The sequence below is a fragment of the Coregonus clupeaformis genome, unplaced genomic scaffold, assembly GCF_020615455.1.
Source record: "Coregonus clupeaformis isolate EN_2021a unplaced genomic scaffold, ASM2061545v1 scaf0131, whole genome shotgun sequence".
Taxonomy (NCBI): domain Eukaryota; kingdom Metazoa; phylum Chordata; class Actinopteri; order Salmoniformes; family Salmonidae; genus Coregonus; species Coregonus clupeaformis.
In genome coordinates, this window is record NW_025533586.1 from 361,540 (window position 1) to 433,628 (window position 72,089).

The 72,089-nt window shown below is 43.0% G+C and overlaps 5 protein-coding genes, 2 non-coding genes and 1 pseudogene across 7 annotated transcripts; all 8 read left to right on the forward strand.

The window, feature by feature from the left end:
* The first annotated feature begins 5,841 nt into the window (after nt 1-5,841).
* Nucleotides 5,842-7,686, forward strand: LOC121567173 (P2Y purinoceptor 12-like). The gene is made up of 3 exons (XM_041877105.2): nt 5,842-5,945; nt 6,312-6,576; nt 6,699-7,686. The coding sequence occupies exons 2-3, from the start codon at nt 6,325-6,327 to the stop codon at nt 7,500-7,502; spliced, it is 1,056 nt and encodes a 351-aa protein (XP_041733039.1). The 5' UTR covers nt 5,842-5,945; nt 6,312-6,324; the 3' UTR covers nt 7,503-7,686.
* A 6,918-nt stretch (nt 7,687-14,604) lies between these two features.
* On the forward strand, nt 14,605-15,606 carry LOC121566981 (P2Y purinoceptor 13-like). The gene has a single exon (XM_041876931.2). It carries the CDS (start codon nt 14,605-14,607, stop codon nt 15,604-15,606), a length of 1,002 nt encoding a protein of 333 aa, XP_041732865.2.
* Nucleotides 15,607-19,448: 3,842 nt separating this feature from the next.
* trnaa-agc lies at nt 19,449-19,524 on the forward strand. The gene has a single exon. It is a non-coding gene; the product is annotated as a tRNA-Ala (tRNA).
* Nucleotides 19,525-25,351: 5,827 nt separating this feature from the next.
* On the forward strand, nt 25,352-26,353 carry LOC123483474 (P2Y purinoceptor 13-like). Its single transcript, XM_045213623.1, has one exon. The coding sequence runs from the start codon at nt 25,352-25,354 to the stop codon at nt 26,351-26,353; it is 1,002 nt and encodes a 333-aa protein (XP_045069558.1).
* Nucleotides 26,354-35,945: 9,592 nt separating this feature from the next.
* LOC121566978 lies at nt 35,946-36,936 on the forward strand (annotated as a pseudogene).
* Nucleotides 36,937-39,961: 3,025 nt separating this feature from the next.
* trnaa-agc lies at nt 39,962-40,037 on the forward strand. Its single transcript has one exon. It is a non-coding gene; the product is annotated as a tRNA-Ala (tRNA).
* A 6,774-nt stretch (nt 40,038-46,811) lies between these two features.
* Nucleotides 46,812-47,851, forward strand: LOC121566979 (P2Y purinoceptor 13-like). Its single transcript, XM_041876929.2, has one exon. It carries the CDS (start codon nt 46,865-46,867, stop codon nt 47,849-47,851), a length of 987 nt encoding a protein of 328 aa, XP_041732863.2. The 5' UTR covers nt 46,812-46,864.
* Nucleotides 47,852-70,367: 22,516 nt separating this feature from the next.
* LOC121566980 (G-protein coupled receptor 87-like) lies at nt 70,368-71,355 on the forward strand. Its single transcript, XM_045213624.1, has 2 exons — nt 70,368-70,895; nt 71,086-71,355. Exons 1-2 carry the CDS (start codon nt 70,368-70,370, stop codon nt 71,353-71,355), a joined length of 798 nt encoding a protein of 265 aa, XP_045069559.1.
* Nucleotides 71,356-72,089: the final 734 nt, after the last annotated feature.

The following is a 72,089-nucleotide window of genomic DNA, read 5'->3' on the forward strand; positions in this document are numbered from 1 at the left end:
AAAGGTGGAGATCCTTCGATACTTGACAACTATCGACCCTTATCAAAATTGTCTGTATTGTCTAAGATACTGGAGTCCTTAGTTAGTGGGCAGCTGAAGCCCTACCTCCACAAAAACAACATCTTAAATGGAATGCAATCAGGTTTCAACAACATTGAAGGTTTTAAATGACATCTACTGTGCTCTTGACAAGAAGTTACAGTGTGTGTCTGTCTTCATTGATTTGTCGAAGGCAGTTGACACCGTGGACCATGCTGTTGGTGCAAAGGTTAAAATGTTGTGGAATTACTGGTCATGCTCTAGATTGGTTTATAAATTACCTATCAAATCGTACACAATGTGTAATGGCGGATGGTTCTAAATCTGAGTCCATAGAGTTGTGCTCAGGTGTTCCGCAAGGTTCTATTTTGGGCCCACTGTTGTTCATTTTGTATGTCAACAACATTGGGGATCATATTGAAACAGCGGATGTTCATTTTTTTTTGCAGATGATACTGTTCTTTATTCAAGTGGTAGTAGTTTCTTTAGCTTTGAAAATGCCCAAAAAGCATTTAACACCATACAACAGAATCTGTATGATTTGAAGCTGGTTCTGAATTAGTGTAAAACAAAATGCATTGTATTTTCAAATGTCAGGCATGTTACGAATCATGGCTACATTGGATGGACATAATATAGAACAAGTCAAAGTGTACAAATATTTGAGAGTGTGGGTGGATGATGACTTGCGGTTCACTGTTCATGTGGAGAACTTGATAAGGAAGCTCAAGCTGAGAATAGGTTTTTATTACCGGCATAAGGCTTGTTTTTCTCTGGAGGCCAGGAAGGAGCTGGTACGATGTACATTACTGGCGGGTTTAGATTTTAGTGATGTTATATATATATATATATATATATATATATATATATATGCAGGCCTCAACCACTACCCTGAGAGCACTTGATTCAGTATATCATGCGGCCCTCAGGTTCATTACCAATCAAAAATGTCTAACACATCATTGTGATCTCTACAGCGCCGTTGGCTGGTCGTCATTGACCTTGTGCAGGCTTAAACACTGGTATAACCTGATTTTATAAGGCCATACTGGGTAAAATGTCACTTTATCTCTGTTCTTTTTTAATCAGGTCAGTAAATAAATATAAATTACGGTCCCATTCTCATTTGCTTTTAACAGTACCAAGAATTAGAACAGGTCATGGTAGAAATAGTTTTAGTTACTCAGCTCCGTGGTCCTGGAATTCTCTCCTGAACATTTTAAATGTTGATGATCTAGTCACGTTGGTGGAGTTTAAACACTTGGTCGATGTAAATATCATAGAGTGTAATTGTCTTTAGGACAGCTGTTTTTTTAGTTATGACATTCGTGTTTCTTTATGTAATATGTAATTGTAGTACTGTATGTGTGTCTATAGTTTTGTTCGATGTTGTGTTAGTGTATGTAAGTAGTTTTGTCTGAACCTTTGTTCCCCCTGCTGCTGTCGGACCAGGTATCTCTTGGAAAAGAGATGTTATCTCAATGAGAAAAACCTGTATAAATAAAGGTTAAATAAATCAAAATAAATTGTCCATGACTAAACAGATATACCGTACTAGCACAGACTTGTCCATGACTAAACACATATACTGTACTAGCCAGTGGAGGCTCCTCAGAGGAGGAAGGGGAGGACCATCCTCCGAAGTGAATTTCATACGAATAAAATTTGTAAAACATTTAAAAAGTTATACTTTTTAGATAAAACTATACTAAATATAATCACGTCACCAAATAACTGATTAAAAAACATTATTTTGCAAAGAAGGTCTACAGCAGCCTCAACAGCACTCTGTAGGGTAGCACCATGGTGTAGCCGGAGGACAGCTATCTCCGTCCTCCTCTGGGTACATTGACTTCAATACAAAACCTAGGAGGCCAATGGTTCTCACCCCCTTCCATAGACTTACACAGTAATTATGACAACTTCCGGAGGACGTCCTTCAGCCTATCAGAGCTCTTGCAGCATGAACTGACATGTTGTCCACCCAATCAAAGGATCAGAGAATGAATCTAGTACTGAAAGCATAAGCTACAGCTAGCTAGCACTGCAGTGTATAAAATGTGGTGAATAGTTGACTCAAAGAGCAAGAAATAGTTTTGAACAATTTAATTTCTTCCAAAATGAAGGAGAAGCAAGAGAGAACTAGAGAGAGAGTGTCATTTTTTTTCAGTTTCACTTACTTAGCTTGCAAATGCAGCTAGCTAGTTTAGCCTACTGAAACACCCTGCTCAAACAGAGGGATGCTATGTTAGCTAGCTAGATAGTTTAGCCTACTGAAACACGCTGCTCCAACAGAGGGATGCTATGTTAGCTAGCTGGCTATGACTTTCCAACACAACATTGGAACTCTTCCAAGTCAAGGTAAGCTTTTGGTATTACTAATTTATTGCCACCGGGGCCCGCCGGTGTAACTGCTTACTGACTGTACACTAATGTTACTGCATGATTGTGGCTGGTTTACTAGTGCGTTAGTTCTAATAGCTATGCTGACTGTGACGTTACTTTAGCTAATATGGTGACAAAGATGTACTTTGTAGAGGTTTGGCTTGGAAAGGTTTTTTCGCCAGGTCACATACAGCTGATTTGTTGTGCATTGAAGTCCACAAGCGAAAGGAAGAGAAGGAATACAACTGGCTGTTATGAGAGTGAACTCTGTTTACGTGTGACCAATAGAAACTCTCATTTGCAACTGTTGGACTAATGATTACACCCTATATCAGCTAGATGCAGGCAAGGCAGTATTGAATGTCACTGTCTGTCACCTCAAATGTGTCTCTCAACCTGTGTGCACCTACGTTGTAAACTTTCATTCATAGCCTAAATTGTAGCAACCTCATGATGGGTATAGAGAACATTTGAGTATCATGTAGTAGCCTAAACCTATCGATGTTACATTGAACTGGGTGAATAGAATATGAATGAGAGTCATCCAACATGCTGTAATAGAAATAAGGCCATGCTCATGAAAAATAAATCGTCCTCCCTCATCTTAAACGGCACCGACCGCCACTGGTACTAGCACAGCATTGTCCATGACTAAACAAATAATGCACTAGTGTAACAGGGTTGGTTATGTTTCCACTTGCCTCTAAAGAAATGTGTATTTAATGTTCAAGCATTCTTATTGGTTGGTTCAACTCTGATGACAATAAGGCGTGTTGTGATTGGCCCCGCTTGCAGCTAGGGGGAGATCGTGAACGTCAGGTCTCCCCAGTATGATAATGTGATGCAAGAGGTAGGTCATGTTCTGAATACTGTTTTATAGTTTACAATGTGTACAAGGTTGCTTTACGTTACTGATTCATACATGTGTGGGTAAATGGTACCTGTTAGGGATTGAGGGGCTTTCGGTTTTGGGTAAACTGTCAGGGCGGGCACGTGACGTGGTAAGAGTAAGCCTACGCATCTGTTACACTAGCACAGCATTGTCCATGACTAAACGGATATACTGTACTAGCACAGCATTGTCCATGACTACACAAATATACTGTACTAGCACAGCATTATCCATGACTACACGGATATACTGTACTAGCACAGCATTGTCCATGACTAAACAGATATACTGTACTAGCACAGCATTATCCATGACTAAACAGATAGTGTATTCGGAAAGTATTCAGACCGCTTGACTTTCCACATTTTGTTACATTACAGCCTTATTCTAAAATTGATTAAATTCTTTTTTTCCCCCCTCATCAATCTACACACAATACCCCATATTGACAAAGAAAAAACAGGTTTTTAGAAATGTGTGCAAATGTATAAAAAGTTAAATATCACATTTACATAATTATTCAGACCCTTTACTCAGTACTTTGTTGAAGCACCTTTGGCAGTGACTACAGCCTAGACTATTCTTGGGTATAATGCTACAAGCTTGGCACACCTGTATTTGGGGAGTTTCTCCCATTCTTCTCTGCAGATCCTCTCAAGCTCTGTCAGGTTGGATGGGGAGCGTCGCTGCACAGCTATTTTCAGGTCTCTCCAGAGATGTTCGATCGGGGACAAGTCCAGGCTCTGGCTGAGCCACTCAAGGACATTCAGAGACTTGTCCCGAAGTCACTTCTGCATTGTCTTGGCTGTGTGCTTAGGGACGTTGTCCTGTTGGAAGGTGAAGCTTCGCCCCAGTCTGAGGTCCTGAGCAGGTTTTCATCAAGGATATCTCTGTACTTTGCTCTGTTCATCTTTTGCTTGATCCTGACTAGTCTCCCAGTCCCTGCAGCTGAAAAACATCCCCACAGCATGATGCAGCCACCACCATGTTTCACCGTAGGGATGGTGACAGGTTTCCTCCAGATGTGACGCTTGGCTTTCAGGCCAAAGAGTTCAATCTTGGTTTCATCAGACCGGAGAATCTTCTTTCTCATGGTCAGAGTCCTTAAGGTGCCTTTTGGCAAACTCCAAGTGGGCTGTAATGTGCCTTTTACTGAGGAGTGGCGTCCGTCTGGCCACTCTACCATGAAGGCCTGATTGGTGGAGCGCTGGAGAGATGGTTGTCCTTCTGGAAGGTTCTCCCATTACCACAGAGGAACTCTGGAGCTCTGTCAGAGTGACCATCGGGTTCTTGGTCACCTCCCTGACCAAGGCCCTTCTCCCTTGATTGCTCAGTTTGGCCGGGTGGCCAGCTCCAGGAAGAGTCTTGGTGGTTCCAAACTTCTTCCATTTAAGAATGATGAAGGCCACTATGTTCTTGGGACCTTCAATGCTGCAGACATTTTTTGGTACCCTTCCCCAGATCTGTGCCTCGACATAATCCTGTCTTGGAGCTCTACGGACATTTCCTTCGACCTCATGGCTTGGTTTTTGCTCTGACATGCACTGTTAACTGTGGGACCTTTTTTAAGACAGGTGTGTGCCTTTCCAAATCATGTCCAATCAATTGAATTTACCATAGGTGGACTCCAAATTGTAGAACCGTCTCAAGGATGATCAATGGAAACAGGATGCACCTGAGCTCAATTTCAAGTCTCATAGCAAAGAGTCTGAATACTTATGTAAATAAATATACACTACCGGTCAAAGGTTTTAGAACAACTAATCATTCAAGGGTTTCTCTTTATTTTTTCTATTTTCTAAAATGTAGAATAATAGTGAAGACATCAAAACTATGAAATAACACATATGGAATCATGTGGTAACCAAAAAAGTGTTCAATATATCAGAATATATTTTATATCTGAGGTTCTTCAAATAGCCACCCTTTGCCTTGATGACAGCATTGCACACTCTTGGCATGAACAACCCTTGAATGAGTAGGTGTTCTAAAAAAAGACAAAAGATTGAAGTGCCTTTGAACAGGGTATGGTTGTAGGTGCCAGGCGCACCGGTTTGTGTCAAGAACTGCAACACTGCTGGGTTGTTCATGCTCAACAGTTTCCCCATGTGTATCAAGAATGCTCCACCACCCAAAGGACATCAAGCCATCTTGACACTGTGGGAAGCTTTGGAGTCAACTTGGGCCAGCATCCCTGTGGAACGCTTTTGACAACTTGTAGAGTTCATGACCCTGACGAATTGAGGCTGTTCTGTTTGGTCCACTCAGTGTATAGTGGACTAACACACATATCAGCTGATGGCGAGATTGTGCAACAGGAGAACATTCATGAGAGGGTGTTGTGGACTTCAGGATCCTGAGGGGACCAGACTGTCTTTCCTCTGAATGGCATGACCGGAAACAAAAAGCAGAAGAGAGAAAGTCTCCACACGTCTTGTCACTTTGCTCTAGTGTCAGATCAGATTGACAGCGATTTAAGGAGAGAGAGAAGGGTATTTTCATTCATTGCACTGTCTTGAAGAGCCCAAACCCCTGCCTTCCAAGCAGACTATCCAACCTGCTGAGAGAGAAGAAGCCAAGGAGCTTCTGTCGAGACCAGTCAGTCTCAATCTTCCCCTGGCCTACTCAGGTGGGTTCACTCAGACACATCAGACAGACTTACTCAAAAAATTAATTTAAATAAGGGAATAAGATATAAAAAAACTTGTGTAATTTTGATAATTAAATATTTTAAGCTTTGTTCATTGTAAAATCTTCATGGCTGTACATGGTCCCAAAGTTAATCTGCAGTGCATTCTGTGAGTGTATTCCGCATAATTTTTTTAATCAAATTTTTTATAATGAATTCTACTTATCAAAACAGCTTTTTTGTATGGGAGGGCAGTTCTATTGTCTCTAAGCCAGTCATCATTAAAGTAAGCTGACTGTAGTAATGGATGAAATGAGGAAGAAAACAGTACTGTACAGCTTTTACCTCTTTTGTTTTGCTACACAGCACAGCCCTAGATATGGACAACACAACAGGATTCGCAGTGACCCCTGTCAATCACAACCACACCAACAGCAGCTGTTCCCGTGACAATGTGCTGAAGACTGTGGTTTTTCCAGTTCTCTACTCCCTCCTCTTCCTGTTGGGCCTGTCCCTCAACGGCCTGGCAGTGTGGGTGTTCTTCAGCATCCCCAGCCGCTCCCACTTCATCATCTACCTCAAGAACATTGTGGTGGCCGACGTCCTCATGACCCTCACCTTCCCCTTCAAGGTGCAGTTATAATTATAATTATCATAATATTAATAAAAGTTATAACAAAAATAGTTATAATATTGATAACTATTTTAAAACTATGAAAAAAAGTTGCTAAATAAAGATGTGTTTTCCTGTAGGTGCTGTCTGACTCCAACATGGCGTCCGTGGGTCTGCGTGTCTTCGTTTGTCGCGTCTCCTCGGTGCTCTTCTATCTCACCATGTACATCAGCATCCTCTTCTTTGGCCTCATCAGCATCGACCGCTGCAGGAAGACCCTCCAGCCCTTCAAGGGGACCAACGCGGCCCGTCTGGCCCACAGGAAGCTGCTCTCTGTGGCTATCTGGGGCTCCCTGCTGGCCCTCTCCCTGCCCAACATGGTCCTGACCAGCCGCAACCCCACCTCGGCCTACTTCAAGTGCAGTGATCTGAAGACACCGGCTGGGCTGCGTTGGCACGAGGTGGTCAACCATGTGTGTCAGTTCATCTTCTGGGGCAACCTGGTGACAGTGATAGTGTGTTACGCCCTCATCACCAAAGAGCTGTATAGTTCCTATACCCGCACCAAGGCTGGTACTGGGCAGCGCCAACCCCGGAGGAGGAGTGTGAGTTCAAATGTCTTCCTGGTGCTGGCTGTGTTCTTTGTGTGCTTCGTGCCGTTCCACTTCTCCCGCGTGCCATACACCATGAGCCAGACCAGGGGACGCCTGTTTGACTGCAACCTCAAGCTGTTCTTCTTCCAGCTGAAGGAGAGTACACTCTGGCTGTCCTCCCTCAACTCCCTCCTGGACCCTCTCATCTACTTCTTCCTCTGTAAGTCCTTCAGGACCACCCTGTTCAAGATGCTCCGTCTCCCACCTGGGACCTGTAGCTGGCTCACTGGGATGGGGGTGGACCCCAACACAGGCAGTACCCCCCTGGGAGACTCCTCTGCCTGTATGTAGCGAACTAAAACTCTTCTGGAGGACTTCTATGTATTGTGGTCTGATGAATGTTTCGCAGAGGATCATACTGCCCTCTCCTGGAAGGTTGATGGAACTGAACTGTGTGTTGATTGAAGCTCTGTCTGGGCAATGGGAAGAATTAATGGAACCTTCCAATGAGCGAGTAGAGTAGGAACTCTGCAAAGGCCAGTGATAATTATAATAATATGCACACCAGTCTGTAATACCAGTCTGTAACACCAGTCTGTAACACCAGTCTGTAACACCAGTCTGTAACACCAGTCTATAACACCAGTCTGTAACACCAGTCTGTAACACCAGTCTATAACACCAGTCTGTAACACCAGTCTGTAACACCAGTCTATAACACCAGTCTGTAACACCAGTCTATAACACCAGTCTGTAACACCAGTCTGTAACACCAGTCTGTAACACCAGTCTGTAACACCAGTCTATAACACCAGTCTGTAACACCAGTCTGTAACACCAGTCTGTAACACCAGTCTGTAACACCAGTCTGTAACACCAGTCTATAACACCAGTCTGTAACACAATTCTGTAACACCAGTCTGTAACACCAGTCTGTAACACCAGTCTATAACACCAGTCTGTAACACCAGTCTATAACACCAGTCTATAACACCAGTCTATAACACCAGTCTGTAACACCAGTCTGTAACACCAGTCTGTAACACCAGTCTGTAACACCATTCTGTAACACCAGTCTGTAACACCAGTCTGTAACACCAGTCTGTAACACCAGTCTATAACACCAGTCTGTAACACCAGTCTGTAACACCAGTCTATAATACCAGTCTGTAACACCAGTCTGTAACACCAGTCTGTAACACCAGTCTGTAACACCAGTCTGTAACACCATTCTGTAACACCAGTCTGTAACACCAGTCTGTAACACCAGTCTATAACACCAGTCTATAACACCAGTCTGTAACACCAGTCTGTAACACCAGTCTGTAACACCAGTCTATAACACCAGTCTGTAACACCAGTCTGTAACTCCAGTCTGTAACACCAGTCTATAACACCAGTCTGTAACACCAGTCTGTAACACCAGTCTGTAACACCAGTCTGTAACACCAGTCTGTAACACCAGTCTGTAACACCATTCTGTAACACCAGTCTGTAACACCAGTCTGTAACACCAGTCTGTAACACCAGTCTGTAACACCAGTCTATAACACCAGTCTATAACACCAGTCTGTAACACCAGTCTGTAACACCAGTCTATAACACCAGTCTGTAACACCAGTCTATAACACCAGTCTATAACACCAGTCTATAACACCAGTCTGTAACACCAGTCTATAACACCAGTCTGTAACACCAGTCTGTAACACCAGTCTGTAACACCAGTCTGTAACACCAGTCTATAACACCAGTCTGTAACACCAGTCTGTAACACCAGTCTGTAACACCAGTCTGTAACACCAGTCTGTAACACCAGTCTATAACACCAGTCTGTAACACCAGTCTATAACACCAGTCTGTAACACCAGTCTGTAACACCAGTCTGTAACACCAGTCTGTAACACCAGTCTATAACACCATTCTGTAACACCAGTCTGTAACACCAGTCTATAACACCAGTCTGTAACACCAGTCTATAACACCAGTCTATAACACCAGTCTATAACACCAGTCTGTAACACCAGTCTGTAACACCAGTCTGTAACACCAGTCTATAACACCAGTCTATAACACCAGTCTATAACACCAGTCTGTAACACCAGTCTATAACACCAGTCTGTAACACCAGTCTGTAACACCAGTCTGTAACACCAGTCTGTAACACCAGTCTATAACACCAGTCTGTAACACCAGTCTGTAACAGTTAATAGAATGTCATAACCCTCTCTACATTGGCCTCCTGTAGCTCAGTTGGTAGAGCATGGCGCTTGCAATGCCAGGGTTGTGGGTTCGATTCCCACGGGGGGCCAGTATGAAATATGTATGCACTCACTAACTGTAAGTCACTCTGGATAAGAGTGTCTGCTAAATGACTAAAATGTAAATGTCACCATAACCTCATGCCAAAGGAAATCACCTCAGGTCTCTCTCATAACAGCTTAGTTCCCTATATTGGCATTCTGCTTTGAACTCATAATTTCTTTAGGCTTTAGGAACTGAAATAAGAGACTTGTACTTCCCCTGTAATTATGTGTAACCATGGCGGAGTACTTACGCCAATAATGTACAGGATAACTTTTCTATGCTGCATAAAGTTGTGAAATCTAAATATTTTCTCTCCCACTCATTGTATTTAACCATTCCTTCAACGCACCAGCATGATACTGATGGATGAATCTCCTGATTTCTCTGATGCATTGAAAAGCCGGACGTCGTCTATGTTAGACGGGGTGCTGCCACCTGTACAGAGGAACCTAGAAAAACAAGCTGTGACTGGCAGGAGGCTTTTCCGGGGCATGGGCGTGTCGAAGTGGCAGGATGTGAAACAATTCCAGTAAATAAATAAAAACACTGCTAAAGACACCAGAAAGTTCCTGTGAAAACAATAGTTCATGTGAAAGAAATGGTGTGTGTGCATAGCGTATGACCATGAGAAAGAGAAACGTGTAATCTGATCAGGTTTTATCTTTTAAATAACAATTAGTTCCAGGACCAAAAACAGCAACCTCCCCATGAGAATATGACAAACGTACAGGAAGTGTATTAGGTGACTTAGCAAAAACAGTCCCAATAAATCACAGTAACGTATCTGACTTGTAAGCATAGATATCGTAGTGACATTCCTCCATGCAAAGATTGTTTTTCACAACTTCACCGGTGAGTTTCTTTACTTTATTTATTTATAATAACACATCCTAGACATTTTATTTTCTTAAATAATATTTTCACTGTTTTGAACTGTATGGAACAATGTAAATACGCTATTCTCTGATTACAAAGATTGTACGCAAATATCCCAAATCTGACAAAAGGATGCCTTTGACACAGAAATAATAAGCTTTGAATTATTTTGAGAAAAGTTTCTTGTGAACTTTATGAATCACAATCATAAGACTTTTATGCTTTCAATTGTATTTTGCAATAACCATAAACTATTAATTCACACAATGAAAATGAACCATATCGTGGAGTCAAATTTATATTTTTAATTTTAAAAAACATTAAAGGGGCAATTTGTGTTTGGTATATCACATTTTTGGACTTTTTAAAGGGGTACTTTGGGATTTTGGCAATGAGTCCATGCAACTTATGTGACTTGTTAAGCAAATGTTTACTCATTAACTTATTTAGGCTTGCCATAACAAAGGGGTTGAATACTTATTGACTCAAGACATTTCAGCTTTTCATTTTGAAATGATTTTTACATTGGAGATCAAGTTTATAAATTGCCTGGCTGGGCTGATGAGACAGTGGATTGGGCCGTGAGATGGAACAGAGTAAATAGGCATTTCAACATCATAGCCTTAGCCAGTGGTAACTTATGGAATAGACACCGGCAGGAATGCGGTTTTAACCAATCAGCATCCAGGATTAGACCCACCCGTTGTATGACCTCCAATATTCTATATGGACAACTTGTTATGATATTTTGGGTGCTATACCATTTGTTTGAAGTGGCATAGAAAAGTTGTGCATTTTTTAAAAGCATGCTGCGATAGCCCCTACCACTCCATCGTTTCACTAGAAGAGATGCTGTCTGTGGGGTAAGTAAATAAAGATAACAAAGACATATTTTGGTCAACGACTCTCACGATGACTTTTTGAAGTGAATTGAAATACTTTTTCTTAATACATTTAAGTATATTTCAAAATGTTGTGTACTGCCCGTTTAATTTTTTTTACTGCATATTCTTGGTAGTCTTAAACAAATCTATTTTGAAACAAAATATACACCTCACACACATGGTTATTTATTTTACATTTTACATCATTTAGCAGACGCTCTTATCCAGAGCGACTTACAAATTGGTGCATTCAACTTATGATAGCCAGTGGGACAACCACTTTTATTTTTTTATTTATATGGGCTTACAAAAAAAGAAGACACCTGTACCATGTCAGATATAGAGTTTAAATGTTTTGAATTTTGAGTTTGCATCCCAATATTAGACTTTATATACATAATAATATGCCATTTAGCATACGCTTTTATCCAAAGCGACTTACAGTCATGCGTGCATACATTTTTATTTTTATTTTTTTGTGTATGGGTGGTCCCGGGGATCGAACCCACTACCTTGGCGTTACAAGCGCCGTGCTCTACCAGCTGAGCTACATAACAAAACTGTTTGACATAGAAACACCGGATTTTCGTCTTGTTTTATTTTTTATAATCTTTATTAATTATAAAATTATGAAAAATATTAATAGCATTCCACCCAGAGGGCGCTTTTGGTCATTGACTGCAGGAAAGGACTACATGGCAGTCATTTTTACCACATAAATATGACATTCATATTTTCTTAAAAATTCTGAAAACTAAATGATACTATAATAAAAATGACAGTAAATTAGCTTTTCAATACTAATGTGGATTGTACTTTGAAAAAGAACTGCACATTATATGAAGGAAAAATTCATATTTTCGTTTTACAGAATATGCTAATTATCCATACGCGTCTATTGAAGTAACATTAAAAACGTTTTACTAGAATAGTTACATCATTTAGAAGCTCTTATCCAGAGCGACTTACAGGAGCAATTCGGGTTAAGTGCCTTGCTCAAGGGCACAGACAGATTTTTCACCTAGTCGGCTCGGGGATTAGAACCAGCGACCTTTCGGTTACTGGCACTACACTCTTAACCACTAAGCTACCTGCCGCCTATGGTCGTTACCGCCACCTACCACACACACACAGTTACTGTCTGTACTGTAAATTAGTGCAACAGAACTACAGTAAACACAGCTACACACTGAAACCCTCAGTGGAATAGAGCTGAGATGTGAGTTTCCATGGGAAACTAAGATAGTTACTGTCTGTACTGTAAAACTGTGTAACTGAAAACAACACCAGTGTAATCTCACTATTGCGGGGCTAGCATAAACTCAGCCCAATACTGGAAAATGAAGCCAACAGTGTAATATTACTGTGTCTATGGTACACACTGCACAATACTGTACGATAGTGTAGAATGGGACCTACGGTAATCAGCCTTAGTCTCATACACTATCTGATGGAGAGGAGACATGAATGGCTGTAGCTTTTCCTTGTGGAAAAATAATTCTGCCAACAGTGTAATATTACTGTGTCTATAGTAAACACTGCACAATAGTGTATAATAGTAAAGATTACTACGGACCTACAGTATCAGCCTTAGTCTCATACACTGTGTGAAGGAGGAGACGTGGAGTGTGAACTGCCTGACTGTGAAGGGGCAGAGCATTTTACCTCACGCCACATTTAAAGCTTATTTCTTGCTTTATACGTGTGGGTCAGCTGTAACTCACGCCATGTTTATAGCTTATTTCTTTGCTATATACGTGGGGGTTCAGGTTGGCAGGACTTAAGGGAAAGTGTGTTTATACTGTAACTGTGCTTTAGTCCTGCAATGGGCATCTCTTGTTAAGCTAGCTACTTTACATATTATAGCTCGTTCACTGTTGAACACAAGTGTCTAGGCAAGATGGCTGCGCCCTGTGAGAGATGAAACGTGGTGTGCCTCGCGACACCTAGCTCACTCTCAGGGGAGAACTGCAAGTCTGCCTGAGCAAAACATACACAGTCTACCAATCTTGCGGGGTAGGCACGGTCCCCAAACCCCAAGGCTAAAACCGTAAGGGTTCTGATGGACAGACAAGTCGAAAGACAACTAAGACAAACCCTCAGCTCCACAATACTGGTAGACCAAACAGAGTATCGCCCAGGTTGGTACACTGTCACAAGTAATAAAAACAAAGAACCCAAACGACATAGCACAAGCCAAACCGAGTGGGGGGACAGTAGAGCACGCAGATGGAGAGGCTAACTAGCTAGCTAGCTGCTCCAAGCTATTGAATAGCAGCCGGTATACTTCTGCTCTTATACACTCTAACATAGAGCCCTTACCATGAGAATCCTCTCTGGAATGAGCTGAGAAAAGGAAGAGGTGGAAGTACAGCAACTACAGTATTTAAGGGAGTCAGCCGCAGTCTCAGCATTACCCGGTACACGGGACTAATCAGAAATCCTTAATCAGAATGTATCCTGCCGCGCAGAAGGATACCATATTGGATTATGCTCTACGACCCCCACAAGCCCCATGGGACTCGTCTGAAGTCCATAATGCTGGTATGCCAACTTCTGTCTGTAGCGTCCAAACCGTTTGGGCTACAAACCACCCTGTGGAAAGGGGAGACTCTCTTGAACACGATGTTCTCCGTTTTGCTCTATGACCCCCACAAGTATCACGGGACTCGTCTGAAGGTAACCCATGCAAATGAATGGAAGTATGGAGGTAGTTTTGTGCTAACAAAAATAAGGGGTTAAATATGTGTCCAAAAAAACTAAAATATATCCTGAACTTTCTTATATCTCCTATAAGGACAGACACTTCAAAACCTTATTTCTTTTTTGACATTTATGAATGTGTTATTCAATACGTGGGCTATAATTGTAAAGGCCAGATTCAATATTTTATCAAATAACTTTTCTATATATTTCTTATACCTAAAGGCGTCCTAAAATTCCAAATCAAATAGCTAAATGATAGCTAGGTAACATATGGAATTGAGGTTAACGGTCATTTTGGTAAAATAGCAGTCTGTTTTGGTTTAAAAAAAAATTCAGATAACATTAATTGGATGCGTAATGATGTTTTGATAAGAATTAAGTTGATAATTTGCTATGATTGTTGCTTTTCCAATAGTTTCTTCTTGGGGTATGATAGTTGAAATAAGCACGTGATCCATTTATATTCTTAAATTATATTCTTCAAGAAGCAATGGCTACATATCATTTATTCAAAATTCCAAAAATGGATGTACCAATGCAGATTTCCCCTTTAATCTATAAATTAATTATTATTTTAATAATTTTTCTTGCTAACCTCATTTGCAGATTCCTCAAAACTAGTAGCCACAATGGCATCACTTCCCCCTCCACTGGACTGTGGTTATAATGAAGATACCATAAATATGACTATATCAAGTCTCTACTTCCTGTTGTTCATCCCAGCCCTTATCATCAATGGGGTAGCAGTCTTGGTCTGCATGCAACTTCGCTCAACGTCCACCTTCATGGTGTATCTGAAGAACCTTGTGGCCGCTGACCTTCTCATGACCCTGACCATCCCTCTCAGAGCAGCCAATATCCTGCCCAGTGCTCCTCTGACTCTGAAGGCCTTTACCTGTCGATACTCTGATGTTATTTTCTACCTCTGTATGTACATGAGCATCATTCTACTGGGCCTCATCAGTCTGGACCGCTTCTTCAAGATCGTCAGGCCCTGTGGCAGGTTGTTGGGTCAGAACCTGGTCTTCGGCAAAGTGCTGTCTGCTTCCATCTGGGTGGTGCTGTTGGCCACTAATGTCATTCCAACCATGATTCTGACCAATCAAGTTCCCACAAACAAAACTAATGAATACTGTATGGTAATGAAGAGCGATGCAGGACAGGGTTTTCACGGAGGCGTGATCATATTCAACAGCGTGATCTTCTGGATGATGTTTGTTCTTATTTGTTTCTGTTACATATGCATAGCGAGAAAAGTTGTTCAATCATACAGGAAATCAGGAAGCAGCAATGACGAGGGGAGGCATAAAACCAAAGTGAGGGTGTTTTTGGTTCTGGTGGTTTTCCTGGTGTGTTTCGGCCCATACCACGCCGTACGTATCCCCTACACCCTGCTTCAGGTTACCTCAACGACCAGCTGCACTAAGGCCACCTTACGGATCTCTAAAAATATCACCTTGTGGATGTCAGCCATGAACGTCTGTCTGGACCCTCTCATCTACTTCTTCCTCTGTAAATCCTTCAGGACCAACCTGTTCAAGATGTTCCGTCTCCCACCTGGGACCTGTAGCTGGCTCACTGGGAAAGGGTCTGGCCCCAACACAACAGAGCATCAGACCCCAACGCAGGAGACTCCCCAGGGAGAGTCCTGTGCCTGTATAGAAAATAAAAACTCTTCAGAATGATCTACTTTCTGTTGTGTGAAGGTCTGTTTCACAGATTATCATACTGCCCCCTGTTGGAGGGTTAACTATCCTACTAGTTATATTAGAGGGTTAGGGTTATTACACAATGTCTGATGTACTATCCTACTAGTTATATTATAAATTAATCCACAGGGTGTGGTGTACTATCCTACTAGTTACAGTGCATTCGGAAAGTATTCAGACCACTTTATTTTTCCACAGTTTGTTACATTAAAGCCTTATTCTAAAATTGATTAAATATATCTACACACAATACCCCATAATGACGAAGCAAAAACAGGTTTTTAGAACTTTTTGCTAATTTATCAAATAAAACAAAAAAACAGAAATAGCTTATTTACATAAGTATTCAGACCATTTGCTATGAGACTCGAAATTGAGCTCAGGCGCAACCTGTTTCCATTATCATCCTTGAGATGTTTCTACAACTTGATTGGAGTTCACCTGTGGTAAATTCAACTGATTGGACATGATTTGGAAAGGCAAACACCTGTCTATATAAGGTTCCAAGCCATGAGGTCGAAGGAATTGTCAGTAGAGCTCCGAGACAGGATTGTGTCGAGGCACAGATCTGAGGAAGGGTACCAAAACATTTCTGCAACATTGAAGGTCCACAAGAACCCAGTGGCTTCCATCATTCTTAAATGGAAGACGTTTGGAACCACCACGACTCTTTCTGGAGCTGTCCACCTGGCCAAACTGAGCAATCGGGGGAGAAGGGCCTTGGTCAGGGAGGTGACCAAGAACTCGATGGTCACTCTGACAGAGCTCCAGAGTTCCTCTGTGGAGATGAGAGAACCTTCGAGAAGGACAACCATCTCTGCAGCACTCCACCAATCAGGCCTTTACGGTAGAGTGGCCAGACGGAAGCCACTCCTCAGTAAAAGGCACATGACAGCCCGCTTGGAGTTTGCCAAAAGGCACCTAAAGGATTCCGACCATGAGAAACACAATTATCTGGTCTGATGAAACCAAGTTTGAACTCTTTGGCCTGAATGCTAAGCGTCACGTCTGGAGGAAACCTGGCACCATCCCTACGGTGAAGCATGATGGTGGCAGCGTCAGGCTGGGGGGGGGGGGGGGTTTCAGCAGCAGGGACTGGAAGACTAGTCAGAATTGAAGGAAAGATGAAAGGATCAAAGTAAAGAGCGATCCATGATGAAAACCTGCTCCAGAGCGCTCAGGACCTCAGAATGGGGCGAGGTTCACCTTCCAACAGGACAACGACCCTAAGCACACATCCAAGACAACGCAGGAGTGGCTTCAGGACAAGTCTCTTAATGTCCTTGAGTGGCCCAGCCAGAGCCGGGACTTGAACCCGATCTAACATCTCTGGAGAGACCTGAAAATAGCTGTGCAGTGACGCTCCCCATCCAACCTGACAGAGCTTGAGAGGATCTGCAGTGAAGAATGGGAGAAACTCCCCAAATACAGGTGTGCCAAGCTTGTAGCGTCATTCCCAAGAAGACTCAAGGCTGTAATCGCTGCCAAAGGTGCTTCAAGAAAGTACTGAGTAAAGGGTTTGAATACTTATGTAAATGTGATATTTCAGTTATTCTTTTGTTTTTGTTTTACTTTGCCATTATGGGATATTGTGTGTAGATTGATGAGGGGGAAAAAACAATTCAATCCATTTTCAAATAAGGTTGTAAAGTAACAGAATGTCAAAAAAGTCAAGGGGTCTGAATACTTTCCGAAAGCACTGTATATTAGAAATGAATCCACAGGGTATGATGTACTACTGAAGTCCATACATTTACACCAAGAGAAGAGACCATACAGAATGCATAATCTTGTTTTATGATGTTTGTAGTGACAATGATTATGGTGATGATGGTTTACTAGATATAGTACCAATGCATGGTCGGACAATAGGCCGCAGGGACTGAATATGTGTGCATTAGGCTAACTGTTAGCTTTCCGGTGTTTTCCATATTGTGTTACTATGGTGTATTGTTTATGTTTGTTTGTATGTTGAATTCACAAAATGAATTTCCATGTAAATGGACAAGTAAAGTATATTGTATACTATTTAAAAACATACCAATAAAGGAATATAGTGGTCCTATTAGCTTTCAGATATATGTCTGGTTGCCAGGTTAATCTACAATATGTCAAAACTAAACTATTTTGGGTCAAATAATGTTGGGCAAATCATACACTACATCAGAGAGTCACAATAGCATAACCTGGTCTCACTGTTGCTTTAGTGGCACTCTATTTCCCTGGATTTGCATCTGTCTGGACATGTACAGCCTTCTTGGGTAATTCAAGGGAAATTCAAGGTGTGAGTCTCATATACTGTACACTGGCGCTGTGACAGAGTTCCACAGTACTTTCCTGTCTGATCACTGATCGTCTTCAGATAGGTGAGTAAATATTTTAGTTTTGTCTCTTCTTATCTTTACTCTGAGCTGTTTTATGCATTGCTTCATCAAGGTACATTAAAATGAATTATAATGGGTATAAGTATAGTTAATATATATAAATTGTTATAAATTGTTATTCATTTGTTTACAGATTCTATAGTTTCTAAATATGTAATAAAGAGTTATAAAACATTCATTATTCTTTACACAGATTTGTGGGTTGGCTTCTCTTGTTGTCTTAAGAGATTTCTATCAATGGAGGAAAAAAAGTTGTTTTAAATAACAATTAGTTCCAGGACCAAAAACAGCAACATCCCCATGAGAATATGACAAACATACATAACCTCCCTAACCTGCCGAATCCAGGCCACTGTAGGAAGAATTAGCATGTGCATATGCTTTCAGCAGCAGTGAACCATTCATGAAAACAACAATTCTATCATATGGCTCAGTTGGTAGAACATGGCTCTTGCAACGCCAGGAATGTGGGTTTGATTGGAGGACTTCTATGTATTGTGGTCTGATGAATGTTTCACAGAGGATCATACTGCCCTCTCCTGGAAGGTTGATGGAACTGAACTGTGTGTTGATTGAAGCTCTGTCTGGGCGATGTGAAGAATTAATGGGACCTTCCAATGAGCGAGAAGAGTAGGAACTCTGCAAAGGCCAGTGATAATTATAATAATATGCAGACCAGTCTGTAACACCAGTCTGTAACACCAGTCTGTAACACCAGTCTGTAACACCAGTCTGTAACACCAGTCTGTAACACCAGCCTGTAACACCAGTCTATAACACCAGTCTATAACACCAGTCTGTAACACCAGTCTGTAACACCAGTCTGTAACACCAGTCTGTAACACCAGTCTGTAACACCAGTCTGTAACACCAGTCTGTAACACCAGTCTGTAACACCAGTCTGTAACACCAGTCTGTAACACCAGTCTGTAACACCAGTCTATAACACCAGTCTGTAACACCAGTCTGTAACACCAGTCTATAACACCAGTCTGTAACACCAGTCTGTAACACCAGTCTGTAACACCAGTCTGTAACACCAGTCTATAACACCAGTCTGTAACACCAGTCTGTAACACCAGTCTGTAACACCAGTCTGTAACACCAGTCTATAACACCAGTCTGTAACACCAGTCTGTAACACCAGTCAGTAACACCAGTCTGTAACACCAGTCTATAACACCAGTCTGTAACACCAGTCTATAACACCAGTCTGTAACACCAGTCTGTAACACCAGTCTATAACACCAGTCTGTAACACCAGTCTGTAACACCAGTCTGTAACACCAGTCTGTAACACCAGTCTGTAACACCAGTCTGTAACACCAGTCTGTAACACCAGTCTGTAACACCAGTCTGTAATACCAGTCTGTAACACCAGTCTGTAACACCATTCTGTAACAGTTAATAGAATGTCATAACCCTCTCTACATTGGCCTCCTGTAGCTCAGTTGGTAGAGCATGGCGCTAGCAATGCCAGGGTTGTGGGTTCGATTCCCACGGGGGGCCAGTATGAAATATGTATGCACTCACTAACTGTAAGTTACTCTGGATAAGAGTGTCTGCTAAATGACTAAAATGTAAATGTCACCATAACCTCATGCCAAAGGAAATCACCTCAGGTCTCTCTCATAACAGCTTAGTTCCCTATAGTGGCATTCTGCTTTGAACTCATTATTTCTTTAGGCTTTAGGAACTGAAATAAGAGACTTGTACTTCCCCTATAATTATGTGTAACCATGGCTCAGTACTTACGCCAATAATGTACAGGATAACTTTTCTATGCTGCATAAAGTTGTGAAATCTAAATATTTTCTCTCCCACTCATTGTATTTAACCATTCCTTCAACACACCAGCATGATACTGAGGGATGAATCTCCTGATTTCTCTGATGCATTGAAAGCCAGACGTCGTCTATGTTAGACGGGATGCTGCTACCTGTACAGAGGAACCTAGAAAAACAAGCTGTGACTGGCAGGAAGCTTTCCGGGGCATGGGCGTGTCGAAGTGGCAGGATGTGAAACAATTCCAGTAAATAAATAAAAACACTGCTAAATACACCAGAAAGTTCCTGTGAAAACAATAGTTCATGTGAAAGAAATGGTGTGTGTGCATAGCGTATGACCATGAGAAAGAGAAACATGTAATCTGATCAGGTTTGATCTTTTAAATAACAATTAGTTCCAGGACCAAAAACAGCAACATCCCCATGAGAATATGACAAACATACATAACCTCCCTAACCTGCCGAATCCAGGCCACTGTAGGAAGAATTAGCATGTGCAGATGCTATCAGCAGCAGTGAACCATTCATGAAAACAACAATTCTATGATATGGCTCAGTTGGTAGAACATGGCTCTTGCAACGCCAGGAATGTGGGTTTGATTCATGGGCCACCCAAACATAACATACATTTAACTAACTGTAAGTCACTCTGGATAAGAGCGTCTGCTAAATGACTAAAATGTAAATGTCACCATAACCTCATGCCAAAGGAAATCACCTCAGGTCTCTCTCATAACAGCTTAGTTCCCTATAGTGGCATTCTGCTTTGAACTCATCATTTCTTTAGGCTTTAGGAACTGAAATAAGAGACTTGTACAGTGGGGAAAAAACGTATTTAGTCAGCCACCAATTGTGCAAGTTCTCCCACTTAAAAAGATGAGAGAGGCCTGTCATTTTCATCATAGGTACATGTCAACTATGACGGACAAAATGAGGAAAGAAATTCCAGAAAATCACATTGTAGGATTTTTTATGAATTTATTTGCAAATTATGGTGGAAAATAAGTATTTGGTCAATAACAAAAGTTTTCTGGATCTCACAGACCTGTAACTTCTTCTTTAAGAGGCTCCTCTGTCCTCCACTCGTTACCTGTATTAATGGCACCTGTTTGAACTTGTTATCAGTATAAAAGACACCTGTCCACAACCTCAAACAGTCACACTCCAAACTCCACTATGGCCAAGACCAAAGAGCTGTCAAAGGACACCAGAAACAAAATTGTAGACCTGCACCAGGCTGAGAAGACTGAATCTGCAATAGGTAAGCAGCTTGGTTTGAAGAAATCAACTGTGGGAGCAATTATTAGGAAATGGAAGACATACAAGACCACTGATAATCTCCCTCGATCTGGGGCTCCACGCAAGATCTCACCCCGTGGGGTCAAAACGATCACAAGAACGGTGAGAAAAAATCCCAGAACCACACGGGGGGACCTAGTGAATGACCTGCAGAGAGCTGGGACCAAAGTAACAAAGCCTACCATCAGTAACACACTACGCCGCCAGGGACTCAAATCCTGCAGTGCAAGACGTGTCCCCCTGCTTAAGCCAGTACATGTCCAGGCCCGTCTGAAGTTTGCTAGAGTGCATTTGGATGATCCAGAAGAGGATTGGGAGAATGTCATATGGTCAGATGAAACCAAAATAGAACTTTTTGGTAAAAACTCAACTCGTCGTGTTTGGAGGACAAAGAATGCTGAGTTGCATCCAAAGAACACCATACCTACTGTGAAGCATGGGGGTGGAAACATCATGCTTTTGGGCAGTTTTTCTGAAAAGGGACCAGGACGACTGATCCGTGTAAAGGAAAGAATGAATGGGGTCATGTATCGTGAGATTTTAAGTGAAAACCTCCTTCCATCAGCAAGGGCATTGAAGATGAAACGTGGCTGGGTCTTTCAGCATGACAATGATCCCAATCACACCGCCCGGGCAACGAAGGAGTGGCTTCGTAAGAAGCATTTCAAGGTCCTGGAGTGGCCTAGCCAGTCTCCAGATCTCAACCCCATAGAAAATCTTTGGAGGGAGTTGAAAGTCCGTGTTGCCCAGCGACAGCCCCAAAACATCACTGCTCTACAGGAGATCTGCATGGAGGAATGGGCCAAAATACCAGCAACAGTGTGTGAAAACCTTGTGAAGACTTACAGAAAACGTTTGACCTGTGTCATTGCCAACAAAGGGTATATAACAAAGTATTGAGAAACTTTTGTTGTTGACCAAATACTTATTTTCCACCATAATTTGCAAATAAATTCATAAAAAATCCTACAATGTGATTTTCTTGAATTTTTTTTCTCATTTTGTCTGTCATAGTTGACGTGTACCTATGATGAAAATTACAGGCCTCTCATCTTTTTAAGTGGGAGAACTTGCACAATTGGTGGCTGACTAAATACTTTTTTTCCCCACTGTACTTCCCCTATAATTATGTATAACCATGGCGGAGTACTTACGCCAATAATGTACAGGATAACTTTTCTATGCAGCATAAAGTAGTGAAATCTAAATATTTTCTAGCATGTGCAGATGCTATCAGCAGCAGTGAACCATTAATGAAAACAACAATTCTATCATATGGCTCAGTTGGTAGAACATGGCTCTTGCAACGCCAGGAATGTGGGTTTGATTCCTGGGCCACCCAAACATAACACATATTTATATGCATGCATGACTGTAAGTCACTTTGGATAAAAGTGTCCGCTAAATGGCATGATATTGTTATATTATAAGAAGTCTGACAAACAAGGGCAGCTTTTTTCAGTTGTGCCAAAAGATGAAGATACTGATAACTGACCCTGTGCGTTAGCTCTTATCTTACCACTTCCTGATATCCAGGAAGTGTATTAGGTGACGTAGCAAAAACTGTCCCGATACATCGCAGTAACGTATCTCACTTGTAAGCATAGATATCGTAGTGACATTCCTCCATGCAAAGATTGTTTTTCACAACTTTACCGGTGAGTTTCTTTATTTTATTTATTTCTAATAACACATCCTATACATTTTATTTTCTTAAATAATATTTTCACTGTTTTGAACTGTATGGAACAATGTAAATACGCTGTTCTCTGATTACAAAGATTGTACGCAGATATCCCAAATCTGACAAAAGGATGCCTTTGACACAGAAATAATAAGCTTTGAATTATTTTGAGAAAAGTTTCTTGTGAACTTTATGAATCACAATCATAAGACTTTTATGCTTTCAATTGTATTTTGCAATAACCATAAACTATTAATTCACACAATGAAAATGAACCATATCGTGGTGTCAAATTTATATTTTAAATTTTAAAAAAACATTAAAGGGGCAATTTAGTGTTTGGTATATCAAATTTTTGGACTTTTTAAAGGGGTACTTTGGGATTTTGGCAATGAGTCCATGCAACTTATGTGACTTGTTAAGCAAATTTTTACTCATGAACTTATTTAGGCTTGCCATAACAAAGGGGTTGAATACTTATTGACTCAAGACATTTCAGCTTTTCATTTTTAAATGCTTTTTACAGTGTAGATCAAGTTTATAAATTGCACGGCTGGGCAGATGAGACAGTGGATTGCGCCGTGAGATGGAACAGAGTAAATAGGCATTTCAACATCATAGCCTTAGCCAGTGGTAACATATGGAATAGACACCAGCAGGAATGCGGTTTTAACCAATCAGCATCCAGGATTAGACCCACCCGTTGTATGACCTCCAATATTCTATATGGACAACTTGTTATGATATTTTGGGTGCTATACCATTTTGTTTGAAGTGGCTTAGAAAAGTTGTGCATTTTTTAAAAGCATGCTGCGATAGCCCCTACCACTCCCATCGTTTCACTAGCAGATATGCTGTCTGTGGGGTAAGTAAATAAAGATAACAAAGACATATTTTGGTCAACAACTCTCACGATCACTTTTTGAAGTGAATTAAATGACATTTTCTTAATACATTTAAGTATATTTCAAAATGTTGTGTACTGCCCGTTTAAAACATTTTACTGCAGATTCTTGGTAGTCTTAAACAAATCTACTTTGAAACAAAATATACACCTCACACACATGGTTATGGGCTTTAAAAAAAGAAGACACCTGTACCATGTCAGATATAGAGTTTAAATGTTTTGAATTTTGAGTTTGCATCCCAATATTAGACTTTATATGCATCACAGAAGACTGAAATATGACAAAACTGTTCGACATAGAAACACCGGATTTTCGTCTTGTTTTATTTTTTATAATCTTTATTAATTATAAAATTATGAAAAATATTAATAGCATTCCACCCAGAGGGCGCTTTTGGTCATTGACTGCAGGAAAGGACTACATGGCAGTCATTTTTACCACATAAAAATGACATTCATATTTTCTTCAAAATTCTGAAAACTAAATGATACTATAATAAAAATGACAGTAAATTAGCTTTTTAATACTAATGTGGATTGTACTTTGAAAAAGAACTGCACATTATATGAAGGAAAAATTCATATTTTCATTTTACAGAATATGCTAATTATCCATACACGTCTATTGAAGTAACATTAACAATGTTTTACTAGAATAGTTACATTTACATTTTAGTCATTTAGAAGCTCTTATCCAGAGCGACTTACAGGAGCAATTAGGGTTAAGTGTTCGACAGATTTTTCACCTAGTCGGCTCTGAGATATGCCAACTTCTGTCTGTAGCGTCCAAACCGTTTGGGCTACAAACCACCCTGTGGAAAGGGTAGACTCTCTTGAACACGATGTTCTCCGTTTTGCTCTATGACACCCACAAGTATCACGGGACTCGTCGGAAGGTAACCCATGCAAATGAATGGAAGTATGGAGGTAGTTTTGTGCTAACAAAAATAAGGGGTTAAATATGTGTCCAAAAAAACTACAATATTTCCTAAACTTCCTACATATAGGACAGACACTTCAAAACCTTATTTCTTATGATTAATTTTTTTTACTGTCTTTTTTTACATTTATGAATGTGTTATTCAATGCGTGGGCTATAATAGGAAAGGCCAGATTCAATATTTTATCAAATAACTTTTCTATGTATTTTTTTATACCTAAAGGCATCCTAAAATTCCAAATCAAATAGCTAAATGATCCATGGTATGACCATCTTAAAACAATTCCATATGTTAGATTATTAACATATGGAATTGAGGTTAACGGTCATTTTGGTAAAATAGCAGTCTGTTTTGGTAATTTTGTCATTTCAGATAACATTAATTGGATGTGTAATGATGTTTTGATAAGAATTAAGTTGATATTTTGCTATGATTGTTGCTTTTCCAATTATTTCTTCTTGGGGTATGATAGTTGAAATGAGCACATGATCCATTTATATTCTTAAATTATATTCTTCAAGAAGCAATGGCTACATATCATTTATTCAAAATTCCAAAAATGGATGTACCAATGCAGATTTCCCCTTTAATCTATAAATTAATTATTATTTTAATCATTTTTCTTGCTAACCTCATTTGCAGATTCCTCAAAACTAGTAGCCAAAATGGCATCACTTCCCCCTCCACTGGACTGTGGTTATAATGAAGATACCATAAATATGGCTATATCAAGTCTCTACTTCCTGTTGTTCATCCCAGCCCTCATCATCAATGGGGTAGCAGTCTTGGTCTGCATGCAACTTCGCTCAACGTCCACCTTCATGGTGTATCTGAAGAACCTTGTGGTCACTGACCTTCTCATGACCCTGACCATCCCTCTCAAAGCAGCCACTATCCTGCCCAGTGCTCCTCTGACTCTGAAGGCCTTTACCTGTCGCTACTCTGATGTTATTTTCTACCTCTGTATGTACATGAGCATCATTCTACTGGGCCTCATCAGTCTGGACCGCTTCTTCAAGATCGTCAGGCCCTGTGGCAGGTTGTTGGGTCAGAACCTGGTCTTCGGCAAAGTGCTGTCTGCTTCCATCTGGGTGGTGCTGTTGGCCACTAATGTCATTCCAACCATGATCCTGACCAATCAGGTTCCCACAAATAAAACTAATGAACACTGTATGAAAATGAAGAGCGATGCAGGACAGGCTTTTCACAGAGGCGTGGTCTTATTCAACAGCGCGATCTTCTGGATGGTGTTTGTTCTTATTTGTTTCTGTTACATATGCATAGCGAGAAAAGTTGTTCAATCATACAGGAAATCAGGAAGCAGCAATGACGAGGGGAGGCATAAAACCAAAGTGAGGGTGTTTTTGGTTCTGGTGGTTTTCCTGGTGTGTTTCGGCCCATACCACGCCGTACGTATCCCTTACACCCGGCTTCAGGTTACCTCAACGACCAGCTGCACTAAGGCCACCTTACGGATCTCTAAAAAGATCACCTTGTGGATGTCAGCCATGAACGTCTGTCTGGACCCTCTCATCTACTTCTTCCTCTGTAAATCCTTCAGGACCAACCTGTTCAAGACGTTCCGTCTCCCACCTGGGACCTGTAGCTGGCTCACTGGGAAAGGGTCCAGCCCCAACACAACAGAGGATCAGACCCCAACACAGGAGACTCCCCAGGGAGACTCCTGTGCCTGTATAGAAAATGTAAACTCTTCGGAATGATCTACTTTATGCTGTGTGAGGTTCAGTTTCACAGATTATCATACTGCCCCCTGGTGGAGGGTTAACTATCCTACTAGTTATATTAGAGGGTTAGGGTTATTACACAATGTCTGATGTACTATCCTACTGGTCATATTATAAATTAATCCACCAGGTGTGATGTACTATCCTACTAGTAATATTAGAAATGAATCCACAGGGTGTGATGTAGTATCCTACTAGTTATATTAGAAATTAATCCAAAGGGGGTGATGTACTATCCTACTAGTAATATTAGAAATTAATCCACCAGGTGTGATGTACTATCCTACTAGTTATATTAGAAATTAATCCACAGGGTGTGATGTACTATCCTACTAGTAATATTAGAAATTAATCCACCAGGTGTGATGTACTATCCTACTAGTTATATTAGAAATTAATCCACAGGGTGTGATGTACTATCCTACTAGTTACAGTGCAGTCGGAAAGTATTCAGACCACTTTACTTTTTGTTTGTTACATTAAAGCCTTATTCTAAAATTGATTAAATATATTTTTTTCAGCATAAATCTACACACAATACCCCATAATGATGATTTAAAAACAGGTTTTTATAACTTTTTGCTAATTTATCAAATAAAACAAAAAACAGAAATACCTTATTTACATAAGTATTCAGACCCTTTGTTATGAGACTCAAAATTGAGCTCAGGTGCATCCTGTTTCCATTGATCATCCTTGAGATGTTTCTACAACTTGATTGGAGTTCACCTGTGGTAAATTAAATTGATTGGACATGATTTGGAAAGGCAAACACCTGTCTATATAAGGTTCCACAGTTGACAGTGAATGTCAGAGCAAAAACCAAGCCATGATGTCGAAGGAATTGTCCATAGAGCTCCAAGACAGAATTGTGTCAAGGCACAGATCTGGGGAAGGGTACCAAAACATTTCTGCAGCATTGAAGGTCCCCAAGAACCCAATGGCTTCCATCGTTCTTAAATGGAAGACGTTTGGAACCACCAACACTCTTTCTGGAGCTATCCACAAGGCCAAACTGAGCAATCGGGGGAGAAGGGCCTTGGTCAGGGAGGTGACCAAGAACCCGATGGTCACTCTGACAGAGCTCCAGAGTTCCTCTGTGGAGATGTGTTATGTGAATTATTTAACAAACTATTTCAGTGTCTCTGTGCGTCTCCCAAAAGGTTGTAAGTATTTTGGATTTAAGAAACGGACAGAGTCCCGGTCTGCATAGTCAGAGATATATTCATTGAGAATTCTGCCATCACAATTTCAGAGTCCATCTTTTATACTCACACGTCATACAAAAATCCCTCCCCACTTTAGGCGGGCTGTAGTTTTCACACACACATACATACACAAACACATACATACACACACACACACACACACACACATACACACACACACACACACATACATACACACACACACACATACACACACACACACACATGCATTCCTTAGTTATCGCCGTCCTCACAATATCCTGCATACTCCTTAAAAAGCCTAACAGTCTCTCTCCTCCCTAAACTGGGAGGCCCCTTTATCTTGGTTTCTCAGTTGTCTGTAGGACAGCTCTCCTTGTCCTTTGTTGTCTGGTCTAACTCTTACTCACATTGCTAAATAGTAGCTCAATGTCATAGTCTTTACTGGTCCTACACTCACACATTCTAACACATTTCACACAGTTTCAGGGTGTAATAATTAGACATTAATAATTATTCTATCAAGATGAGAGAACCTTCGAGAAGGACGACCATCTCTGCAGCACTCCACCAATCAGGCCTTTACGGTAGAGTGGCCAGACGGAAGCCACTCCTCAGTAAAAGGCACATGACAGCCCACTTGGAGTTTGCCAAAAGGCACCTAAAGGACTCCGACCATGAGAAACACAATTCTCTGGTCTGATGAAACCAAGTTTGAACTCTTTGGCCTGAATGCCAAGCGTGACGGCTGGAGGAAACCTGGCACTCTCCCACGGTGAAGCATGATGGTGGCAGCGTCATGCTGGGGGGGTTCAGCATCAGGGACTGGGAGACTGGTCAGGATCGAAGGAAAGATGAACAGAGCAAAGTACAGATCGATCCTTGATGAAAACCTGCTCCAGAGCGCTCCGGACCTCAGAATGGGGCGAGGTTCACCTTCCAACAGGACAACGACCCTAAGCACACACATCCAAGACAACGCAGGAGTGGCTTCAGGACAAGTCTCTGAATGTCCTTGAGTGGCCCAGCCAGAGCCCGGACTTGAACCCGATCGAACATCTCTGGAGAGACCTGAAAATAGCTGTGCAGCGATGCTCCCCATCCAACCTGACAGAGCTTGAGAGGATCTGCAGTGAAGAATGGGAGAAACTCCCCAAATACAGGTGTGCCAAGCTTGTAGCGTCATTCCCAAGAAGACTCGAGGCTGTAATCGCTGCTAAAGGTGCTTCAACAAAGTACTGAATAAAGGGTTTGAATACTTATGTAAATGTAATATTTCAGTTATTCTTTTGTTTTTGTTTTACTTTGCCAGTATTTGGTATTGTGTGTAGATTGATGAGGGGGGAAAAACAATTCAATCCATTTTCAAATAAGGTTGTAAAGTAACAGAATGTCAAAAAAGTCAAGGGGTCTGAATACTTTCCGAAAGAACTGTATATTAGAAATGAATCCACAGGGTATGATGTACTACTGAAGTCCATACATTTACACCAAGAGAAGAGACCATACAGAATGCATAATCTTGTTTTATGATGTTTGTAGTGACGATGATTATGGTGATGATGGTTTACTGCATATAGTACCAATGCATGGTCGGACAATAGGCCGCAGGGACTGAATATGTGTGCATTAGGCTAACTATTAGCTTTCCGGTGTTTTCCATATTGTGTTACTATGGTGTATTGTTTATGTTTGTTTGTATGTTGAATTCACAAAATGAATTTCCATGTAAATGGACAAGTAAAGAATATTGTATACTATTTAAAAACATACCAATAAAGGAATATAGTGGTCCTATTAGATTTCAGATATATTTCTGGTTGCCAAGTTCATCTACAATATGTCAAAACTAGACTATATTGGGTCAAATAATGTTGGGCAAATCATACACTACATCAGAGAGTCACAATAGCATAACCTGGTCTCACTGTTGCATTAGTAGCACTCTATTTCCCTGGATTTGCATCTGTCTGGACATGTACAGCCTTCTTGGATAATTCAAGGGAAATTCAAGGTGTGAGTCTCATATACTGTACACTGGCGCTGTGACAGAGTTCCACAGTACTGTCCTGTCTGATCACTGATCGTCTTCAGATAGGTGAGTAAATCTTTTAGTTTTGTCTCTTCTTATCTTTACTCTGAGCTGTTTTATGCATTGCTTCATCAAGGTACATTAAATGAATTATAATGGGTATAAGTATAGTTAATATATATAAATTGTTATAAATTGTTATTCATTTGTTTACAGATTCTATAGTTTCTAAATATGTAATAAAGAGTTATAAAACATGTATGATTCTTTTCACAGATTTGTGGGTTGGCTTCTCTTGTTGTCTTAAGAGATTTCTATCAATGGAGGAAAAAAAGTTGTTTTAAATAACAATTAGTTCCAGGACCAAAGACAGCAACATCCCCATGAGAATATGACAAACATACATAACCTCCCTAACCTGCCGAATCCAGGCCACTTTAGGAAGAATTAGCATGTGCAGATGCTATCAGCAGCAGTGAACCATTCATGAAAACAACAATTATATCATATGGCTCTGTTGGTAGAACATGGCTCTTGCAACGCCAGGAATGTGGGTTTGATTGGAGGACTTCTATGTATTGTGGTCTGATGAATGTTTCACAGAGGATCATACTGCCCTCTCCTGGAAGGTTGACGGAACTGAACTGTGTGTTGATTGAAGCTCTGTCTGGGCGATGTGAAGAATAATATGCAGAGCAGTCTGTAACACCAGTCTGTAACACCAGTCTATAACACCAGTCTGTAACACCAGTCTGTAACACCAGTCTATAACACCAGTCTATAACACCAGTCTGTAACACCAGTCTGTAACACCAGTCTGTAACACCAGTCTGTAACACCAGTCTGTAACACCAGTCTATAACACCAGTCTATAACACCAGTCTGTAACACCAGTCTGTAACACCAGTCTGTAACACCAGTCTATAACACCAGTCTATAACACCAGTCTGTAACACCAGTCTATAACACCAGTCTATAACACCAGTCTGTAACACCAGTCTATAACACCAGTCTGTAACACCAGTCTGTAACACCAGTCTATAACACCAGTCTATAACACCAGTCTATAACACCAGTCTATAACACCAGTCTATAACACCAGTCTGTAACACCAGTCTATAACATCAGTCTGTAACACCAGTCTGTAACACCAGTCTGTAACACCAGTCTGTAACACCAGTCTATAACACCAGTCTATAACACCAGTCTGTAACACCAGTCTGTAACACCAGTCTATAACACCAGTCTGTAACACCAGTCTATAACACCAGTCTGTAACACCAGTCTGTAACACCAGTCTGTAAAACCAGTCTGTAACACCATTCTGTATCAGTTAATAGAATGTCATAACCCTCTCTGAATTGGCCTCCTGTAGCTCAGTTGGTAGAGCATGGCGCTAGCAATGCAAGGGTTGTGGGTTAGATTTCCACGGGGGGCCGGTATGAAAAATGTATGCACTCACTAACTGTAAGTCACTCTGGATAAGAGTGTCTGCTAAATGACTTAAATGTCACCATAACCTCATGCCAAAGGAAATCACCTCAGGTCTCTCTCATAACAGCTTAGTGCCCTATATTGGCATTCTGCTTTGAACTCATAATTTCTTTTGGCTTTAGGAACTGAAATAAGAGACATGTACAGTGGGGAAAAAAAGTATTTAGTCAGCCACCAATTGTGCAAGTTCTCCCACTTAAAAAAATGAGAGAGGCCTGTAATTTTCATCATAGGTACACGTCAACTATGACAGACAAAATGAGGGGGAAAAAATCCAGAAAATCAAATTGTAGGATTTTTTATGAATTTATTTGCAAATTATGGTGGAAATAAGTATTTGGTCAATAACAAAAGTTTTCTGGCTCTCACAGACCTGTAACGTCTTCTTTAAGAGGCTCCTCTGTCCTCCACTCGTTACCTGTATCAATGGCACCTGTTTGAACTTGTTATCAGTATAAAAGACACCTGTCCACAACCTCAAACAGTCACACTCCAAACTCCACTATGGCCAAGACCAAAGAGCTGTCAAAGGACACCAGAAACAAAATTGTAGACCTGCACCAGGCTGGGAAGACTGAACATGTAATAGGTAAGCAGCTTGGTTTGAAGAAATCAACTGTGGGAGCAATTATTAGGAAATGGAAGACATACAAGACCACTGATAATCTCCCTCGATCTGGGGCTCCACGCAAGATCTCACCCCGTGGGGTCAAAATGATCACAAGAACGGTGAGCAAAAATCCCAGAACCACACGGGGGGACCTAGTGAATGACCTGCAGAGAGCTGGGACCAAAGTAACAAAGCCTACCATCAGTAACACACTACGCCTTCAGGGACTCAAATCCTGCAGTGGCAGACGTGTCCCCCTGCTTAAGCCAGTACATGTCCAGGCCCGTCTGAAGTTTGCTAGAGTGCATTTGGATGATCCAGAAGAGGATTGGGAGAATGTCATATGGTCAGATGAAACCAAAATAGAACTTTTTGGTAAAAACTCAACTCGTCGTGTTTGGAGGACAAAGAATGCTGAGTTGCATCCAAAGAACACCATACCTACTGTGAAGCATGGGGGTGGAAACATCATGCTTTGGGGCTGTTTTTCTGCAAAGGGACCAGGACGACTGATCCGTGTAAAGGAAAGAATGAATGGGGCCATGTATCGTGAGATTTTGAGTGAAAACCTCCTTCCATCAGCAAGGGCATTGAAGATGAAACATGGCTGGGTCTTTCAGCATGACAATGATCCCAAACACACCGCCCGGGCAACGAAGGAGTGGCTTCGTAAGAAGCATTTCAAGGTCCTGGAGTGGCCTAGCCAGTCTCCAGATCTCAACCCCATAGAAAATCTTTGGAGGGAGTTGAAAGTCTGTGTTGCCCAGCGACAGCCCCAAAACATCACTGCTCTAGAGGAGATCTGCATGGAGGAATGGGCCAAAATACCAGCAACAGTGTGTGAAAACCTTGTGAAGACTTACAGAAAACGTTTGACCTGTGTCATTGCCAACAAAGGGTATATAACAAAGTATTTAGAAAATTTTGTTATTGACCAAATACTTATTTTCCACCATAATTTGCAAATAAATTCATAAAAAATCCTACAATGTGATTTTCTTGATTTTTTTTTCTCATTTTGTCTGTCATAGTTGACGTGTACCTATGATGAAAATTACAGGCCTCTCATCTTTTTAAATTGGAGAACTTGCACAATTGGTGGCTGACTAAATACTTTTTTTCCCCACTGTACTTCCCCTATAATTATGTGTAACCATGGCGGAGTACTTACGCCAATAATGTACAGGATAACTTTTCTATGCGGCATAAAGTAGTGAAATCTAAATATTTTCTAGCATGTGCAGATGCTATCAGCAGCAGTGAACCATTCATGAAAACAACAATTCTATCATATGGCTCAGTTGGTAGAACATGGCTCTTGCAATGCCAGGAATGTGGGTTTGATTCCTGGGCCACACAAACATAACACATATTTATATGCATGCATGACTGTAAGTCACTTTGGATAAAAGTGTCCGCTGAATGTTATGATATTGTTATATTATAAGAAGTCTGACAAACAAGGGCAGCTTTTTTCAGTTGTGCAAAAGATGAAGATACTGATAACTGACCCTGTGCGTTAGCTCTTATCTTACCACTTCCTGATATCCAGGAAGTGTATTAGGTGACGTAGCAAAAACAGTCCCGATACATCGCAGTAATGTATCTCACTTGTAAGCATAGATATCGTAGTGACATTCCTCCATGCAAAGATTGTTTTTCACAACTTTACCGGTGAGTTTCTTTACTTTATTTATTTCTAATAACACATCCTATACATTTTATTTTCTTAAATAATATTTTCACTGTATGGAACTGTATGGAACAATGTAAATACGCTATTCTCTGATTACAAAGATTGTACGCAAATATCCCAAATCTGACAAAAGGATGCCTTTGACACAGAAATAATAAGCTTTGAATTATTTTGAGAAAAGTTTCTTGTGAACTTTATGAATCACAATCATTAGACTTTTATTCTTTCAATTGTATTTTGCAATAACCATAAACTATTAATTCACACAATGAAAATGAACCATATCGTGGAGTCAAATCTATATTTTTAATTTAAAAAAACATTAAAGCGGCAATTTGTATTTGGTATATCAATTTTTTTGACTTTTTAAAGGGGTACTTTGGGATTTTGGCAATGAGTCCATGCAACTTATGTGACTTGTTAAGCAAATTTTTACTCATGAACTTATTTAGTCTTGCCATAACAAAGGGGTTGAATACTTATTGACTCAAGACATTTCAGCTTTTCATTTTAAAATGAATTTTACAGTGGAGATCAAGTTTATAAATTGCCTGGCTGGGCTGATGAGACAGTGGATTGGGCCGTGAGATGGAACAGAGTAAATAGGCATTTTAACATCATAGCCTTAGCCAGTGGTAACTTATTGAATCGACACCGGCAGGAATGCGGTTTTAACCAATCAGCATCCAGGATTAGACCCACCCGTTGTATGACCTCCAATATTCTATATGGACAACTTGTTATGATATTTTGGGTGCTATACCATTTTGTTTGAAGTGGCTTAGAAAAGTTGTGAATTTTTTTAAAGCATGCTACGATAGCCCCTACCACTCCCATCGTTTCACTAGCAGAGATGCTGTCTCTGGGGTAAGTAAATAAAGATAACAAAGACATATTTTGGTCAACAACTCTCACGATCACTTTTTGAAGTGAATTAAATACATTTTCTTAATACATTTAAGTATATTTCAAAATGTTGTGTACTGCCCGTTTAAAACATTTTACTGCAGATTCTTGGTAGTCTTAAACAAATCTACTTTGAAACAAAATATACACCTCACACACATGGTTATGGGCTTTAAAAAAAGAAGACACCTGTACCATGTCAGATATAGAGTTTAAATGTTTTGAATTTTGAGTTTGCATCCCAATATTAGACTTTATATGCATCACAGAAGACTGAAATATGACAAAACTGTTTGACATAGAAACACCGGATTTTCGTCTTGTTTTATTTTTTTATAATCTTTATTAATTATAAAATTATGAAAAATATTTATAGCATTCCACCCAGAGGGCGCTTTTGGTCATTGACTGCAGGAAAGGACTACATGGCAGTCATTTTTACCACATAAATATGACATTCATATTTTCTTCAAAATTCTGAAAACTAAATGATACTATAATAAAAATGATAGTAAATTAGCTTTTCAATACTAATGTGGATTGTACTTTGAAAAAGAACTGCACATTATATGAAGGAAAAATTCATATTTTCATTTTACAGAATATGCTAATTATCCATACACGTCTATTGAAGTAACATTAACAATGTTTTACTAGAATAGTTACATTTACATTTTAGTCATTTAGAAGCTCTTATCCAGAGCGACTTACAGGAGCAATTAGGGTTAAGTGTTCGACAGATTTTTCACCTAGTCGGCTCTGAGATATGCCAACTTCTGTCTGTAGCGTCCAAACCGTTTGGGCTACAAACCACCCTGTGGAAAGGGGAGACTCTCTTGAACACGATGTTCTCCGTTTTGCTCTATGACCCCCACAAGTATCACGGGACTCGTCGGAAGGTAACCCATGCAAATGAATGGAAGTATGGAGGTAGTTTTGTGCTAACAAAAATAAGGGGTTAAATATGTGTCCAAAAAAACTACTATATTTCCTGAACTTCCTTATATCTCCTACATATAGGACAGACACTTCAAAAACTTATTTCTTATGATTAATTTTTTTACTGTCAATGCGTGGGCTATAATAGGAAAGGCCAGATTCAATAATTTATCAAATAACTTTTCTATGTATTTTTTTATACCTAAAGGCGTCCTAAAATTCCAAATCAATTAGCTAAATGATCCATGGTATGAGCATCTTAAAACAATTCCATAGGTTAGCTTATTGACATATGGAATTGAGGTTAACTGTCATTTTGGTAAAATAGCATTCTGTTTTGGTAATTTTTGTATTTCAGATAACATTAATTGGATGTGAAATGATGTTTTGATAAGAATTAAGTTCATATTTTGCTATGATTGTTGCTTTTCCAATAATTTCTTCTTGGGGTATGATAGTTGAAATAAGCATGTGATCCATTTATATTCTTAAAATATATTCTTCAAGAAGCAATGGCTACATATAATTTATTCAAAATTCCAAAAATGGATGTACCAATGCAGATTCCCCTTTAATCTATAAATTAATGATTATTTTAATCATTTTTCTTGCTAACCTCATTAGCAGATTCCTCAAAACTAGTAGCCACAATGGCATCACTTCCCCCTCCACTGGACTGTGGCTTTAATGAAGATACCATAAATATGGCTATATCAAGTCTCTACTTCCTGTTGTTCATCCCAGCCCTCATCATCAATGGGGTAGCAGTCTTGGTCTGCATGCAACTTCGCTCAACGTCCACCTTCATGGTGTATCTGAAGAACCTTGTGGTCACTGTCTGACCTTCTCATGACCCTGACCATCCCTCTCAAAGCAGCCAATATCCTGCCCAGTGCTCCTCTGACTCTGAAGGCCTTTACCTGTCGCTACTCTGATGTTATTTTCTACCTCTGTATGTACATGAGCATCATTCTACTGGGCCTCATCAGTCTGGACCGCTTCTTCAAGATCGTCAGGCCCTGTGGCAGGTTGTTGGGTCAGAACCTGGTCTTCGGCAAAGTGCTGTCTGCTTCCATCTGGGTGGTGCTGTTGGCCACTAATGTCATTCCAACCATGATCCTGACCAATCAGGATCCCACAAACAAGACTAATGAATACTGTATGGAAATGAAGAGCGATGCAGGACAGGGTTTTCACGGAGGCGTGGTCATATTCAACAGCGCCATCTTCTGGATGGTGTTTGTTCTTATTTGTTTCTGTTACATATGCATAGCGAGAAAAGTTGTTCAATCATACAGGAAATCAGGAAGCAGCAATGACGAGGGGAGGCATAAAACCAAAGTGAGGGTGTTTTTGGTTCTGGTGGTTTTCCTGGTGTGTTTCGGCCCATACCACGCCGTACGTGTCCCCTACACCCAGCTTCAGGTTACCTCAATGACCAGCTGCACTAAGGCCACCTTACGGATCTCTAAAAAGATCACCTTGTGGATGTCAGCCATGAACGTCTGTCTGGACCCTCTCATCTACTTCTTCCTCTGTAAATCCTTCAGGACCAACCTGTTCAAGACGTTCCGTCTCCCACCTGGGACCTGTAGCTGGCTCACTGGGAAAGGGTCCGGCCCCAACACAACAGAGGATCAGACCCCAACACAGGAGACTCCCCAGGGAGACTCCTGTGCCTGTATAGAAAATTAAAACTCTTTGGAATGATCTACTTTCTGTTGTGTGAAGGTCTGTTTCACAGATTATCATACTGCCCCCTGGTGGAGGATTAACTATCCTACTAGTTATATTAGAGGGTTAGGGTTATTACACAATGTCTGATGTACTATCCTACTAGTTATATTATAAATTAATCCACCAGGTGTGATGTACTATCCTACTAGTAATATTATAAATTAATCCACAGGGTGTGATGTACTATCCTACTAGTAATATTAGAAATGAATCCACAGGGTGTGATGTACTATCCTACTAGTTATATTAGAAATTAATCCACAGGGTGTGATGTACTATCCTACTAGTAATATTAGAAATTAATCCACAGGGTGTGATGTACTATCCTACTAGTTATATTAGAAATTAATCCACCAGGTGTGATGTACTATCCTACTAGTAATATTAGAAATTAATCCACCAGGTGTGATGTACTATCCTACTAGTTATATTAGAAATTAATTCAGCGGCAGGGACTGGAAGACTAGTCAGGATCGAAGGAAAGATGAAAGGAGGAAAGTACAGAGCGATCCATGATGAAAACCTGCTCCAGAGCGCTCATGACCTCAGACTGGGGCGAGGTTCACCTTCCAACAGGACAACGACCCTAAGCACAAATCCAAGACAACGCAGGAATGGCTTCAGGACAAGTCTCTGAATGTCCTTGAGTGGCCCAGCCAGAGCCCGGACTTGAACCCGATCGAACATCTCTGGAGAGACCTGAAAATAGCTGTGCAGCGATGCTCCCCATCCAACCTGACAGAGCTTGAGAGGATCTGCAGTGAAGAATGGGAGAAACTCCCCAAATACAGGTGTGCCAAGCTTGGAGCGTCATTCCCAAGAAGACTCGAGGCTGTAATCGCTGCTAAAGGTGCTTCAACAAAGTACTGAATAAAGGGTTTGAATACTTATGTAAATGTGATATTTCAGTTATTCTTTTGTTTTTGTTTTACTTTGCCAGTATTTGGTATTGTGTGTAGATTGATGAGGGGGGGAAAACAATTCAATCCATTTTCAAATAAGGTTGTAAAGTAACAGAATGTCAAAAAAGTCAAGGGGTCTGAATACTTTCCGAAAGCACTGTATATTAGAAATGAATCCACAGGGTATGATGTACTACTGAAGTCCATACATTTACACCAAGAGAAGAGACCATACAGAATGCATAATCTTGTTTTATGATGTTTGTAGTGACGATTATTATGGTGATGATGGTTTACTGCATATAGTACCAATGCATGGTCGGACAATAGGCCGCAGGGACTGAATATGTGTGCATTAGGCTAACTATTAGCTTTCCGGTGTTTTCCATATTGTGTTACTATGGTGTATTGTTTATGTTTGTTTGTATGTTGAATTCACAAAATGAATTTCCATGTAAATGGACAAGTAAAGTATATTGTATACTATTTAAAAACATACCAATAAAGGAATATAGTGGTCCTATTAGCTTTCAGATATATTTCTGGTTGCCAGGTTAATCTACAATATGTCAAAACGAGACTATTTTGGGTCAAATAATGTTGGGCAAATCATACACTACATCAGAGAGTCACAATAGCATAACGTGGTCTCACTGTTGCTTTAGTGGCACTCTATTTCCCTGGATTTGCATCTGTCTGGACATGTACAGCCTTCTTGGGTAATTCAAGGGAAATTCAAGGTGTGAGTCTCATATACTGTACACTGGCGCTGTGACAGAGTTCCACAGTACTGTCCTGTCTGATCACTGATCGTCTTCAGATAGGTGAGTAAATCTTTTAGTTTTGTCTCTTCTTATCTTTACTCTGAGCTGTTTTATGCATTGCTTCATCAAGGTACATTAAAATGAATTATAATGGGTATAAGTATAGTTAATATATATAAATTGTTATAAATTGTTATTCATTTGTTTACAGATTCTGTAGTTGATAAATATGTAATAAAGAGTTAAAAAACATTCATGATTCTTTACACAGATTTGTGGGTTGGCTTCTCTTGTTGTCTTAAGAGATTTCTATCAATGGAGGAAAAAAAGTTATTTTAAATAACAATTAGTTCCAGGACCAAAAACAGCAACATCCCCATGAGAATATGACAAACATACATAACCTCCCTAACCTGCCGAATCCAGGCCACTGTAGGAAGAATTAGCATGTGCAGATGCTATCAGCAGTAGTGAACCATTCATGAAAACAACAATTCTATCATATGGCTCAGTTGGTAGAACATGGCTCTTGCAACGCCAGGAATGTGGGTTTGATTGGAGGACTTCTATGTATTGTGGTCTGATGAATGTTTCACAGAGGATCATACTGCCCTCCCCTGGAAGGTTGATGTAACTGAACTGTGTGTTGATTGAAGCTCTGTCTGGGCGATGTGAAGAATGAATGGGACCTTCCAATGAGCGAGAAGAGTAGGAACTCTGAAAAGGCCAGTGATAATTATAATAATATGCAGAGCAGTCTGTAACACCAGTCTGTAACACCAGTCTATAACACCAGTCTGTAACACCAGTCTGTAACACCAGTCTGTAACACCAGTCTGTAACACCAGTCTGTAACACCAGTCTATAACACCAGTCTGTAACACCAGTCTGTAACACCAGTCTGTAACAACAGTCTGTAACACCAGTCTGTAACACCAGTCTGTAACACCAGTCTATAACACCAGTCTGTAACACCAGTCTGTAAAACCAGTATGTAACACCAGTCTGTAACACCAGTCTATAACACCAGTCTGTAACACCAGTCTGTAACACCAGTCTGTAACACCAGTCTGTAACACCATTCTGTAACACCAGTCTGTAACACCAGTCTATAACACCAGTCTGTAACACCAGTCTGTAACACCAGTCTGTAACACCAGTCTGTAACACCAGTCTGTAACACCAGTCTATAACACCAGTCTGTAACACCAGTCTGTAACACCAGTCTGTAACACCAGCCTATAACACCAGTCTGTAACACCAGTCTGTAACACCAGTCTGTAACAGTTAATAGAATGTCATAACCCTCTCTAAATTGGCCTCCTGTAGCTCAGTTGGTAGAGCATGGCGCTAGCCATGCCATGGTTGTGGGTTCGATTCCCACGGGGGGCCAGTATGAAAAATGTATGCACTCACTAGCTGTAAGTCACTCTGGATAAGAGCGTCTGCTAAATGACTAAAATGTTAATGTCAGCATAACCTCATGCCAAAGGAAATCACCTCAGGTCTCTCTCATAACAGCTTAGTTCCCTATATTGGCATTCTGCTTTGAACTCATAATTTCTTTAGGCTTTAGGAACTGAAATAAGAGACATGTACAGTGGGAAAAAAAAGTATTTAGTCAGCCACCAATTGTGCAAGTTCTCCCACTTAAAAAGATGAGAGAGGCCTGTAATTTTCATCATATGTACACGTCAACTATGACAGACAAATTGAGAGAAAAAAAATCCAGAAAATCACATTGTAGGATTTTTTATGAATTTATTTGCAAATTATGGTGGAAAATAAGTATTTGGTCACCTACAAACAAGCAAGATTTCTGGCTCTCACAGACCTGTAACTTCTTCTTTAAGAGGCTCCTCTGTCCTCCACTCGTTACCTGTATTAATGGCACCTGTTTGAACTTGTTATCAGTATAAAAGACACCTGTCCACAACCTCAAACAGTCACACTCCAAACTCCACTATGGCCAAGACCAAAGAGCTGTCAAAGGACACCAGAAACAAAATTGTAGACCTGCACCAGGCTGGGAAGACTGAATCTGCAATAGGTAAGCAGCTTGGTTTGAAGAAATCAACTGTGGGAGCAATTATTAGGAAATGGAAGACATACAAGACCACTGATAATCTCCCTCGATCTGGGGCTCCACGCAAGATCTCACCCCGTGGGGTCAAAACGATCACAAGAACGGTGAGCAAAATCCCAGAACCACACCTAGTGAATGACCTGCAGAGAGCTGGGACCAAAGTAACAAAGCCTACCATCAGTAACACACTACGCCGCCAGGGACTCAAATCCTGCAGTGCCAGACGTGTCCCCCTGCTTAAGCCAGTACATGTCCAGGCCCGTCTGAAGTTTGCTAGAGTGCATTTGGATGATCCAGAAGAGGATTGGGAGAATGTCATATGGTCAGATGAAACCAAAATAGAACTTTTTTGGTAAAAACTCAACTCGTCGTGTTTGGAGGACAAAGAATGCTGAGTTGCATCCAAAGAACACCATACCTACTGTGAAGCATGGGGGGTGGAAACATCATGCTTTGGGGCTGTTTTTCTGCAAAGGGACCAGGACGACTGATCCGTGTAAAGGAAAGAATGAATGGGGCCATGTATCGTGAGATTTTGAGTGAAAACCTCCTTCCATCAGCAAGGGCATTGAAGATGAAACGTGGCTGGGTCTTTCAGCATGACAATGATCCCAATCACACCGCCCGGGCAACGAAGGAGTGGCTTCGTAAGAAGCATTTCAAGGTCCTGGAGTGGCCTAGCCAGTCTCCAGATCTCAACCCCATAGAAAATCTTTGGAGGGAGTTGAAATTCCGTGTTGCCCAGCGACAGCCCCAAAACATCACTGCTCTAGAGGAGATCTGCATGGAGGAATGGGCCAAAATACCAGCAACAGTGTGTGAAAACCTTGTGAAGACTTACAGAAAACGTTTGACCTGTGTCATTGCCAACAAAGGGTATATAACAAAGTATTGAGAAACTTTTGTTATTGACCAAATACTTATTTTCCACCATAATTTGCAAATAAATTCTACAATGTGATTTTCTTGATTTTTTTTCTCATTTTGTCTGTCATAGTTGACGTGTACCTATGATGAAAATTACAGGCCTCTCATCTTTTTAAGTGGGAGAACTTGCACAATTGGTGGCTGACTAAATACTTTTTTTCCCCACTGTACTTCCCCTATAATAATGTGTAACCATGGCGGAGTACTTACGCCAATAATGTACAGGATAACTTTTCTATGCGGCATAAAGTAGTGAAATCTAAATATTTTCTAGCATGTGCAGATGCTATCAGCAGCAGTGAACCATTCATGAAAACAACAATTCTATCATATGGCTCAGTTGGTAGAACATGGCTCTTGCAACGCCAGGAATGTGGGTTTGATTCCTGGGCCACCCAAACATAACACATATTTATATGCATGCATGACTGTAAGTCACTTTGGATAAAAGTGTCCGCTAAATGGCATGATATTGTTATATTATAAGAAGTCTGACAAACAAGGGCAGCTTTTTTCAGTTGTGCCAAAAGATGAAGATACTGATAACTGACCCTGTGCGTTAGCTCTTATCTTACCACTTCCTGATATCCAGGAAGTGTATTAGGTAGCAAAAACAGTCCCGATACATCGCAGTAACGTATCTCACTTGTAAGCATAGATATCGTAGTGACATTCCTCCATGCAAAGATTGTTTTTCACAACTTTACCGGTGAGTTTCTTTATTTGATTTATTTCTAATAACACATCCTATACATTTTATTTTCTTAAATAATATTTTCACTGTTTTGAACTGTATGGAACAATGTAAATACGCTATTCTCTGATTACAAAGATTGTACGCAAATATCCCAAATCTGACAAAAGGATGCCTTTGACACATAAATAATAAGCTTTGAATTATTTTGAGAAAAGTTTCTTGTGAACTTTATGAATCACAATCATAAGACTTTTATGCTTTCAATTGTATTTTGCAATAACCATGAACTATTAATTCACACAATGAAAATGAACCATATCGTGGAGTAAAATTTATATTTTTAATTAAAAAAACATTAAAGGGGCAATTTAGTGTTTGGTAATTCAATTTTTTTGACTTTTTAAAGGGGTACTTTGGGATTTTGGCAATTAGTCCATGCAACTTATGTGACTTGTTAAGCACATTTTTACTCATGAACTTATTCAGGCTTGCCATAACAAAGGGGTTGAATACTTATTGACTCAAGACATTTCAGCTTTTCATTTTTAAATGATTTTTACAGTGGAGATCAAGTTTATGAATTGCACGGCTGGGCAGATGAGACAGTGGATTGGGCCGTGAGATGGAACAGAGTAAATAGGCATTTCAACATCATAGCCTTAGCCAGTGGTAACTTATGGAATAGACACCGGCAGGAATGCGGTTTTAACCAATCAGCATCCAGGATTAGACCCACCCGTTGTATGACCTCCAATATTCTATATGGACAACTTGTTATGATATTTTGGGTGCTATACCATTTGTTTGAAGTGGCTTAGAAAAGTTTTGAATTTTTTTAAAGCATGCTACGATAGCCCCTACCACTCCCATCGTTTCACTAGCAGAGATGCTGTCTGTGGGGTAAGTAAATAAAGATAACAAAGACATATTTTGGTCAACAACTCTCACGATCACTTTTTGAAGTGAATTAAATGACATTTTCTTAATACATTTAAGTATATTTCAAAATGTTGTGTACTGCCCGTTTAAAACATTTTACTGCAGATTCTTGGTAGTCTTAAACAAATCTACTTTGAAACAAAATATTGTCACGCCCTGGTTCTGGGGACTCTAATATGTTGAGCCAGGGTGTGTAAAGTCTATGTGTTTTGTTCTAGGTTTCATTTCTAGTATTGTTGTTCTATGTTGGCCAGTGTGGTTCTCAATCAGAGGCAACGTGATTCAGCTGTTGCTTGTTGTCTCTGATTGAGAACCATACTTTAGCAGCCTGTTTCCCCACAGAGTTTGTGGGATCTTGTTTCTAGTCTGTTTATGTTAGACCGTGAACTGTCACGTATCGTTTGTTGTGTTTGATCGTGTCTCTAATTAAAGAGTATGTTTGCCTGCAACGCTGCGCCTTGGTCCTCATCTCTGTTTGACGAGCGTGACAGAAGATCCCACCAAGACTGGACCAAGCAGCAAGTCCAGGAGCCAGCGCCTGAGAGATCTCTAGCGGATCTCCTTCGCCTCCTCGACTGGGTCAAGCCATGTGAGGAAGAGAGGGGCTTGACGTGGAGGCAGAAGGGCGAAAGGCTGGCGAGAAGCATGGAGACCTGGTCCACGGGTAGGAGTGAAGCCCATAAATTTTTTAGGGGGGCTAACGCCGTGGACGACGGGGCAGCAGGAGGCCGCCAGGTTACGGGAGTCACTGGTCACCAGGGGAAGGAGGATGTAGAGGCACGGCGAGAGGTACTGGCGTGTGTTGCCAGTCCGGTCCGGCCTGTTCCTGATCCCCACGTAGGGCCAGTGGTGTGTGTTCCCAGTACGGTCCGGCCTGTTCCTGCCACTCGCACCAAGTCTACGGTGCGCGTCGCCAGCCTCGGCCCGGCCTGTTCCTGCTCCCCGCACCAAGTCTGTGGTGCGCGTCGCCAGCCCAGTCCGGCCCATTCCTGCTCCCCGCACCAAGTCAGTGGTGCGTTTCGTCAGCCCTGTCCGGCCCGTTCCTGCTCCCCGCACCAAGTCAGTGGTGCGCGTTGTCAGCCCGGTCCGGCCCATTCCTGCTCCCCGCACCAAGTCAGTGGTGCGTTTCGTCAGCCCTGTCCGGCCCGTTCCTGCTCCCCGCACCAAGTCAGTGGTGCGCGTCGTCAGCCCAGCTCGGCCCGTTCCTGCTCCCCGCACCAAGTCAGTGGTGCGCCCGTCAGCCCGGCACGGCCTGTTCCTGCTCCCCGCACCAAGTCAGTGGTGCGCCCGTCAGCCGGTCCGGCCCGCTCCTGCTCCCGCACCAAGTCAGTGGTGCGTTTCGGTCAGCCCGGTCCGGCCCGCTCCTGCTCCCCGCACCAAGTCAGTGGTGCGTTTGGCCAGCCCGGCTCGGCCCGCTCCTGCTCCCCACACCAAGCCAGTGATGTGCGTCGTCAGTCCGGCACGGCCCGTGCCTGTTCCACCGGTGGCTGGTCCGGCACCGGTCAGATGCTTCACGCCGGAGCTAGAGCAATCCGCTCCACCAGTGTGCAGTCCAGCTCCGGCCAGCGGGGCCAGACCAGACCAGGGGTACTTTGGGGGGTTGGAGAGGAGCGGGGATCAGGCCCGGAGCCGGATCCGCCGCCTAGCGGAGTGCCCACCCGGTCCCTCCCATGTGGTATTTGGTGGGCGCGGTCGGAGTCCGCGCCTTTAGGGGGTACTGTCACGCCCTGGCTCTGGGGACTCTAATATGTTGAGCCAGGGTGTGTAAAGTCTATGTGTTTTGTTCTAGGTTTCATTTCTAGTATTGTTGTTCTATGTTGGCCAGTGTGGTTCTCAATCAGAGGCAACGTGATTCAGCTGTTGCTTGTTGTCTCTGATTGAGAACCATACTTTAGCAGCCTGTTTCCCCACAGAGTTTGTGGGATCTTGTTTCTAGTCTGTTTATGTTAGACCTTGAACTGTCACGTATCGTTTGTTGTGTTTGATCGTGTCTCTAATTAAAGAGTATGTTTGCCTGCAACGCTGCGCCTTGGTCCTCATCTCTGTTCGACGAGCGTGACAAATATACACCTCACACACATGGTTATGGGCTTTAAAAAAAGAAGACACCTGTACCATGTCAGATATAGAGTTTAAATGTTTTTTTGAATTTTGAGTTTGCATCCCAATATTAGACTTTATATGCATCACAGAAGACTGAAATATGACAAAACTGTTTGACATAGAAACACCGGATTTTCGTCTTGTTTAATTTTTTATAATCTTTATTAATTATAAAATTATGAAAAATATTTATAGCATTCCACCCAGAGGGCGCTTTTGGTCATTGACTGCAGGAAAGGACTACATGTCAGTCATTTTTACCACATAAATATGACATTCATATTTTCTTCAAAATTCTGAAAACTAAATGATACTATAATAAAAATGACAGTAAATTAGCTTTTCAATACTAATGTGGATTGTACTTTGAAAAAGAACTGCACATTATATGAAGGAAAAATTCATATTTTCATTTTACAGAATATGCTAATTATCCATACACGTCTATTGAAGTAACATTAACAATGTTTTACTAGAATAGTTACATTTACATTTTAGTCATTTAGAAGCTCTTATCCAGAGCGACTTACAGGAGCAATTAGGGTTAAGTGTTTGACAGATTTTTCACCTAGTCGGCTCTGAGATATGCCAACTTCTGTCTGTAGCGTCCAAACCGTTTGGGCTACAAACCACCCTGTGGAAAGGGGAGACTCTCTTGAACACGATGTTCTCCGTTTTGCTCTATGACCCCCACAAGTATCACGGGACTCGTCGGAAGGTAACCCATGCAAATGAATGGAAGTATGGAGGTAGTTTTGTGCTAACAAAAATAAGGGGTTAAATATGTGTCCAAAAAAACTAAAATATATCCTGAACTTTCATATATCTCCTAAACATAGGACAGACACTTCAAAACCTTATTTCTTTTTTGACATTTATGAATGTGTTATTCAATGCGTGGGCTATAATAGGAAAGGCCAGATTCAATATTTTATCAAATAACTTTTCTATATATTTTTTTATACCTAAAGGCATCCTAAAATTCCAAATCAAATAGCTAAATAATCTATGGTATGACCATCTTAAAACAATTCCATATGTTAGATTATTAACATATGGAATTGAGGTTAACGGTCATTTTGGTAAAATAGCAGTCTGTTTTGGTAATTTTGTTATTTCAGATAACATTAATTGGATGTGAAATGATGTTTTGATAAGAATTAAGTTTATATTTTGCTATGATTGTTGCTTTTCCAATTATTTCTTCTTGGGGTATGATAGTTGAAATAAGCACATGATCCATTTATATTCTTAAATTATATTCTTCAAGAAGCAATGGCTACATATCATTTATTCAAAATTCCAAAAATTGATGTACCAATGCAGATTTCCCCTTTAATCTATGAATTAATTATTATTTTAATAATTTTTCTTGCTAACCTCATTTGCAGATTCCTCAAAACTAGTAGCCACAATGGCATCACTTCCCCCTCCACTGGACTGTGGTTATAATGAAGATACCATAAATATGGCTATATCAAGTCTCTACTTCCTGTTGTTCATCCCAGCCCTCATCATCAATGGGGTAGCAGTCTTGGTCTGCATGCAACTTCGCTCAACGTCCACCTTCATGGTGTATCTGAAGAACCTTGTGGTCACTGACCTTCTCAAGACCCTGACCATCCCTCTCAAAGCAGCCAATATCCTGCCCAGTGCTCCTCTGACTCTGAAGGCCTTTACCTGTCGCTACTCTGATGTTATTTTCTACCTCTGTATGTACATGAGCATCATTCTACTGGGCCTCATCAGTCTGGACCGCTTCTTCAAGATCGTCAGGCCCTGTGGCAGGTTGTTGGGTCAGAACCTGGTCTTCGGCAAAGTGCTGTCTGCTTCCATCTGGGTGGTGCTGTTGGCCACTAATGTCATTCCAACCATGATCCTGACCAATCAGGTTCCCACAAACAAGACTAAAGAATACTGTATGAAAATGAAGAGCGATGCAGGACAGGCTTTTCACAGAGGCGTGGTCTTATTCAACAGCGCGATCTTCTGGATGGTGTTTGTTCTTATTTGTTTCTGTTACATATGCATAGCGAGAAAAGTTGTTCAATCATACAGGAAATCAGGAAGCAGCAATGACGAGGGGAGGCATAAAACCAAAGTGAGGGTGTTTTTGGTTCTGGTGGTTTTCCTGGTGTGTTTCGGCCCATACCACGCCGTACGTATCCCTTACACCCGGCTTCAGGTTACCTCAACGACCAGCTGCACTAAGGCCACCTTACGGATCTCTAAAAAGATCACCTTGTGGATGTCAGCCATGAACGTCTGTCTGGACCCTCTCATCTACTTCTTCCTCTGTAAATCCTTCAGGACCAACCTGTTCAAGATGTTCCGTCTCCCACCTGGGACCTGTAGCTGGCTCACTGGGAAAGGGTCCGGCCCCAACACAACAGAGGATCAGACCCCAACACAGGAGACTCCCCAGGGAGACTCCTGTGCCTGTATAGAAAATTAAAACTTTTCGGAATGATCTACTTTCTGTCGTGTGAAGGTCTGTTTCACAGATTATCATACTGCCCCCTGGTGGAGGGTTAACTATCCTACTAGTTATATTAGAGGGTTAGGGTTATTACACAATGTCTGATGTACTATCCTACTAGTTATATTAGAAATGAATCCACAGGGTGTGATGTACTATCCTACTAGTAATATTAGAAATGAATCCACAGGGTGTGATGTACTATCCTACTAGTAATATTATAAATTAATCCACAGGGTGTGATGTACTATCCTACTAGTAATATTAGAAATGAATCCACAGGGTGTGATGTACTATCCTACTAGTAATATTAGAAATTAATCCACAGGGTGTGATGTACTATCCTACTAGTTACAGTGCATTCGGAAAGTATTCAGACCACTTTACTTTTTCCACAGTTTGTTACATTAAAGCCTTATTCTAAAATTGATTAAATATATCTACACACAATACCCCATAATGACGAAGCAAAAACAGGTTTTTAGAACTTTTTGCTAATTTATCAAATAAAACAAAAAACTGAAATACCTTATTTACATAAGTATTCAGACCATTTGCTATGAGACTCGAAATTGAGCTCAGGCGCAACCTGTTTCCATTATCATCCTTGAGATGTTTCTACAACTTGATTGGAGTTCACCTGTGGTAAATTCAACTGATTGGACATGATTTGGAAAGGCAAACACCTGTCTATATAAGGTTCCACAGTTGACAGTGAATGTCAGAGCACAAACCAAGCCATGAGGTCGAAGGAATTGTCAGTAGAGCTCCGAGACAGGATTGTGTCGAGGCACAGATCTGGGGAAGGGTACCAAAACATTTCTGCAGCATTGAAGGTCCACAAGAACCCAGTGGCTTCCATCATTCTTAAATGGAAGACGTTTGGAACCACCACGACTCTTTCTGGAGCTGTCCACCTGGCCAAACTGAGCAATTGGGGGAGAAGGGCCTTGGTCAGGGAGGTGACCAAGATCCCGATGGTCACTCTGACAGAGCGGTAGGGACTGGGAGACTAGTCAGGATTGAAGGAAAGATGAAAGGAGCAAAGTACAGAGAGATCCATGATGAAAACCTGCTCCAGAGCGCTCAGGACCTCAGAATGGGGCAAGGTTCACCTTCCAACAGGACAACGACCCTAAGCACACATCCAAGACAACGCAGGAGTGGCTTCAGGACAAGTCTCTGAATGTCCTTGAGTGGCCCAGCCAGAGCCGGGACTTGAACCCGATCGAACATCTCTGGAGAGACCTGAAAATAGCTGTGCAGTGACGCTCCCCATCCAACCTGACAGAGCTTGAGAGGATCTGCAGTGAAGAATGGGAGAAACTCCCCAAAAACAGGTGTGCCAAGCTTGTAGCGTCATTCCCAAGAAGACTCGAGGCTGTAATCGCTGCCAAAGGTGCTTCAACAAAGTACTGAATAAAGGGTTTGAATACTTATGTAAATGTGATATTTCAGTTATTCTTTTGTTTTTGTTTTACTTTGCCAGTATGGGGTATTGTGTGTAGATTGATGAGGGGGAAAAAACAATTCAATCCATTTTCAAATAAGGTTGTAAAGTAACAGAATGTCAAAAAAGTCAAGGGGTCTGAATACTTTCCGAAAGCACTGTATATTAGAAATGAATCCACAGGGTATGATGTACTACTGAAGTCCATACATTTACACCAAGAGAAGAGACCATACAGAATGCATAATCTTGTTTTATAATGTTTGTAGTGACGATGATTATGGTGAATATGGTTTACTGCATATAGTACCAATGCATGGTCGGACAATAGGCTGCAGGGACTGAATATGTGTGCATTAGGCTAACTATTAGCTTTCCGGTGTTTTCCATATTTGTCAGTATGGACCCGATGTGGATGTGATGAGGAGTCAGGCGCAGGACACAGAGGTTTAGTCCAACAAACTTTACTCGTACAAAGTGGAAAAATATCCAAGACACGACCTCGAAAAACAGAGGCGAGTGAAATACGCAACATGCGTAAAATTAAACAAAACATATAGAGCGCAAAACACGCAGCTCCAAAGGACACGCGGACAACAACACACAATCTAACTAACACAAAACACGGAACTTATAGGACACGTAATTAGGACACAAACAGACACAGGTGTACCAGACAGACCAAAGCAATCAACACACGAAACATACAACGGTGGCAGCTAGTATTCCGGGACGGCGAACGCCGAAGCCTGCCCGAACCAGGAGGAGGAGCAGCCTCGGGCCGAAACCGTGACAGTACCCCCTTGACGCGCGCGGCTCCAGCCGTGCGCCGACCCCGGTCTCGGGGACGGCCAGGAGGACGCGGACCCGGGCGCGTGGGATGCCCACGGTGGAACTCCGTCAGGAGGGATGGATCGAGGATGTCCCTCCTAGGCACCCAGCACCGTTCCTCCGGACCGTACCCCTCCCACTCCACGAGATACTGGAGACCACTCCTCCGGCGCCTCGAGTCCAATATAGTCCGGACCCTGTACGCCGGTGCCCACTCGATGTCCAAAGGGGGTGGAGGGGTCTCTCCTATCTCCTCCTCTTGGAGTGGACCAGCTACCACCGGCCTGAGAAGAGACACATGGAACGAGGGGTTAATATTTTTGTACTCAATAGGCAGTTGTAACCTGTAACACACCTCGTTCAATCTTCTCAGGACTTTGAAGGGCCCTACAAACCGCCGACCCAGCTTCCGGCAGGGCAGGCGGAGGGGCAGGTTTCGAGTCGAGAGCCAGACTCGATCTCCCGGTGCGTACACCGGTCCCTCACTGCGGTGGCGATCGGCGCTCGCCTTGTGTTGACGGATGGCCCGCTGCAGATGGACATGGGCAGCGTCCCACGTCTCCTCCGAGCGCCGAATCCACTCGTCCACCGCAGGGGCCTCGATCTGGCTCTCGTGCCACGGTGCCAGGACCGGCTGATACCCTAAAATACACTGGAAAGGTGTTAATCCGGTGGAGGAGTGGCGGAGAGAGTTCTGGGCCATCTCTGCCCAGGGGATATACCTCGACCACTCCTCCGGCCGGTCCCGGCAATAGGACCTCAAAAACCTACCCACATCCTGGTTCACACGTTCAACCTGCCCATTGCTCTCTGGGTGGTACCCCGAGGTAAGGCTAACCGAGACCCCCAGGCATTCCATGAATGCCCCCCAGACCCTGGAGGTGAACTGGGGACCTCGGTCGGACACAATATCCTCGGGGACCCCATAGTGCCGGAACACGTGGGTAAATAGGGCCTCGGCGGTCTGTAGGGCAGTAGGGAGACCCGGCAGTGGGAGGAGACGACAGGCCTTAGAAAACCGATCCACAACGACCAAAACGGTGGTATTACCCTGGGAAGGGGGTAGATCGGTCACAAAATCCACCGAGAGGTGGGACCATGGTCGTTGTGGAACGGGCAGAGGATGTAACTTACCCCTGGGCAAATGTCTAGGTGCCTTACACTGGGCACACACCGAGAAGGAGGAGACATAAACCATCACATCCCTGGCTAACGTTGGCCACCAGTATTTCATGCTAAGACAGTGCAATGTCCGGCCAATACCTGGATGTCCAGAGGAGGGTGATGTATGAGCCCAATAAATAAGTCGATCATGAATCTCGAGCGGAACGTACGTCCGCCCCACAGGACACTCGGGGGGAGTAGGGTCGGTACGCAGTGCCCGCTCGATCTCTGAATCGACCTCCCATACCACAGGAGCCACCAAACAAGACTCCGGCAGTATGGAAGTAGGCTCGTTGGACCTCTCCTCTGTGTCATACCGCCGGGACAGGGCGTCTGCCTTACCATTCTGGGACCCAGGGATGTATGTGATCTTAAAAACGAACCGGGTTAGGAACATGTTCCACCTAGCCTGACGAGGGTTCAATCTCCTAGCTGCCCGGATGTACTCCAGGTTACGGTGATCCGTCAGAATGAGGAAAGGGTGTTGAGCCCCCTCAAGCCAATGCCTCCACACCTTTAGGGCCTGGACTACGGCTAACAGCTCCCTGTCCCCAACATCATAGTTACTCTCCGCCGAGCTGAGCTTCTTGGAGTAGAACGCACAGGGGCGGAGTTTAGGTGGCGTGCCGGACCGTTGTGATAGAACTGCCCCAATACCGGTCTCGGACGCGTCAACCTCTACTTGGAATGGGTAAGAGGGATCCGGATGCGCCAGCACAGGAGCTGAGGTGAACAGGTTCTTCAGTTTGACAAATGCCCTGTCCGCCTCAGCCGACCACTGCAAACGCACCGGACCCCCCTTTAGCAGAGATGTAATGGGAGCTGCAACCTGTCCAAAACCCCGAATAAACCTCCGGTAGTAATTAGCAAAACCCAAGAACTGCTGCACCTCTTTTACAGTGGTTGGAGTTTGCCAATTACGCACAGCCGATACCCGGTCTACCTCTATCTCCACGCCAGACGCGGGACAACCGATAACCCAAAAAGGAGACGGACTCCTGGAAGAACAGGCATTTCTCTGCCTTGACATACAAGTCATGCTCCAACAGTCGTCTCAATACTCGGCGCACCTGGGCTACATGCTCGGCTCGTGTAGAAGAATACACTAGAATGTCGTCAATGTACACCACTACACCCTGCCCATGCATGTCCCGGAAAATCTCGTCAACAAAGGATTGGAAGACTGAAGGAGCATTCATTAACCCGTATGGCATGACGAGATACTCGTAATGACCCGAGGTGGTGCTAAATGCTGTTTTCCATTCATCCCCCTCCCTAATGCGCACCAAATTGTACGCGCTCCTGAGATCCAACTTTGTGAAGAACCGCGCTCCGCGTAATGACTCCGTCATCGTCGCAATCAGTGGAAGTGGGTAACTGTATTTCACTGTGATCTGATTGAGACTACGGTAATCAATACACGGGCGCAATCCCCCGTCCTTCTTCTTCACAAAGAAGAAACTCGAGGAGACCGGAGAAGTGGAGGACCGTATGTATCCCTGTGCCAAGGACTCGGCTATGTAAGTCTCCATAGCCGCAGTTTCCTCTTGAGACAGGGGATACACATGACTCGGGTTCTACCTCCTCCTCTCTCTAGCGCCAGCACCCCCGAGCTCCATGGGAATTGGCTCGGAGATGCTGGAGGATGGAATGGACGACCCCCACTCGGGACGTCCGCGGGTGGCCAGCAGGGTGTCGAGCCGGATGGAGATGTCCACCAGCTGGTCGAAGCATAGGTTGGTGTCCCTGCAGGCCAGCTCACGACGAACGTCCTCTCGCAGGCTACACCGGTACTGGTCGATGAGGGCCCTCTCATTCCATCCCGCATCCGCAGCTAACGTCCGGAACTCCAGTGCGAACTCCTGTGCGCTCCTCTTCTCCTGTCGGAGGTAAAACAGACGCTCCCCCGCCGCCTTCCCTTCAGGTGGGTGATCGAAGACTGCCCGGAAGCGGCGGGAGAACTCAGCATAGGGGATGGTGGCTGCGTCTATTCCCCTCCATTCGGCGTTGGCCCACTCCAACGCCTTTCCGGATAGACAGGAGATGAGGGCGGAGACGCTCTCGTATCCCGAGGGCGCTGGGTGTATAGTAGCCAGGTATAGTTCTACCTGCAGGAGAAACCCCTGACACCCGGCTGCAGAACCGTCATATACCCTCGGGAGCGAGAGCCGAATACCACTGGGTTCCGGCGCTGAGAGAGGAGGACTGACCGGTGGTGATGGGATGGTGTATGAGGACGTGGGCACCTCTCCATTAGCCAACCGGTGCAGAGTGTTGGACACCTCGCCCAGAACGGCCTCCAGTTGCCGGATCATGGAGTCCTGATAACTGAGCCGTTCTTCTAGCGACCTGGGTGCCGTCGCTGATCCTGCTGACTCCATAGTTGGTGTGTTGTTCTGTCAGTATGGACCTGATGTGGATGTGATGAGGAGTCAGGCGCAGGACACAGAGGTTTAGTCCAACAAACTTTACTCGTACAAAGTGGAAAAATATCCAAGACACGACCTCGAAAAACAGAGGCGAGTGAAATACGCAACATGCGTAAAATTAAACAAAACATATAGAGCGCAAAACACGCAGCTCCAAACAACACGCGGACAACAACACACAATCTAACTAACACAAAACACGGAACTTATAGGACATGTAATTAGGACACAAACAGACACAGGTGTACCAGACAGACCAAAGCAATCAACACACGAAACATACAACGGTGGCAGCTAGTATTCCGGGGACGGCGAACGCCGAAGCCTGCCCGAACCAGGAGGAGGAGCAGCCTCGGCCGAAACCGTGACAATATTGTGTTACTATGGTGTATTGTTTATGTTTGTTTGTATGTTGAATTCACAAAATGAATTTCCATGTAAATGGACAAGTAAAGTATATTGTATACTATTTATGTCACGGTATACTACGCCAGAACCCAGAAGCAGACCAGGACAAGGTACTTAGAGGAAAAGGTGAGTGTTTATTAATTGACTCCCGAGTGAGGCTGAATAATCCAGGGACAGAGCGGGTGGCGTGGATGGGTTGTTGAGGGTGCAGTGGTAGGTCCAGACATGGCTCGGCAGCCGCCGACCATCAGGCAGAGGTTGGGTGAAGGTTCCGGGTGAGAGACTGCAGACAGAACAAAACGGAGGTGAGTACACAGCAATTCAACAAGGTGCAAAACAACAAAAACTAACGCTAGAACTCAAGGCTGATACGCTGACAAACATACTGTTCATGGCTAACGATCCGGCAGGAACTGGATGTTTGGCCAGAGCCTAAGAAGGGTGATGATCAGGACCAGGTGTGCAGATTGCTGATGGGATGCAGGTGCGGAAAACAAGAGAGCTCCCGGAGCGTTCCCGAACCCTCGGGAAACTGGAGATCACGAACAGGAAAAACTAGTCACCAGACAGGACCCGACTCAGACTGCCGGGATCGTTCAGTACCCCCTCCGGGAACGCCACCGGGCGGACCTCCCGGAGCGCCAGGATGGAGGCGGTAGAAATCACTGATGAGGTCAGCATCTAGGACCTGTCGCCGCGGAATCCAACTCCTCTCTTCAGGACCATACCCCTCCCAGTCCACGAGATACTGGAAACCCCGGCCCCGCCGTCTGGAATCCATGATGCGACGCACCGTGTAGGCAGGACCACCTCCGATCATCCGAGGAGGAGGAGGAGGAGGCGGAGGAGGCAACAGAGGACTGAGGAAGACAGGCTTGAGGCAGGAGACATGAAAGGTGGGATGGACTCTGAGCGTCCTCGGTAGTTTGAGTCGAACTGCCACTGGATTGATCACCTTCTCCACCACAAACGGACCAATGAACTTCGGTAACAACTTCCTAGACTCAGTCCGTAAAGGAAGATCCCGTGTGGCCAACCAGACCCTATCTCCGATGGTGTAGGTGGGAGCGGGGATCCGGCGACGATTCGCCTGGAGCTGATACCGGTCCGAAACTCTAAGGAGTGCCTTTCTGGCCCGATGCCAGGTCCGGTGGCAACGCGAATATGGGCCTGAACAGAAGGCACTGAGAGCTCCTTCTCCTGAGAAGGGAACAAGGGAGGTTGGTAGCCATACAGGCACTGGAAGGGAGACATCCCAGTGGCAGATGTAGGGGAGAGTATTGTGGGCATACTCAACCCAAGGCAACTGAGAGACCCAGGAGGTGGGGTTGGAAGAGACCAGACAGCGTAGCGTGGATTCCATCTTCTGGTTGGCTCTCTCCGCCTGACCATTGGATTGGGGGTGAAAACCAGATGTGAGACTGACTGTAGCTCCAATGGCCAAACAGAAGGACTTCCAGACAGCAGAGGTAAACTGAGGGCCACGGTCGGAAACGATATCACTGGGCAACCCGTGGACCCTGAAAACCTCCCTAACCAGGATCTCGGACGTCTCCGAGGCAGAGGGAAGCTTGGCAATAGGCACAAAGTGGGCGAACTTGCTGAATCTGTCCACGATCGTCAGAACGACCGTGTTCCCCTCAGAAGCGGGCAACCCAGTGACGAAGTCCAGGGCCAGATGCGACCATGGTCGCGGGGAATAGGAAGGGGGTGAAGTAGTCCAGAGCTGGGCCGATTGGTACTCTTATTCTGCGCACACACTGGACAGGCAGCAACAAAACCCCGAGTATCCTCGGCCATGGCAGGCCACCAAAACGTCTGCGAAGAAACGCCATTGTCCGAGCCACGCCAGGGTGACAAGCCATCTTGCTGGCGTGGGACCATTTGAGGACAGCAGGACGAACCGACTCAGGCACAAACAACCGACCGGGTGGACCGTTACCGGGACCGGGCTGAGTCCGAAGGGCCGCCAGCACCTCCTCCTCAATCTTCCACATAACTGCTCCCACGACGCAGTTCCGGGGAGGATTGTCTCGGTCTTGGACCCCCTCTCCTCCGTCTTGGAGAACATCCGGGACAAGGCGTCCGCCTTGCCGTTCTTAGATCCAGGTCGGAACGTCAGGGCAAACTTGAATCGTCCGAAAAACAACGCCCACCTGGCCTGACGGGAGTTGAGACGTTTAGCCGATTGCACGTAAGCAAGATTCTTGTGGTCAGTCCAGACAATAAACGGTTGCTCCGCCCCTCCAACCAGTGGCGCCACTCCTCCAAGGCAAGTTTCACCGAGAAGCTCCCGGTTACCCACATCGTAATTCCTCTCCGCAGGCGAAAGGCGACGAGAGTAGTAGGCGCAGGGATGGAGTTTACTGTCCGTGGAGCATCGCTGCGACAGGATGGCGCCAACTCCCACATCAGACGCGTCCACTTCAACGGCGAACTGACGGGCCGTGTCCGGTTGAGAGAGAATCGGTGCGTTGGTGAATCGCCTCTTCAAATCCAGAAACGCTCGATCCGCCTCCGGATTCCACTTGAAGGTCCTGATACTGGAAGTCAAGGCAGTTAACGGAGCGGCCACACGGCTGTAATCCCGGATGAATCTGCGGTAGAAATTCGCAAACCCCAAAAAATCTCTGGAGCTGCAATCTCGTACCGGGCTGGACCCATTCCAGAACCGCTCTAACCTTCTCCTGGTCCATCCTAATCTCTCCCCTGGAGATGATGTACCCGAGAAAGGATGTCGTGTGGGCGTGAAACTCGCACTTCTCGGCCTTCACGAACAGGCGATTCTCCAACAATCGCTGCAGAACCTGCCGGACATGCTGGACGTGGTCGGAAGGTTCCTTCGAGAAGATCAGAATGTCATCCAGGTAAACAAACACAAAGAGACCGATCATATCTCTCAGGACGTCGTTCACCATACTCTGGAATACCGCTGGAGCATTGGTCAGTCCAAACGGCATCACCTGATACTCGAAGTGACCCATCGGTGTATTGAAACCCGTCAACCACTCGTCCCCCTCTCTGATCCGGACCAGGTGATACGCATTGCGTAGGTCTAGCTTGGTGAACACCGTAGCACCCTGTAAGGAGTCGAAGGCAGAACTCATCAAGGGCAGGGGATACTTGTTCTTGATCGTGATGTCATTCAACCCCCGATAATCAATACACGGTCGAAGAGAGCCATCCTTCTTACCCACAAAGAAGAATCCTGCCCCCAGGGGGTGATGACGAGGGGCGAACGAGACCAGCAGCTAGGGACTCCTTGATGTAGGTCTCCAACGCCTCACGTTCAGGTCGGGAGATACTGTATAACCTTCCCTTGGGGTAGACAGCTCCAGGGACCAGGTTGATGGCACAATCATATGGTCGGTGGGGAGGGAGTGACAGAGCCTTCTGCTTACTGAAAACTTCCCCCAAATCGTGATATGTCTCGGGAACCAGGGACAAATCTGGGGGTTTAGCCTCAATCACCTGACTGGGAACCGAATGGGGGCAGGCAGTCTTGAGACAGTTAGCATGACAATCAAGGCTCCAACTCGTTACCTTGCCCGTCACCCAATCGAACGTGGGATTGTGTTCCTTCAGCCAGGGGTATCCAAGGACCAGAGGAACATGGGAAGACGGCAGAATGAAGAATGAAATCATCTCAGAATGATTCCCCGACAACCGCATCTTAACCGGTTCAGTCCTCATCGTGATACGTGCCAGACTACTGCCGTTCAGAGTGGTCGCTTCAATGGCTTCGGCAATTGCTCCTTGGAAAGCCCCAGCTGTTCCACCAACTCGGCATCAAGAAAGCTTCCATCGGCACCTGAATCGATAAAAGCGTTAAGCGCTAAGCTCTGATTCCTGTTCACAAGGGTAGCCGGGAAACGGGGTCTGACAGAGGTACTGAGAGGTTGAAACTGGCTCGCTAAAAGTCCTCCCAACTTTAGCGAGCCGGGCAGTTTGACGACCGCCGGGAACAGGTGGAGATGTAATGTCCCGAGCTACCACAGTAGAGGCAGCAGTTGGTCTGACGTCTATGTTGACGCTCCTCCTTGGTTAACCCGTGCCGCCCCCACTTGCATGGGTTCAGAATCGGGAGAGAGGACCTCTCCACTAATCCATTGTGGAGGAGAATGATCGACGTGTTCTGGTCCACCACCCGACCCGACTGGGAACTGAGAAGCTGATCGATTGGACGGACCCCATTGCTTCTCCCTCCTTCGCTCTCGGACTCGATTATCCACCCGAATAGACAAGGCTACCAAGCTGTCCAGGTCACTAGGCTCCGGATAGGAGATCAACTCATCCTTGAGCTGCTCCGACAGACCCTGGTAAAAGGCCGCTTGCAGAGACTCCTCGTTCCACCCACTCTCCACAGCCAACGTCTTGAACTCGATCACGAAGTCGGCCACGCTGCGAGTTCCTTGGTGAAGCGAAAACAGGCGCCTAGCTGCGTCCCTCCCTCGGACGGAATGGTCGAAGAGCTTCCTCATCTCGGCCGTGAACCCCTGGTATGAAGCCATGCAGGGGTCTTGTCGTTCCCAAACGGCTGAAGCCCACTCCAGCGCTCGACCACGCAGCAACGCAATCACAAAGGCTATCCTAGCCTTGTCTGTGGCATAAGAGTAGGGCTGTAGATCGAACACTAATCCACACTGCATAAGGAAGGAACGGCATCTTCCCAGCTCCCCCTCATATCTATCCGCGTCGGAACCTCGGGCTCACGGAAGGACACAGCTCCCGAAGCGGCAGGCGAGATGGGGGAAACCGGTAGTGGATCCTCCACCGGAAACTTGCGTTGGTTCTGGACCTCCGTCAGACCGGTAGAAAGGTTCGAACTGACAACGCGATCTCCTGTAGTACCGTGCTATGATGGCCCAACATCTTCTCCTGATGGGTAATGGCATGGCGAACAGAGTCCAGGTCCGCTGGGTTCATTACTGGCCGGATCGTTCTGTCACGGTATACTACGCCCAGAACCCAGAAGCAGACCAGGACAAGGTACTTAGAGGAAAAGGTGAGTGTTTATTAATTGACTCCCGAGTGAGGCTGAATAATCCAGGGACAGAGCGGGTGGCGTGGATGGGTTGTTGAGGGTGCAGTGGTAGGTCCAGACATGGCTCGGCAGCCGCCGACCATCAGGCAGAGGTTGGGTGAAGGTTCCGGGTGAGAGACTGCAGACAGAACAAAACGGAGGTGAGTACACAGCAATTCAACAAGGTGCAAAACAACAAAAACTAACGCTAGAACTCAAGGCTGATACGCTGACAAACATACTGTTCATGGCTAACGATCCGGCAGGAACTGGATGTTTGGCCAGAGCCTAAGAAGGGTGATGATCAGGACCAGGTGTGCAGATTGCTGATGGGATGCAGGTGCGGAAAACAAGAGAGCTCCCCGGAGCGTTCCCGAACCCTCGGGAAACTGGAGATCACGAACAGGAAAAACTAGTCACCAGACAGGACCCGACTCAGACTGCCGGGATCGTTACAATTTAAAAACATACCAATAAAGGAATATAGTGGTCCTATTAGCTTTCAGATATATTTCTGGTTGCCAGGTTAATCTACAATATGTCAAAACGAGACTATTTTTGGGTCAAATAATGTTGGGCAAATCATACACTACATCAGAGAGTCACAATAGCATAACCTGGTCTCACTGTTGCTTTAGTGGCACTCTATTTCCCTGGATTTGCATCTGTCTGGACATGTACAGCCTTCTTGGGTAATTCAAGGGAAATTCAAGGTGTGAGTCTCATATACTGTACACTGGCGCTGTGACAGAGTTCCACAGTACTGTCCTGTCTGATCACTGATCGTCTTCAGATAGGTGAGTAAATCTTTTAGTTTTGTCTCTTCTTATCTTTACTCTGAGCTGTTTTATGCATTGCTTCATCAAGGTACATTAAAATGAATTATAATGGGTATAAGTATAGTTAATATATATAAATTGTTATAAATTGTTATTCATTTGTTTACAGATTCTATAGTTTCTAAATATGTAATAAAGAGTTATAAAACATTCATGATTCTTTACACATATTTGTGGGTTGGCTTCTCAATGGAGGAAAAAAAGTTGTTGTAAATAACAATTAGTTCCAGAACCAAAAACAGCAACATCCCCATGAGAATATGACAAACATACATAACCTCCCTAACCTGCCGAATCCAGGCCACTGTAGGAAGAATTAGCATGTGCAGATGCTATCAGCAGCAGTGAACCATTCATGAAAACAACAATTCTATCATATGGCTCAGTTGGTAGAACATGGCTCTTGCAACGCCAGGAATGTGGGTTTGATTGGAGGACTTCTATGTATTGTGGTCTGATGAATGTTTCACAGAGGATCATACTGCCCTCTCCTGGAAGGTTGATGGAACTGAAATGTGTGTTGATTGAAGCTCTGTCTGGGCGATGTGAAGAATTAATGGGACCTTCCAATGAGCGAGAAGAGTAGGAACTCTGCAAAGGCCAGTGATAATTATAATAATATGCAGACCAGTCTGTAACACCAGTCTGTAACACCAGTCTATAACACCAGTCTGTAACACCAGTCTGTAACACCAGTCTGTAACACCAGTCTGTAACACCAGTCTATAACACCAGTCTGTAACACCAGTCTGTAACACCAGTCTGTAACACCAGTCTGTAACACCAGTCTATAACACCAGTCTGTAACACCAGTCTATAACACCAGTCTATAACACCAGTCTGTAACACCAGACTATAACACCAGTCTATAACACCAGTCTGTAACACCAGTCTGTAACACCAGTCTGTAACACCAGTCTATAACACCAGTCTGTAACACCAGTCTGTAACACCAGTCTGTAACACCAGTCTGTAACACCAGTCTGTAACACCAGTCTATAACACCAGTCTGTAACACCAGTCTGTAACACCAGTCTGTAACACCAGTCTATAACACCAGTCTGTAACACCAGTCTGTAACACCAGTCTGTAACACCAGTCTGTAACACCAGTCTGTAACACCAGTCTATAACACCAGTCTATAACACCAGTCTGTAACACCAGTCTGTAACACCAGTCTGTAACAGTTAATAGAATGTCATAACCCTCTCTAAATCGGCCTCCTGTAGCTCAGTTGGTAGAGCATGGCGTTAGCAATGCCAGGGTTGTGGGTTCGATTCCCACGGGTATGAAATATGTATGCACTCACTAACTGTAAGTCACTCTGGATAAGAGTGTCTGCTAAATGACTAAAATGTAAATGTCACCATAACCTCATGCCAAAGGAAATCACCTCAGGTCTCTCTCATAACAGCTTAGTTTCCTATATTGGCATTCAGCTTTGAACTCATAATTTCTTTAGGCTTTAGGAACTGAAATAAGAGACATGTACAGTGGGGGAAAAAAGTATTTAGTCAGCCACCAATTGTGCAAGTTCTCCCACTTAAAAAGATGAGAGAGGCCTGTAATTTTCATCATAGGTACACGTCAACTATGACAGACAAATTGAGAGAAAAAAAATCCAGAAAATCACATTGTAGGATTTTTTATGAATTTATTTGCAAATTATGGTGGAAAATAAGTATTTGGTCACCTACAAACAAGCAAGATTACTGGCTCTCACAGACCTGTAACTTCTTCTTTAAGAGGCTCCTCTGTCCTCCACTCGTTACCTCTATTAATGGCACCTGTTTGAACTTGTTATCAGTATAAAAGACACCTGTCCACAACCTCAAACAGTCTCACTCCAAACTCCACTATGGCCAAGACCAAAGAGCTGTCAAAGGACACCAGAAACAAAATTGTAGACCTGCACCAGGCTGGGAAGACTGAATCTGCAATAGGTAAGCAGCTTGGTTTGAAGAAATCAACTGTGGGAGCAATTATTAGGAAATGGAAGACATACAAGACCACTGATAATCTCCCTCGATCTGGGGCTCCACGCAAGATCTCACCCCGTGGGGTCAAAACGATCACAAGAACGGTGAGCAAAAATCCCAGAACCACACGGGGGGACCTAGTGAATGACCTGCAGAGAGCTGGGACCAAAGTAACAAAGCCTACCATCAGTAACACACTACGCCGCCAGGGACTCAAATCCTGCAGTGCCAGACGTGTCCCCCTGCTTAAGCCAGTACATGTCCAGGCCCGTCTGAAGTTTGCTAGAGTGCATTTGGATGATCCAGAAGAGGATTGGGAGAATGTCATATGGTCAGATGAAACCAAAATATAACTTTTTGGTAAAAACTCAACTCGTCGTGTTTGGAGGACAAGAACACCATACCTACTGTGAAGCATGGGGGTGGAAACATCATGCTTTGGGGCTGTTTTTCTGCAAAGGGACCAGGACGACTGATCCGTGTAAAGGAAAGAATGAATGGGGCCATGTATCGTGAGATTTTGAGTGAAAAACTCCTTCCATCAGCAAGGGCATTGAAGATGAAACGTGGCTGGGTCTTTCAACATGACAATGATCCCAATCACACCGCCCGGGCAACGAAGGAGTGGCTTCGTAAGAAGCATTTCAAGGTCCTGGAGTGGCCTAGCCAGTCTCCAGATCTCAACCCCATAGAAAATCTTTGGAGGGAGTTGAAAGTCCGTGTTTCCCAGCGACAGCCCCAAAACATCACTGCTCTAGAGGAGATCTGCATGGAGGAATGGGCCAAAATTCCAGCAACAGTGTGTGAAAACCTTGTGAAGACTTACAGACAACGTTTGACCTGTGTCATTGCCAACAAAGGGTATATAACAAAGTATTGAGAAACTTTTGTTATTGACCAAATACTTATTTTCCACCATAATTTGCAAATAAATTCATAAAAAATCCTACAATGTGATTTTCTTGATTTTTTTTCTCATTTTGTCTGTCATAGTTGACGTGTACCTATGATGAAAATTACAGGCCTCTCATCTTTTTAAGTAGGAGAACTTGCACAATTGGTGGCTGACTAAATACTTTTTTCCCCCACTGTACTTCCCCTATAATAATGTGTAACCATGGCGGAGTACTTACGCCAATAATGTACAGGATAACTTTTCTATGCGGCATAAAGTAGTGAAATCTAAATATGTTCTAGCATGTGCAGATGCTATCAGCAGCAGTGAACCATTAATGAAAACAACAATTCTATCATATGGCTCAGTTGGTAGAACATGGCTCTTGCAACGCCAGGAATGTGGGTTTGATTCCTGGGCCACCCAAACATAACACATATTTATATGCATGCATGACTGTAAGTCACTTTGGATAAAAGTGTCCGCTAAATGGCATGATATTGTTATATTATAAGAAGTCTGACAAACAAGGGCAGCTTTTTTCAGTTGTGCCAAAAGATGAAGATACTGATAACTGACCCTGTGCGTTAGCTCTTATCTTACCACTTCCTGATATCCAGGAAGTGTATTAGGTAGCAAAAACAGTCCCGATACATCGCAGTAACGTATCTCACTTGTAAGCATAGATATCGTAGTGACATTCCTCCATGCAAAGATTGTTTTTCACAACTTCACCGGTGAGTTTCTTTACTTTATTTATTTATAATAACACATCCTAGACATTTTATTTTCTTAAATAATATTTTCACTGTTTTGAACTGTATGGAACAATGTAAATACGCTATTCTCTGATTACAAAGATTGTACGCAAATATCCCAAATCTGACAAAAGGATGCCTTTGACACAGAAATAATAAGCTTTGAATTATTTTGAGAAAAGTTTCTTGTGAACTTTATGAATCACAATCATAAGACTTTTATGCTTTCAATTGTATTTTGCAATAGCCATAAACTATTAATTCACACAATGAAAATGAACCATATCGTGGAGTCAAATTTATATTTTTAATTTAAAAAAACATTAAAGGGGAAATTTGTGTTTGGTATATCAATTTTTTTGACTTTTTAAAGGGGTACTTTGGGATTTTGGCAATGAGTCCATGCAACTTATGTGACTTGTTAAGCAAATATTTACTCATGAACTTATTTAGGCTTGCCAAAACAAAGGGGTTGAATACTTATTGACTCAAGACATTTCAGCTTTTCATTTTAAAATTATTTTTACAGTGGAGATCAAGTTTATAAATTGCCTGGCTGGGCTGATGAGACAGTGGATTGGGCCGTGAGATGGAACAGAGTAAATAGGTATTTCAACATCATAGCCTTAGCCAGTGGTAACTTGTGGAATAGACACCGGCAGGAATGCGGTTTTAACCAATCAGCATCCAGGATTAGACCCACCCGTTGTATGACCTCCAATATTCTATATGGACAACTTGTTATGATATTTTGGGTGCTATACCATTTTGTTTGAAGTGGCTTAGAAAAGTTGTGAATTTTTTAAAAGCATGCTACGATAGCCCCTACCACTCCCATCGTTTCACTAGCAGAGATTCTGTCTGTGGGGTAAGTAAATAAAGATAACAAAGACATATTTTGGTCAACGACTCTCACGATGACTTTTTGAAGTGAATTGAAATACTTTTTCTTAATACATTTAAGTATATTTCAAAATGTTGTGTACTGCCCGTTTAAAACTTTTTACTGCATATTCTTGGTAGTCTTAAACAAATATATTTTGAAACAAAATATATACCTCACACACATGGTTATTTATTTTACATTTTACATCATTTAGCAGACGCTCTTATCCAGAGCGACATACAAATTGGTGCATTCAACTTATGATAGCCAGTGGGACAACCACTTTTTATTTTTTTATTTTTATGGGCTTACAAAAAAAGAAGACACCTGTACCATGTCAGATATAGAGTTTAAATGTTTTGAATTTTGAGTTTGCATCCCAATATTAGACTTTATATGCATCACAGAAGACTGAAATATGACAAAATTGTTTGACATAGAAACACCGGATTTTCGTCTTGTTTTATTTTTTCTAATCTTTATTAATTATAAAATTATGAAAAATATTTATAGCATTCCACCCAGAGGGCGCTTTTGGTCATTGACTGCAGGAAAGGACTACATGGCAGTCATTTTAACCACATAAATATGACATTCATATTTTCTTCAAAATTCTGAAAACTAAATTATACTATAATAAAAATGACAGTAAATTAGCTTTTCAATACTAATGTGGATTGTACTTTGAAAAAGAACTGCACATTATATGAAGGAAAAATTCATATTTTCATTTTACAGAATATGCTAATTATCCATACACGTCTATTGAAGTAACATTAACAAGGTTTTACTAGAATAGTTACATTTACATTTTAGTCATTTAGAAGCTCTTATCCAGAGCGACTTACAGGAGCAATTTTTTTAAATTTTATTTCACCTTTATTTAACCAGGTAAGCCAGTTGAGAACAGGTTCTCATTTACAACTGCGACCTGGCCAAGATAAAGCAAAGCAGTGCAATAAAAACAACACAGAGTTACATATGGGGTAAAAAAACATAAAGTCAAAAATACAACAGAAAATATATATACAGTGTGTGCAAATGTAGCAAGTTATGGAGGTAAGGCAATAAATAGGCTATAGTGCAAAATAATTACAATAGTATTAACACTGGAATGCTAGATGTGCAAGAGATTATGTGCAAATAGAGATACTGGGGGTGCAAAAGAGCAAAATAAATAACAATATAGGGATGAGGTAGTTGGGTGGGCTAATTTCAGATGGGCTGTGTACAGGTGCAGTGATCGGTAAGGTGCTCTGACAACTGATGCTTAAAGTTAGTGAGGGAGATAAGAGTCTCCAGCTTCAGAGATTTTTGCAATTCGTTCCAGTCATTGGCAGCAGAGAACTGGAAGGAATGGCGGCCAAAGGAGGTGTTGGCTTTGGGAATGACCAGTGAGATATACCTGCTGGAGCGCAGACTACGGGTGGGTACTGCTATGGTGACCAATGAGCTAAGATAAGGCGGGGATTTGCCTAGCAGTGATTTATAGATGGCCTGGAGCCAGTGGGTTTGACGACGAACATGTAGTGAGGACCAGCCAACAAGAGCGTACAGGTCACAGTGGTGGGTAGTGTATGGGGCTTTGGAGACAAAACGGATGGCACTGTGATAGACTACATCCAATTTGCTGAGTAGAGTGTTGGAGGCTATTTTGTAAATGACATCGCGAAGTCAAGGATCGGTAGGATAGTCAGTTTTACGAGGGCATGTTTGGCAGCATGAGTGAAGGAGGCTTTGTTGCGAAATAGGAAGCCGATTCTAGATTTAACTTTGGATTGGAGATTCTTTATGTGAGTCTGGAAGGAGAGTTTACAGTCTAACCAGACACCTAGGTATTTGTAGTTGTCCACATACTCTAGGTCAGACCCGTCGAGAGTGGTGATTCTAGTCGTGTGGGCGGGTACCAGCAGCGTTCGATTGAAAAGCATGCATTTAGTTTTACTAGTGTTTAAGAGCAGTTGGAGGCTACTGAAGGAGTGTTGTATGGCATTGAAGCTCGTTTGGAGGTTTGTTAACACAGTGTCCAATGAGGGGCCAGATGTATGCAAAATGGTGTCGTCTGCGTAGAGGTGGATCTGAGAGTCACCAGCAGCAAGAGCGACATCATTGATATACACGGAGAAAAGTGTCGGCCCAAGAATTGAACCCTGTGGCACCCCCATAGAGACTGCCATAGGTCCAGACAACAGGCCCTCCGATTTGACACACTGAACTCTATCTGAGAAGTAGTTGGTGAACCAGGCGAGGCAGTCATTTGAGAAACCAAGGCTATTTAGTCTGCCAATAAGAATGCGGTGGTTGACAGAGTCAAAAGCCTTGGCCAGGTCGATGAAGACGGCTGCACAGTACTGTCTATTATCAATTGCGGTTATAATATCGTTTAGGACCTTGAGCGTGGCTGAAGTGCACCCATGACCAGCTCGGAAACCGGATTGCATAGCGGAGAAGGTACGGTGGTATTCGAAATGGTCGGTGATCTGTTTGTTAACTTGGCTTTCAAATACTTTCGAAAGGCAGGGCAGGATGGATATAGGTCTGTAGCAGTTTGGATCTAGAGTGTCACCCCCTTTGAAGAGGGGGATGACCGCGGCAGCTTTCCAATCTCTGGGGATCTCAGACGTTATGAAAGAGAGGTTGAACAGACTAGTAATAGGGGTTGCGACAATTTCGCGGCTAGTTTTAGAAAGAAAGGGTCCAGATTGTCTAGCCCAGCTGATTTGTAGGGGTCCAGATTTTGCAGCGCTTTCAAAACATCAGCTGTCTGAATTTGTGTGAAGGAGAAGCGGGGGGCATGGGCAAGTTGCAGCGGAGGGTGCAGAGTTGGTGGCCGGGGTAGTGGTAGCCAGATGGAAAGCATGGCCAGCTGTAGCAAAATGCTTGTTGAAATTCTCGATTATTGTAGATTTATCGGTGGTGATAGTGTTTCCTAGCCTCAGTGCAGTGGGCAACTGGGAGGAAGTGCTCTTATTCTCCATGGACTTTACAGTGTCCCAAAACGTTTTGGAGTTAGTGCTACAGGATGCAAATTTCTGTTTGAAAAAGTTAGCCTTTGCTTTCCTGACTGCGTGTGTATATTGGTTCCTAACTTCCCTGAAAAGTTGCATATCGCGGGGGCTATTTGATGCTAATGCAGTACGCCACAGGATGTTTTTGTGCTGGTCAAGGGCAGTCAAGTCTGAGGAGAACCAGGGGCTATATCGGTTCTTAGTTCTGTATTTTTTGAATGGGGCATGTTTATTTAAGATTGAGAGGAAATTACTTTTAAGGAACAACCAGGCATCCTCTACTGACGGAATGAGATCTATATCCATCCAGGATACCTGGGCCAGGTCAATTAGGAAGGCCTGCTCGCTAAAGTGTTTTAGGGAGCGTTTGACAGTGATGAGGGTGGTCGTTTGACCGCGGACCCGTTACGGACGCAGGCAATAAGGCAGTGATCGCTGAGATCCTGGTTGAAGACAGCTGAGGTGTATTTAGAGGGTATGTTAGTCAGGATAATATCTATGAGGGTACCCATGTTTACGGATTTAGGGTTGTACCTGGTAGGTTCGTTGATAATTTGCGTGAGGTTGAGGGCATCTAGTTTGGATTGTAGGATGGCCGGGGTATTAAGCATATCCCAATTTAGGTCACCAAGCAGTACGAACTCTGAGGATAAATGGGGGGCAATCAATTCACATATGGTGTCCAGGGCACAGCTGGGGGCTGAGGGGGTCTGTAGCAAGCGGCAACAGTGAGAGACTTATTTCTGGAAAGGTGGATTTTTAGAAGTAGAAGCTCAAACTGTTTGGGCACAGACCTGGATAGTATGATAGAGCTCTGCAGGCTATCTCTACAGTAGATTGCAACTCCACCCCCTTTGGCAGTTCTATCTAGACGGAAAATGTTATAGTTGGGGATGGAAATTTCAGAATTTTTGGTGGCCTTCCTGAGCCAGGATTCAGACACTGCTAGAACATCAGGGTTGGCGGAGTGTGCTAACGCAGTGAATAACTCAAACTTAGGAAGTAGACTTCTGATATTTACGTGCAAGAAACCAAGACTTTTGCGATTACAGAAGTCAGCAAATGATAGCGCCTGGGGAGTAGGAGTGATACTGAGGGCTGCAGGGCCTGGGTTAGCCTCTACATCACCAGAGGAACAGAGGAGGACTAGAATAAGGATACGGCTAGTTCGGAGGCTGCTAAAGCACTAGCGAGTAAGAGGCCACGGCTAGCGTGTGCTAGCGGGCCGGGGCTAGCAGATGGAATCTTCATGGTCGACGTCGTAACCACATCAGACAATTTCGTCGGCAGACCAGTCGTGTAGGATCGGCGGGGCTCCGTGTCAACACTAGGTGGTCCCGTCCGGCTGACAGAGAGGTAGATAGCCGGGAGATGGGCCTAGCTCAGGATGATTAGCCAGACCACAGCGTCCATTTTGTTGCAGCTAGCTGGTAGCGATGAATCCGGAGTTAAAGGTCCAGTGATTCAGTGATTCCGGCAGAAAAACTGATATGTTCTGGGTCGATAACGCGCTGTGCAGACTGGCCGAATATCCGGTGATTAATGTCCAGTGATTCAATTAATCCCGCAGAAAAAAAATCCAATGTTCTCGGTGAAATACCGCTAACTGTGGCTAATAGCAAGTAGCTAGTTAGCTGGCTAGCTAGTTTCAACTGGAGATTCTAGATAAAAGGTAAGTCAATAATAGAATCCGTTCCACATTGAGTGAGGCGGGTTGCAGAAAGTATATTTTGTAGAAGGATGAAAAGTCTGATAGTGAAATATGTACGAAAAATACAAAAAAACAGGGTATTTACAGGCTATTTACAGACCCACGACAAAAACAGAACTGCACTACTACGCCATCTTGGATCAGAGGGGTTAGGGTTAAGATCAATTAGGGTTAAGTGTTCAACAGATTTTTCACCTAGTCGGCTCTGAGATATGCCAACTTCTGTCTGTAGCGTCCAAACCGTTTGGGCTACAAACCACCCTGTGGAAAGGGGAGACTCTCTTGAACACGATGTTCTCCGTTTTGCTCTATGACCCCCACAAGTTTCACGGGACTCGTCGGAAGGTAACCCATGCAAATGAATGGAAGTATGGAGGTAGTTTTGTGCTAACAAAAATAAGGGGTTAAATATGTGTCCAAAAAAACTACAATATTTATTAAACTTCCTACATATAGGACAGACACTTCAAAACCTTATTTCTTATGATTAATTTTTTTTACTGTCTTTTTTGACATTTATGAATGTGTTATTCAATGCGTGGGCTATAATAGGAAAGGCCAGATTCAATATTTTATCAAATAACTTTTCTATGTATTTTTTTATACCTAAAGGCATCCTAAAATTCCAAATCAAATAGCTAAATGATCCATGGTATGACCATCTTAAAACAATTCCATATGTTAGATTATTAACATATGGAATTGAGGTTAACGGTCATTTTGGTAAAATAGCAGTCTGTTTTGGTAATTTTGTCATTTCAGATAACATTAATTGGATGTGAAATGATGTTTTGATAAGAATTAAGTTGATATTTTGCTATGATTGTTGCTTTTCCAATTATTTCTTCTTGGGGTATGATAGTTGAAATAAGCACATGATCCATTTATATTCTTAAATTATATTCTTCAAGAAGCAATGGCTACATATCATTTATTCAAAATTCAAAAAATTGATGTACCAATGCAGATTTCCCCCTTTAATCTATGAATTAATTATTATTTTAATAATTTTTCTTGCTAACCTCATTTGCAGATTCCTCAAAACTAGTAGCCACAATGGCAACACTTCCCCCCTCCACTGGACTGTGGTTATAATGAAGATACCATAAATATGGCTATATCAAGTCTCTACTTCCTGTTGTTCATCCCAGCCCTCATCATCAATGGGGTAGCAGTCTTGGTCTGCATGCAACTTCGCTCAACGTCCACCTTCATGGTGTATCTGAAGAACCTTGTGGTCACTGACCTTCTCATGACCCTGAGCATCCCTCTCAAAGCAGCCAATATCCTGCCCAGTGCTCCTCTGACTCTGAAGGCCTTTACCTGTCGCTACTCTGATGTTATTTTCTACCTCTGTATGTACATGAGCATCATTCTACTGGGCCTCATTAGTCTGGACCGCTTCTTCAAGATCGTCAGGCCCTGTGGCAGGTTGTTGGGTCAGAACCTGGTCTTCGGCAAAGTGCTGTCTGCTTCCATCTGGGTGGTGCTGTTGGCCACTAATGTCATTCCAACCATGATCCTGACCAATCAGGTTCCCACAAACAAGACTAAAGAATACTGTATGAAAATGAAGAGCGATGCAGGACAGGCTTTTCACAGAGACGTGGTCTTATTCAACAGCGCGATCTTCTGGATGGTGTTTGTTCTTATTTGTTTCTGTTACATATGCATAGCGAGAAAAGTTGTTCAATCATACAGGAAATCAGGAAGCAGCAATGACGAGGGGAGGCATAAAACCAAAGTGAGGGTGTTTTTTGGTTCTGGTGGTTTTCCTGGTGTGTTTCGGCCCATACCACGCCGTACGTATCCCTTACACCCGGCTTCAGGTTACCTCAACGACCAGCTGCACTAAGGCCACCTTACGGATCTCTAAAAAGATCACCTTGTGGATGTCAGCCATGAACGTCTGTCTGGACCCTCTCATCTACTTCTTCCTCTGTAAATCCTTCAGGACCAACCTGTTCAAGATGTTCCGTCTCCCACCTGGGACCTGTAGCTGGCTCACTGGGAAAGGGTCCAGCCCCAACACAACAGAGGATCAGACCCCAACACAGGAGACTCCCCAGGGAGACTCCTGTGCATGTATAGAAAATTAAAACTCTTCGGAATGATCTACTTTATGCTGTGTGAAGTTCAGTTTCACAGATTATCTTACTGCCCCCTGGTGGAGGGTTAACTATCCTACTAGTTATATTAGAGGGTTAGGGTTATTACACAATGTCTGATGTACTATCCTACTAGGTATATTAGTAATTAATCCACCAGGTGTGATGTACTATCCTACTGGTTATATTATAAATTAATCCACCAGGTGTGATGTACTATCCTACTAGTTATATTAGAAATTAATCCACCAGGTGTGATGTACTATCCTACTAGTTATATTAGAAATTAATCCACCAGGTGTGATGTACTATCCTACTAGTAATATTAGAAATGAATCCACAGGGTGTGATGTACAATCCTACTAGTTATATTAGAAATTAATCCACAGGGTGTGATGTACTATCCTACTAGTTACAGTGCAGTCGGAAAGTATTCCGACCACTTTACTTTTTGTTTGTTACATTAAAGCCTTATTCTAAAATTGATTAAATATATTTTTTTCAGCATAAATCTACACACAATACCCCATAATGATGACGCAAAAACAGGTTTTTATAACTTTTTGCTAATTTATCAAATAAAACAAAAAACAGTAATACCTTATTTACATAAGTATTCAGACCCTTTGCTATGAGACTCGAAATTGAGCTCAGGTGCATCCTGTTTCCATTGATCATCCTTGAGATGTTTCTACAACTTGATTGGAGTTCACCTGTGGTAAATT

Excerpts from the sequence above, each read along its gene's own strand:
- LOC121567173 (XM_041877105.2), top strand. The coding sequence starts at position 6,325 with ATGGACAACACAACAGGATTCGCAGTGACCCCTGTCAATCACAACCAC. Across the intron at positions 6,577-6,698 it reads CCCTCACCTTCCCCTTCAAG|GTGCTGTCTGACTCCAACAT; the intron begins GTGCAGTTATAA and ends GTTTTCCTGTAG.
- LOC121566981 (XM_041876931.2), top strand. The coding sequence starts at position 14,605 with ATGACTATATCAAGTCTCTACTTCCTGTTGTTCATCCCAGCCCTTATC.
- LOC123483474 (XM_045213623.1), top strand. The coding sequence starts at position 25,352 with ATGGCTATATCAAGTCTCTACTTCCTGTTGTTCATCCCAGCCCTCATC.
- LOC121566979 (XM_041876929.2), top strand. The coding sequence starts at position 46,865 with ATGGCTATATCAAGTCTCTACTTCCTGTTGTTCATCCCAGCCCTCATC.
- LOC121566980 (XM_045213624.1), top strand. The coding sequence starts at position 70,368 with ATGGCTATATCAAGTCTCTACTTCCTGTTGTTCATCCCAGCCCTCATC. Across the intron at positions 70,896-71,085 it reads ACAGCGCGATCTTCTGGATG|GTTACCTCAACGACCAGCTG; the intron begins GTGTTTGTTCTT and ends ACCCGGCTTCAG.